Below are 72089 nucleotides of genomic sequence, written 5' to 3'. Positions count from 1 at the left end.
TCGGTCACTCCAACTTCACTAATGAAAGAAATTGAATTCAAGTCATACTCCTACAGTCGGGAAAAATATATGATAATATTCCATCTGATAATGCACGTTTGTTTTATAATACTTTTATCCTCGATATTAATGTGCATAAGAACCGATTATGTAGTAATCTCTCCTTCATATCCCTTGTACTTGTGATTGATTGTACCCTTTGAATAAATAATATACCATCCAGCCTATTCCAAAATCTCTAGGTTTAGCAATAACAGTAAGCTTTAGAGTTAATGCCTGTGGGATTGCTTTCAGAGTGTGGCTAGTTGATGGTTGTTTCAGAGGAGAGTTCTCCCTCCAATGAGTTATTATTCTCTCATACTTGAAATAAGTATCATGGTTGAATGACAACTCATGCCAAGTTCTCATTAGTTCCTTTTCTCTGATGATTGCAGGAACCTAGTGTTGTAGCCAAGCTCCAGGACGAGGTATCTTCAAACTTTTTGAGCAATACTGATATTAAAGGGCTAGTCTAAACTTTCACTTTATGCAACCTATCTATAATCTCATTTTCTTATTTTCTACCGTATCGAACTTCCTAGGTTGACTCTGTTCTAGGAGATCGACTTCCAGCAATAGATGACATGAAAAAACTCAAGTACACAACTCGTGTTATTAATGAAGTAAGAGTAGTTCTATTTCCATTTCGTGTTTCGTAAAATATTTTTCCATTAATGCACCTCAAATAGATATAATTCAGTCTATTTTTTTGTACAGTCCTTGAGGCTATACCCACAGCCACCAGTCTTAATTCGGCGTTCTCTTGAGAATGATGTGCTTGGAGAGTACCCGATAAAAAGGTCTAAAATCAATATCAATACCATCTTATCAGCCAGTTAGCATACACAGTTTAAAATCACTTTCTAGGCCTCTTTTTATTTGTATATTGTTGCCTTGTCTTGAGCTTCTTTGCATGAAAGTTCTATGGTATAGACTTTACTACATGTGCTTTTCCCTAATTCTTAACTTTTTCATATATTTTACATTTAGGGGTGAAGATATTTTTATCTCTGTTTGGAATCTGCATCGGAGTCCAAGTCTCTGGCAAGATGCAGAGAAGTTCAATCCCGAAAGATGGCCTTTAGATGGACCGAATCCTAATGAAACAAACCAAAATTTCTGGTAACAAACAGATATCTTTATCTCATCAATTATTTTATAAATGAGATGGCAATGTGTTGTTATTTCTGGTTTCTAGTAATTATAGTTTATAGAATAAGACCCTCCAAATATGTGGAAAAAGTTGGAAAAAAATCAAATATACTCATATCATTCACGCACTTGTTTCCGACAGTCGTACCATAGTCCGAGTCATATTTTCCAGGTTAGTTTAACCAAATAGTTAAACTAAGGTATAGGCTAATATGTTCTCTCAGTTCTTATTTTTCCTTCGTTTCAGTTACTCCATTTTATCCTTCAATTACAAATCAATGATACTGGCACTCTTGTCTTAGTTACTTGCCCTTTGGTGGAGGACCTCGGAAATGCGTAGGAGACATGTTTGCTACTTTTGAGGTATTTCTATGGAAATATATGTATAAAGATAATTTCAGTCAGCACTTGATATCAAAACTTGAAAGTTTTTAGTTTTATGTTGGGTTTCATACTTATTTGTTCTAGTTGAAACAAGACAAATTCCAGGCACTAGTCATATTGGTATCGTAAAACCTGAAGAAGAGTTAACTTTGATCGACAGGCTGTTGTAGCAGTTGCAATGCTTGTCCGGCGGTTTAACTTCCAACTGGCGCTTGGAGCTCCCCCGGAAAGCAAACCGCCCTGTGCATTTTGTTCATGTCAACAACTTTGCACAAATACAAAATGCACGAAACGGGCTTTAGGATATCACATTAGTAGAATAAGAACTGTTGATTATCTGCATCTTGAAACTACATATGATATGATAATACCCCATCCATAAGTTATGTATAAAGAGACTCAACTATTTTGAAATCTCAAATACCAGTACCTAGCCAAGTTATGATTTGTTTTTTATTCGAGAGTCGGATAGTTATTTGGACGAGCTTTGAGTATGTCTGTAGTAATTCAAAAAGAGAAGCATATGTGTTGGAAATCCTAGAATTAAGGGACTGAATCTTCTTCCTTATTTTTAGGAGTTAACTTAGTGTAAATATGTCTCTAATTGTAGTTCCTAATTTTTAGGGATTCTTTCCTATTTTTTGCACTAATTCTTACTTTAAAAGATGTAATATGATGTTAGAGAAATATCAGAATCATTTTTCTCAAATCTGTTCATGGTGTCAGAGCTGTAGGGATATTTCTGATCCATTCTACTTCTTTATTTTTCTCCCGTGTCTTGTTTTTCTATCATGGCAAACACTGGAAATATTTCTGATTCTGAGACTTCACAAGTAACTCAGAATGTCAACCAAGCACTATCTCATAGTGATGTTAATTCGTCCCTTACAATCACTAATCATCGATTAGATGGGAAGAATTTTTTACAGTGGTCCCAATCGGTACTCATGGTGATTCGAGGTCGTGGGAAACTAGGATATATTAGTGGAGAAATTCCACGTCCTCACCTTACTGATCCTACATAGGCTACGTGAGAACTCAATAATTCTATTGTCATGGCCTGGCTGATCAACTCCATGGAGAGTCACATAAGCCGAACCTACCTCTTGTTCAAGACTGCAAAAGAAATGTGGGATGTAGTCCAGGAGAACTATTCTGATCTAGGAAATGCTTCTCAAGTTTTTGAAATAAAGCTAAAATTAAAAGACATTCAGCAAGGAACTCTTGAAGTTACACAGTACTACAACAACTTAAAAGTCTTATGGCAGGAACTCGATATGTACTATGAAGTGGACTGGGGTGAAGGCTTGGAGCACACCAAGTTCATGTCACATCTCAATAAAGAGCGGCTCTATGAGTTCCTAGCAGGGCTGAACCGAGACTTGGACGAAGTTCGTGGCCGTATTCTGGGTAGGACCCCTCTTCCAACCATTGGAGAAGCATTTGCAGAGGTTCGGAGAGAAGAAAATCGTCGCCGAGTAATGATGGGAGATTCCAAGGAACAAAAACCTGTGACCAATTATGGTCATAGTCCTACTGAATCATTTGCCCTAGTCTCAAGGGGCCCTCAATCTAAAAAAATTCGAGCAGGGAATGATTCAAAACTAAGTCGCTCAGGAGATCGACTGTGGTGTAGCTATTGTAACCGTACCGGCCACACAAAGGAAAAATGTTTCAAGCTCCATGGTTATCCCGCTACAACAAAAATTCAGAAGGAAAATAAGGCTCTTTTATCCTTGGGCAGCTCATCCACTGCGACCCCTGTACCTACTGAAGCCGTTCAGGATGTTCGTCTAACAAAGTCCCAACTTGAAACTCTTCACAAGTTACTCGGTGCACCAATAAGCCATGGTTCCTTGGCTATTCAATGTATTGCTTTTAATATTACTTTTGAATCTAGTAACCATCCATCCTGGATTCTAGATTCGGGAGCATCCGATCACATGACAGGTAATTTATCATTATTCCATACGTATGCCCCTTGCCACAACCAATCTCGAATTCGGATAACTGATGGTTCATACTCATCTATTGTTGTAATTGGGGATGTTCGACTCACTAAGGACTTCTCACTCGAGAAAGTTCTTCGTGTCCCAAATTTATTTTGTAATTTACTGTCAGTAAGTAAACTTCCTGAAGACAAGGTTGTTTGTGTTGAATTTTCTACTGATGGTTGTATTATACAGGAACAGAAATCGGGAATGATGATTGGCACTGCTAAGGTTGATGATGGACTCTATATTTGGGATGACTACAAGGACAAGAATAAAAAAGGAGTATTTGCTCTCTCTGCTTCAAACGAGGACATTATCATGATGTGGTAGCGTAGGTTAGGATATCCAAATTTCCTGTATTTGAAGCATTTGCTCCCTATGTTATTTCGGAATAAAAAAATCAATTCCCTGAAATGTGAAATCTGTCAATTGTCAAAACATACCCGTGTTCCTTATCCTTTGAAGCCTTATATACAATCCAAACCTTTCTCTTTGATTCATAGTGACCTATGGGGGACAAGTCGTGTTAAAAACATCACGAGGGCTAGATGTTTCATAACATTTATTGATGACCATACTAGAGTATGTTGGGTTTACCTTCTAAAAGAAAAAACAGAAACACCAAAGGTATTCCAAAATTTCCACTCCATGATCTGAACCCAATTTGACTCAAACATACACACGCTCCACACTGATAATGGAAGGGAGTATTTCAATTATGTTTTAAGCCCTTATCTCTCTGAACAAGGCATTATTCATCAAAGCTCTTGTCCAGACACACCTCAACAAAACGGGATCTCAGAAAGAAAAAATAGGCATATACTAACTATTGCTCGAGCCTTAATGTTTACCATGAAAGTTCCAAAATACCTATGGGGGGAGGTTGTCCTTACTGCATGTTATTTAATAAACTGTATGCCCTCTAGAGTTCTTAATATCCAAACTCCTTTACATGTCCTACAAAAAAACTTTCCCCTGTTTCGTGTTCCTATCCTACCAGCCAAGATATTTGGTTGTAAAGCCTTTGTACATAATCACCAACCTAATCAATCCAAATTTGATCCCCGAGCACACCTATGCGTCTTTGTTGGCTACTCAGCCACACAAAAAGGATACAAATGTTACTCACCCACCTTGCGTCGCATATTTGTATCTCGTGATGTCACATTTTTTGAAACCGACCCGTATTTTTCTGCCACTCATCTTCAGGGGAAGACTCTTAGTGAAGATGAGACTCTTCATACTCTTCTTATTATACCCCCTGAGCCTATCCTTAACACCAATGCCACACAAAATTCTAAGGGTGACCCTGTCCTCATAACACCAGATTTGAGTGTTCCACTGGAGATAAATGAATTTTCCAACGATGAAATCCCCATTGGAAGTAAGCTTCAACAACCTAATCCTTCTGAGAAACCCCATCAACAGCCTCCAGAAATCATTGTTTATTCTCAGAAACATTTTCCTCCTAAAAACGATACAGCAGCAGTGCCAAATTCATCCAACTCCGAGGATTGTCCTGTTTCATATCAGTCTCCTGGTTCGTCGGATATGGATCTTCCTATCGTGTTCGTAAAGGCACAAGAGCTTGTACTCAGCATCCAATCTCTCGGTTTGTATCCTATGGAAATTTATCTAAAGCATACAAAACTTTTGTAACTAATATTGACAGTGTAAAGACTCCAAGAAATGTGAAAGATGCTTTGGAATCAACCGAATGGAGACATGCTGTTTTTGAAGAAATGAATGCTCTCAAAAATAATGGGACATGGGAAGTTACGGATCTGCTAGAAAGGAAGAAAACCGTGGGTTGTAAATGGATTTTCACCACAAAAATCAAGCCTGATGGGAGTATTGATCGGTACAAGGCCCGGCTTGTGGCAAGAGGCTTTACTCAAACCTATGGTCTCGACTATGATAAGACGTTTGCTCCCGATGCAAAGCTGAATACTGTTCGAGTGCTACTTTCCTTAGCTGTTAACCTTGATTGGCCCTTAACACAACTTGATGTAAAAAATGCATTCCTCAATGGAGACTTGAGCGAGGAAGTATACATGGACTTTCCACCAGGCTTTGAAGAAGAAAAAGGGCGAGTATGTAGATTAAAGAAGTCCCTATACGGACTAAAACAATCCCCAAGAGCTTGGTTCAGCCAGTTTGCCAAGGCTATGACTAGCAGGAATTACACCCAGGGGCAAGCAGATCATACACTATTTTACAAACACTCGGGAAATGGGAAATACTCTATTCTTATCGTCTATGTTGATGATATTATTTTAACAGGGGATGATTCGAGTGAGCTGTTGAAACTAAAAGACTTCCTCAGCACAAAATTTGAGCTTAAAGATTTGGGGAATCTCAAATACTTCCTTGGCATGGAAGTAGCACGGACTCGGACAAGCATTTCTATTTCCCAACGAAAGTATGTTCTTGATTTATTGGCTGAAACTGGCATGCTAGGTTGTAAACCTTCCGAGACCCCAATGGAGTTCAATTCTAAGCTAGGCAATGATGATGATGGGGAAGAAGTAGACAGGGGGAGATACCAGCGACTTGTGGGAAAAATAATTTATCTATCTCACACCCGACATGATATTGCATTCGGTGTGAGTGTCATCAGTCAGTATATGCATGCTCCAAAGGAAAAACATTTGGAGGCGGTTTACATGATGCTAAGGTATTTGAAAGGAACACCGGGTAAAGGTCTTCATTTCAAGAAAAACACCAGTCGTGACATAGAACTTTACACTGATGCTGATTGGGCAGGATCAGTGAGTGACAGACGATCTACAAGTGGTTATTGTAGCTATGTGTGGGGCAATCTTATGACATGGAGAAGTAAAAAACAGTCTGTTGTGGCTTGTAACAGTGCATATGTAGAATATCGAGCTTTATCTCATGGTATATGTGAAGGAATTTGGTTACAAAGATTAATGAAGGAACTTAAAGTATCCTATGTTAAACCTATGAAGGTATATTGTGATAATCAAGCTGCTGTCAGTATAGCACATAACCCAGTTCATTGCGATTGTACTAAACATGTGGAGATAGATCGTCATTTCATCAGAGAGAAGGTAAATTCAGGAGAAGTTTGTATCACCTATCTTCCTACTAAGCAACAAGTTGCAGACTTGCTAACTAAAAGTCTGAGTAAGAATGTGTTTGAAGATTTTATTGGCAAGCTGGGATTGATAAATATCTACACACCAACTTGAGGGGGAGTGTTGGAAATCTTAGAATTAAGGGACTGATTCTTCTTCCTTATTTTTAGGAGTTAACTTAGTGTAAATATGTCTATAATTGTAGTTCCTAATTTTTAGTGATTCTTTCCTATTTTTTGCACTAATTCTTACTTTAAAAGATGTAATATGCTGTTAGAGAAATATCAGAATCATTTTTCTCAAATCTGTTCAATATGTATACCTTATAAAAGATCAACCAAATGCGTTTGCAGGTTGAGATGACTACCGGAGCAACTATCCACACAACACGGGGGCTGAAGATGACAGTTACACGAAGAATAAAGCCTCCAATTATCCCAGAAATAAACATGGAGGGATTGAAGATGGAAGCAGAGACCCAACTTGGAGAGAAAGGTGAAGTTTCTCAAGCTCATTCATTAGTAGAATAGCTTTCTACATTTCATTACACAATGCATATGTATCAATGGGAAGTAAAATGGGTATATATTTTAGTATTCTTCCCTTCAATTAGCTGTTTAATGCAATCAAAATAATTGATTGCTTGTTGTTCATCTTGTCATATAGTCCTCGTGGATGATAATTTGGGTTTCCAAATAGCTCCTGAGGTTTCTGGGTTTGGACTGGAAATTGTTAAAAAAAAATGAATCTTTTAGCTTAAGGTAGGTATTTGTAAAGTTTACTGGCTCCAGAAACCAAGATGACCCTATGGTTTTATACGGCTAATTTGTTCGACACATGTATGCTAATATATTTTTTACTTCTTTTTAATATATTTTGGAGGATTATACCTCTATGCCAACATTTTAACATCTTTCAGATATTATCAGTTGAAAAAAAAAATATCTGTCAAGTATAGGGGTAAAAATATATCTGTCAAGAAATACTAAAATCTTTCGGATAACTCTTTCGGACACATGTATAGTTATGTAAGTTTAACATAATTGAAGACCACCTTAAATCCCAGGTTGGGATAGACCTCCACCAGCAGGCATATCTGTAGGTTTTGAGCAAGAATAGTCGATAAAAGTATCGAATTGATAGCCAAGGAAAACTGTGAAAACCTCACAAGATAGGCAATGATTTAATTACTATGTGCATTTGGTAGGAGGATTGAAGAAAAATTCCAAGACTGGAGTGTTGAAACCATAAAATAAAGTTACAAACACACTACTCATTCTATTGTAATTTCAAACAACGTATTGAAGGGTGAAAGGAAGAGAAAAAGAAAATGAAAGGGAGATGCTAAATCAGTGTCAAATTGGCATTGTGCATTTCTTTTGAGAATGACCTAATAAATAGCATCTACCACAATGAACAACTCTCTTCGGCCTCTTCAAGTTCTCTACACGAAAAACTTTCTTTTTCGGTCTTCCAGGTGGCCTACGAATTCAAGGAGGGCGTATGGGGATATCATGCTTGACAGCTCCACCGTCGGCTCCTTCACCGTGCTCCTTCTAAACACTCTTATCCGGAATAGTATGCATCATCTGCGAATAGGTCTCACGGTAGCTTCCCACTGTGAAACAAGGTTCAGCAAACAGGTGAGCGTTCTGCCCACAAGAAATAAGGGCATCTGCAGCATGAGCACATGGTAAACCATACAGCTGCCAACGGCGACAGCAGCACACTCGACTCCTAATATCCACGATGTTTGTCCTCTCCGTTGAGACAATCTCAAACTCAACTTCATTTGCTCTAAGTACTTGGTAGCAACGAGCATCAGCAATTGCCTCCGAAATCCGCTTCTCGGCAGATGGAACAAGAATTGAAGTCCATCTCATTCCCATTTCACGATGATTGGTAAACCAAGTAGCTAGCTGATTGCGAATATGTTCCATTATTTGCACAATGGGGAGCTCGTGACATTAGAGTGTCCAATTATACAACATCTCAGTAACACCTAGCGTAAAGTGGCCATATCATACTCCTTCAAAATATGCTACCGCCCAAAGCTGCGGAGGAAGTAGCTCTCAAGCTCTATGGTAGTGAGAGCATAAACAGCATTCCAGAAGATATTAACCAACTTTGCATTCTTCAATGTATCACTGAAATTTTCACTGACGTAATAGACAAAAACCATAAAATGCACTTGGAAAATGTGTTTCTACAGCGTCTACGATGCCTCGCTGTCTTTCAGACAGTCTAGGTATGTTTTCAGTGTTTACACCAAGAAGCTTCCTCAATTCTGACATAAACCACATCCAATTCTCATCGCTTTCCACATCAACAATAGCAATTGCCAAGGGAAACAATGCATCATCAGCATCAACAGCCGCAGCACAAAGTAATGCACCCAAGTATTTTCCTTTCAGTTCTGCCTTATCAAGTTCTAGAAGTGGTCTGCAAGCAGTTATAAACCCATAGATAGAAGCACGGTAAGAAATAAAAAGGCACTGGAAACAATTTTCTTGTCCGGTACCAAAAACCAATGCCACGCTTCCAGGGTTGTTTTTTCTTATTTGCTCACAGTATGCAGGAAGAAGGCGATAACCTTCTTCAAAAGTCCCATGAAGTATACACGACCTGGTGTTAAATAATCAGCAGTTACGAGAGAGAAGCAGTTTTTGAGTAAATATCGAAACGGATCCCCAAACTTTCTGCACATAGCATATTAGTATTGAATTTTAAAAGTCTAAAATGTAAAAGAATCCATCAACTGTACCACTTTGTATCCTCTCTTAAAACCTTTTCAAAAAGGATCTTGGCCACTTCCAACTTTTTCAATCAAAAAATCCCTAAAAATCAAGAGGATTGATTTGTATAAAATTATATTAGTTTATTTAAAAGTATTGTTATATCAAAATGTATAAAATTATAATAAACATTCTATTAGTGAATTTATTTTAAGATATAAAAATGGTTATAAATAAAAATAAAACCTAAAATCATTAACCACCACATCAATGAGAACAACAGGAGAAATATATTTGGGAGTTGGAACATTCATGTAAAAAGAACAAGAAGGAGCGAGAGAAGAAAGTCCATTGTGCTACAAACATGAATACACGAATTAGCATTCGAGTCTTTGTGCTTTAGCTAGACGAGCCACCGAAAGATCAAGACGTGGATGTAGCGAGTAGTAAACGAGGGAGAGGCACCACTAGTAGTTCAAGCCTCTGCCCACAGGACGTGGTTGCAAGAATAGCAGCAGGGAAACCAACCCAACCATCGAGAGGATGGACTTGGTCACAACACAATCTCGAACCATATGGACCACAGCCATGACCACACATACAACAACTACCAACGTACCCAATAGGTGACCGACTGGAAGCGCTAACCGCCAAGAGAACAAGCTGATTTTGGATAGAGTAGGCAGCCTTGCAAGGTAGAGCCGTAGTCGGGGTGAAGAAATGTGATCGTGTTGTGACTGCAATAACCAAAAATAACCCCAAACCAGTCGTGTAGACACCAGATGAATGCCCACCTCAGATCAATGTGTTCCCGACAGCTAGAGCTTTAGGACAGCATAGGATCGTCATTGCAAGAAAACGCGAGATACATTCCACGAGTTAGAGTCCGGACACATGAACTCACCGCATCGGATAGGATTGAGAGGGCTTTCGACATATGATATCGAGAAACAAATGGATGCAAGACCTCCCCACCGATCTATATGCATATTGTTAATACCCAGCTGTCAATGATAGCCCTCCTGAAGCGTAGTGAGGGCACTGTGGAGACTTGGCCAAGCATAAATCAGTCTCTCAGACGAGTGAAAGAGGCGCCACACTTGCGTATCGAGGAGGGCCATGTTAAAAGCGTGGAGATCCTAAAATCTAAGGTCGCCAACTCGCTTAGAGTCGACCGAACCCATACTCTATCAACGACTCAACCAAACCACAAATAATCTAATAGACCACGAATCAAAGATGTCAAGTATTTGTCACATATATATTAATTAAAAAATTAATTTCATTCATTAAATTAAAATTTCTTTTTATCGAGAGTGTATCAGTTATTATAAAAAACAAAATTTGTAAAAATAAAAAACTAAAACTTTTGATTAGATATATAGAATTAATATTTTGAAATTTTATGATTTCTTTTTTTTTTCTATATGAAATTAATGTCATCACCTTATTTTTTAAGATGTAACATTTGATGTTGACCAACAAATCAATAGCAAATGCTCAGAATTGGAAAGTTTAAGAGAATATATATATATATATATGAAATCATAATATCTATCATGAGGGAATATTCGCATAAAACATTATTTATTACAATATAAAATTAATATGTTAAGAAATTAACATGAGAATCTCAAAGAATCTATTTTTTCAATCATAACCGCCAACCAAAATAATTCAACCCCGTATTCTTTTTAGGGAAAAATCAAAATTTCTCAATATTATTTGATAATGAATAAATAAAATAATGATATTTTACACACTGTCTACTGTAATCTTCCAAAGGGTGGCTGCCACCCTCTCTCAGTAATTCCTCAAATTTTATTCTTTCTCTATAAATCTTATCAGTATTCGTGGGGGGGAAAACACTCCAAAGAAGGCAGCAACAAAAACAATATCTATTTCCTCCCCAAAACCCATCCAGTCAATTGTTGAACGGAGAGATCATCTTAATGGGCTTTTGTTTCCAAAACTTTGCTTCTTTGCATCTTCTTCATGCTCTTCCATGGCTCCACATCTCCGCTTTCTTCTGATTCTTCATAGATTACCCATCACCCGCATTCACCTCCTCCTTATTTTCCTCCATTCTCTCTTATAACTCTTCCTTCTCGCCGGTTTTTCCCGGTTCCAAGAAAAAAAGCCCGGATTTTTCTTTCATTTCGAAGTTGAATTCAGGAGGGAAAGAACAGATCTTTGATTAAAAAAAGGTACCCTTTTGACGTTTTTATCTTATAGAATTGAACTTGTACAAGTGTTTTAGGAAATTCAGTATCTTCTCATGAACAGTTTTCTTCTTGTTCCTGTGGTTTTTCTGTTTAGTTGGCTAGAGAAACTGGTAATTGAAAAGATAAGCACCCTTTATCTGAATCGGATGAACAATTAAGATCTTAATGATGATTTTTCTTTTTTTGTTTGTTTTTTCAGTTAGCAAACTGAAATTTTAAGGAATGGCATCTGTGCTATTGTACCATGTGGTAGGGGATCTGACGGTGGGGAAGCCGGAGTTGGTTGAATTCCCGGAAACAGAGACGGTGGAAGCAGCTATAAGAGCGATAGGAGAGTCGACAGAGTGTGGGATACCAGTTTGGAAGAGGATACCTGCTGTGGGAATGGTTGAAAAGAATGAAATGAGACAGCAGAGGTTTGTTGGCATTTTAACTTCACTTGATATTGTCTCCTTTTTAGCTAAATCTCAGTGTTTGGAAGATCAAGATAAGGCTATGAAAACACAAGTTTCTCATGTTGTTGTCCCTAATAATTCTCTCTTGAAGATTGTTGATCCTGCTACCAGGTTAGTTCACAACTGCTTATGTTTAATCACTTGCTTCTTTATTTATTTTTTTCAACTTAGAATCTTGGAAAAAGTTCACATTTTCAGACGATTGACCTATGGCTTTTACCTCAGAAGAATCTTCATGACTTGAACTTTATGCTAAAGTGATTTACACTTTTATCCTTGCCCTCATACATGGAGGAGAGATTCAGTGTGGTGCCTTGTTCTTGATAATAAAAGTGTAAAACATGTCTAGTTTTTTACTTTTTCAATCTAGATTCCATTTTTTTACTGTCTGCTACTAGTTGTCTTTTCCAGAATAAAGCTTATGCTTTTATTCTTTTTCTTTTTCAAAATGTGCTGTCTCTTGAAAAGCAACTTTACTATTTGTGCTCGGTACATTCCTTGTAGACACCCTAAGATAACCAAAATTTAGACTCATGTCAACACTGAAACCAATGCTCTAGGATGATTGTGTTTTCTTATGTATCTTCATGTTTGTATAAACATTCTCTTGTTATAAGCAACTGTTATTCGATTTGTCATTATTATTATGCCATTGCTGAATGGATGATAGCAGCAGCATGCATTACCATTGTCTTTTTTCTTTTCTTTATTCATCTTCTGCTTCTTTTTAATTAGTTGTTATTGTATTTTATTTTTATGGCCATCTTGAATGTTTCCCTTCAAGCATTCGGCGACAGATGCTTTATTTTCATTGCTAATCAAGGAATTAGGCAGTTGGAAAATCAATTATTATGTTCCGCTTCATGCTTTTTGGGTTGCAATTTAATGGAACGTAAAAGAAAATATAGAACCTGTCAAGTGTTTTACTGTGAACTTCTGTTCACTGATAGTGGACCTCCTTTCTTCTGCTCAAAGTTTCTTAAGCTACCACGCAGAATTGATGGTTCTTATCTAGGATTGTTTGGGTAGCTAATTGACATGGTTTTAATTCGGCCTGTTTAGGTAGACTTAAGAAGTTGTACTGTATACATGTGTGTCTGTTTTGATTAGGAGGAAGCATCTTGCACTTGGAGTCGATCGTGTATCCTTTGTGTCAGTTTTTAGCTTTTGATTTCTAAAAAACAATGCATGCTAGCTTTTGCCAAGAAGCTGTTTCATATCTAATTTTTTTGGCTCTGCCTTTGATGTTCTATATCAGCATTGTTAATTCTTCGTTGTTGGGCTAGATTGATAGATGCACTTGAGATGATGAAGCAGGGTGCGAGGCGATTTCTTGTTCCAAAGAGCAAAGTATGGAAGGGCATGAGCAGGCGATTCTCGATTCTTTATAATGGGAGGTGGCTCAAGAACAATGAAAATGCTAGCAGCAGCAACCTCATTCCTAATGTCAACCGTCCTTCCTCTTCATCAACCTCCACCTACATGCATGACAAGTTTTGCTGTCTGTCGAGAGAAGACATCATCCGCTTCCTCATCGGTTGCCTTGGTGCTCTAGCTCCTCTTCCCCTCTCCTCCATTTCCTTGCTCGGAGCAATTAACCTAGACTATAGCTCCATTGAAGCCTCGCTCCCAGCTTTAGAAGCAACTCAAAAACATCCCGGTGATCCCAGTGCAGTTGCCGTTGTGGAGATCACACCAGATGGCCACCGTCAGATTCTAGGAGAAATCTCGGCCTCAAAACTATGGAAATGTGACTACTTGGCTGCTGCTTGGGCTTTAGCTAACCTCTCAGCTGGACAGTTTGTCATGGGAGTTGAGGATAATTCGGGTTCAAGATTGTTTCCCGATTTTTCTGTTAAGTCGCCAGATCAAGATAAGAAAACAGAAAATGGTGGCGGGTCAGCAAGGCTAAGGAGATTCAGTAGTAGAAGCATCGGGTTTAACCCGGTGAGCCCGAGTTTCGGTGTTGGCAGGAGCATGTATAGGGGCAGAAGTGCACCCTTGACGTGTAAGACTTCGAGTTCTTTAGCCGCAGTCATGGCTCAAATGCTGTCTCATAGGGCTACCCATGTGTGGGTGACTGAAGATGATAACGACGACGTTTTAGTCGGGGTGGTCGGTTATTCCGACATTTTGGTCGCGGTGACCAAACAACCTGCTGCACTGGTTCCCTCTACTCGATCCATCACAGAGCTTGCCTCGGGAATTCATAGCTGAGTTCCCCCCTTTCCGCGCCTTCACCTTTGTATATGTTTCCTTGGTATTGTATTACATCATACATTATTATTGAACCGTTATTACCTAATATTATTGATCGGACAATAAAAGGATGAAACTCAAGAACATGATTGTCTAATCAAAACAACCATAAAGAATCATTCTATTATATACTTCAAATAGTTTATAAATATTTTTTATATACTTCAAATAGGCTTTTTTAATCTTATAAGAATCTTTAACATTTAATTTGGATTTCTTAATTGTCTTAATATTTTATGTAATATTGTAAAAAGCTGATATAATATAAAAAAAAGATGCATGATTTGCTAAATTTTTAAACAAGAAAGAAGCAAATGTAGGATTTGGAATCAATCAATAAAATTAGAAATGAAGTTTATGTGTGCTCTCAGCAATAAATCTCATTGAGCATGAGCTCAACCTAATTATGTATAATTGTATATGAAAAATAGGAATACTTTTATCACAAGGTGATGCTACATTTGCCAACTCTTCTTAAAAGTAGCACAAGGTTGTTGCATCATGTCCAAATCCTATTATCAAGACGAAACTTTTATATTATGGGATGAATTTATAAGTTTTAAAGAAGGTAAATTTATAAAATTTTAGAAAAAATAAAATATATTTTTAATAAAAAATACTAAGAATATTAAAATATATAATAATTTAGAATTGTTAGGGGACGACCGTCCCCTCCCATCCATCACTAATCATACATTTCCTACTCACAAGAATACTATTCCATATTTTTCGTGATGGTTTGTTATGTTATATTATATCGTCTTATTTATTTTTTATGTATATCTATGATTATTTGATAGTATAAAGACTGAATCGATCTATCTAATATTATATGGATTAATTTTGAACAATCTTTGAAATAGGAGGACTGAATTGATTCATTTAATAAAATAGGAGGACTGAATTTAGTCCCTATGAAATGTTTAGAAACAAACAAATGAAGAGAGCAACAGATATTCTATTTCTCCACCTTCAAACTTGCATCAGAATCAACATTTGTTTTATTCTTAAACGTGAGAAAATAAAAAGATAAAATGAAGGTTTCAGAGATGGCATTCAGAGCAATTACAGGTTTTGGGAACGAAAGAACAGAAACCAAAGGGTCTGTGAGGAATGTCAAAATCGATTGCATAGCAGCAAGGAGACGGCGAGCAAGCACCTTGAGCTCCACCACAGCATGTACAAACACCGCATATCTCGAAACTCCCCAGCTTTCTCCTGCTCATCTCCATCACCGTCCTCTCATTCACCAATGGGACCATTTCTGAATACCCTTTTACCTTCAATTAAAGAAACCCAACTCTAAATCCCCAAAATAAAAAAGCAAAGGGATCTACGCATTCGAAGCAAGGGCTTGTGATAACTTACTTGGGCCGTGCTTGTAGCTTCATTGTAGTTGAAGACGTGAGCTGAAAAGAAGAGAAACAGGAGAAAAAAGAGTGACCCATGTTTGTAGCTGTGGGTTTGAAGAACATTTTCTTTTTTGCGGTAGTTCTGTTGTTGGTTCTGTTATATATAGCGTCTTCAATGGGATTTAGGTGGAGGCATAATAAAATTACTTTTGATTTTGACCATGGAATTTCATAGAAAGAAAGGTTGAGGTTTGCGTTTTAATTTTTTCTAAATGTATAATTTTTGTCAGGTTAACAATAAATTATATAATCATTTGGATTGGGCGTCAGTTTGTATAGATTGTGTTACATCTGACTTGTAATGATTCAACAACAACAACAACAAAACCCAATTCCATATGCAATAGGGTAAGGGAGAGGTAGGGTAGTAGGCTGTCCCAACGCTAGGTTGAGAGTAACTTTCATAGAAGACCTCCGGCAGTCAGAAAATTAAAAATATAGATAAAATGCAATGCATGTATAAATAAATACATAAATACATAGTTGAACAGTTTTCATATGCAGTCATTAATATCATTAATATCACCTGCACGTCTGTAATGGGAAGTAATCCCTGCCAATAAATCCCTGCGAAAAAATCTCTGCATATAGACAGAAATGTAAGACCCGGATAAATTTAAAAGTGAAGAGAATGGTACACATAAGTCAACAGTAGCAAGCCCCAGTTCTAAGCCTTCATAAATACCAATAACAGAAACGTATAAAAAGTAGAAGTCATGAAATTACTACAAAGACATTAAAAGAAGACATAGATGATACACCCTAAAGATGTGACCCACACTACTCGACTACCCTAGTCTTAAGTCTCCATACTTTCCTATTAGAGGTCATGTCCTCGGAAAGGGCTAAATCCATCAAATCAGATCTCAAGCAGTCTTCCCACTTCCGCTTTGGTCGTCCTCTCCTTCTGACACCGTCGACTGTAATCGACTCTACCCTCCTGACCGCATCCGACGGTAGTCGCCTAAGGACATGCCCAAACCACCGTAGTCTTCCCTCCCTCAATTTTTCGGAAACAGACACCACCCCCAAGGACATCCTAATAGCAGAGTTTGTTGTCATATCCCACAGAGTCCTACCGCATGTCCATCGAAGCATTCTCATTTCTACGGCCTCTATCCTCCTTACGTGATCCTTCTTAGTTGCCCAACATTCTGATCCATACAATAGCGCTGGTCTTATTGCCATTCTATAAAATTTTCCCTTTAGTTTTAGAGGCACCTTCTTGTCACACAAAACTCCAGTAGCGGCCCTCCACTTTAGCCATCCCGTCTTTATACGGTGTGTAACGTCATCATCTACACCCCCATCTTTATGTATCATAGACCCTATGTACTTGAAACAATCCTTTGAGGGAAGAACATATCCTTCTATGCATACTTCTACATCTTCATCGTTTTGGTCCCCACTGAAGTTTGTACACAAATACACTATCTTTTCAATATTGATCCTTAGACCTTTTTCTTCCAAAGCAGTCTTCCAGATAGTCAGTCTACTATTCAACTCAGATTTTGTTTCAGCAACTAGGACAATGTCGTCAGCGAAAAGCATACACCATGGTACACCAACTGGTGTCACACAATAGATGTCGTCCATAATCAAGGAGAAGATGTATGGGCTAAGAGCTGACCCCTAGTGGAGTCCGATTTCCACCGGGAATGCCTCGGTGTCGCCAACTGTAGTCTTGACGTATGTAGTAGATCTACAATACATATCATGAATCGCCCGGATATAAGCAGTTGGGGTCCGTCTCGTTTCCAAAGTCTTCCAAATCGTATTACGGGGAACCCTATCATAAGCCTTCTCAAGGTCAATGAACGCCATGTGAAGATCTCTAGACTTTTCCCTATATTTCTCCATAAGTCGTCGAAGTAGATGAATCACCTCCGTGGCAGACCTACCTAGCATGAAGGCAAATTGGTTTTCTGAAACCCTAGTAACTTGTCTCAACCTAACCTCTATCACTCTTTCCCATAGCTTCATGGTATGGCTGAGTAGTTTAATACCTCCGTAATTACCACAACGTTGGGGATCTCCTTTATTCTTATAGATTGGTATCACCGTAGACTCTCTCCACTCCTCTGGCATCTTGGCAGTCTCTAAAATAATATTAAAGATGTTGGTCAACCACTTAACTCCCTCTTCTCCTAGGGCAACCACACAGTGATAGGAATTTGATCAGGACCGACATCTTTGTCCCTTCCTATCTTTCTAAGAGCCATTTTGACTTCCTTAAATCCAATCCTACTTGTAGGGCAGTCATTGGCCGTAGTATGATGGTCGACTGACCCAATAACGATACTATCTCTACAGGGAGAGGCACCGTCATTAAATAAGTCAAAGAAGTAACTACCCCAAACCCTCTTAATATCATGATCTTTCACTAAAAGAACACCATTGTTGTCCTTAATAAACCTAATGTACCTAGATCTTTTTTCCTATTCTCCCTAGATTTTGCAAGCCTGAAGATCCCGTTTTGACCTTCCTTGGTGTCTAATCTCTTGTACATTTCCTCGTATGCCTTATCCTTTGCCTTATAATGATTCGAAGATGTTAAATTCGTGGGTAAACCACATTTTATGCGAAATCAACAGCCCCCAATACCCCATTGACAACATCATTATTTTCAAGCACAAAACTACGGTACCAGAGTTACAAGGAAAGACAAAGCATGCAACTACGACCTAAAATCATGGATCAACTTAACTTATTCAGCATCATGTTAATCAACACATGTATGCACGAAAATGCAAGGTCCAAATCCAGAGTTCTTTCTCTATATAATTTTCTCTCCAACCCCCCCAACCAACACCCTTTTTCCCTACTTTTCTCGATCCCTATACAACAACAGTATCACCGTTCAGAGCAAAACAACCCACCTTCCAGAGAGATCCAACAGATATAATCACATTAAATCATTTGATCATGAATTCTAACATACATAGAAACAAGGGATCATGAGGACACATCAAAAATTAGTATTATGCCAAAGTGGCTGGCCAAAAAAAAAAAAAGGCAAAACCTTCTCATGTCTTAAACTAGTGAAATTCTCAACATATTACGTATTTTTTTCCAAGTGGGAGAAGGAAAAGAAATAGAAACACGGCTTCCCATGATTGAAACTGTACCTGATACGATTTTGGCAAGGATATGTACAAGAAAACTCGAATCTTTTATTGGAAATATTCTAAAGGCTCGCTATCATCTTCAAAAGCCTCCTGCAAGGACAAAGAGTATGTGAGATTCTGTGGAGTGACTTACAAGTTCATCATCAACAAGCAATTATGAAGTGAGATCTCCAGGAGCTTTGAAGACATCAGGACATGATGTGTCAATGATAACTCCAACAAAAAATTATATTTTAGGTCTTTTTACTTAAGTTATTGATTGTCTAAAAGTCTTTGACATAACATTTTAGCTATATATAGTTGCATTTAAGACATATTTGCATGTGGTGAATAAGTTTTTCCGAGACAGTTTATTTGACTAAACTATGTTGTTGAGGAGAAAGGTTGTTTGTTGGTTGTGAATATGTAAGAAATGACTAAGGAATAATTTATTTATCGAGACAAATTAATTTGCTAGGGTCAGTGGTGTCAACACACATTTTCGTCCTACTAGGATTCAAACTCCTAAAAATATGATAGAATTTTGCTAGGATTCAAACTCCTAAAAATAGGATAGAGTTCTACTATTATTTAAACTCCTAAAGATAGGATCCACAAGCATTATAAATAGTCATTGTAACTCACTATTGTAACACATTCAGACAAGAGATATACGAAATACCAAGCAAAAAATTACAAGCAACTAGTAGCCATTTTTCGAAGCATTTATATTTTGAAATGTAAAGTTCATACTTTCGCATGTTATTTTTCCTTACCCTTGCTGTGTTTTGATTCGAAAAAAAACCGGGAGAAGTATTTTTGGCCAATGAATGGGGGCGTTTTCGAGATCTATTTTTGTAGATCTAGCCCCCGAGGCTTGTGTTTTTTTGAAAAACTATTCGGATTTTTATAAACGGGTCGTGTGGATCCGTGTGTTTTGCCACTACAGTGGGTTAATGCCCATTTCGGTCCCCCTGATTTTAAATACATGCAAATTCGTTTTTTTCTTCAATTGGCTTTTAATTTCGTCCCCTAATTCATTTTTTGTATTTATTTATTTATTATAGTTCTCTTTTTTTTCATTTTTTTTGCTATTATATATATATATATATATATTATTTTTTTATCTATGTTTACTTATTTACTATTTTTTTACTATATTTTCCTAACGTTATATATATATATATTCTTACTTCATTTTATTTATATTTCTATGATTACTATTTTTTTAGTTAATATTATATGTATATTTATTTTTCATTTATTTATTATTATTATTACTATTTAGTATTTTATTATATTATACATACATTTTTATATTTTTATATATATTTTTATTATTTTATTTATACTATTTATTTATTTTCATTATATTTTTAGTTTCTTTGCTCTTATTATTATTTTCTTTTTAAAAAAAAATAATTTACCTTTTTTATTCTTTTTGTATATATATTTTATCTTCATTTATTTTATTTTATTCAATTTCATTTTATTTATTTTTTGTTTCATCCAATTATTTTATGTTTATTATTATTGGTTTCATTTATTTCCTTGGTTTACTCTTTAGTTTTGTTACTTTCTTTTATTATTATTATTTTCTTTTAACATCTTATTTTTAAGGGTATTTCCGTAAACTCATTAAGGGTAAGTAATTCGGATCAAATTTTACCTTTTAATTTAACTTGCAATTTTCTTAATCAAAGACAACTGGAAATTACGTAGTACCGAAAGGGCGGTTCAAGGGTGCTAATCCTTCCTTGACCGTAACCGACTCCCGAACCCGACACATCTTTGGAAAGACGCAGATCATGTAAGAAATAGGGTATCCGGTCAACCCATTTGTTTTAAATAAATGATCGGTGGCTACTCCAATCCATATTTTTCAAGTCGAAGCCCAATTCCGGGGCCCAACCGAAAGACAGTTGCGACAGCCTGGCGACTCCGCTGAGGAGACGGGTAAGTGAGTCAGTCTAAGGCAATTTCCAATTGTCTTTTTAATAAAAAGGGTAAGTTTAAATTTTAAGGTAACATTTCTATCCTTATTACTTACTTTTGATTATATTTTCGAGTAAATAGTTGTACTGGCCGTTTTTTAACGATTTCAACCCTTAAAGATTTTTCATCTAAGGCTCTAAACCCAAGCTCCAAACCCTGCTTTAAGTGGGGGTGAAAGCGACTCCTTCGTGTGAATTTATTCACCATGCGGGCCTAGCAAGTAGCCTTCGGGATTCATATACCTTATGTCTTCGTGTGAATTTATTCATCGTGTGGCCATAAGGGAATGTGTCCCCTCGAGTTTAACTTAGTCCACACAAGCCTGTGATGGGTTTAGGACTAAGGGTCTGGCAAGCCCAAGGGGGCACCGGCAAGGAGAACTCGAGTACCGTTTTTAGAACCTAAACTGGGAGACCATGGAGAATTAGAGCCTACCCCGAAACCACATTTCCGAAACCTAGGATATTTTTACCTTAACCATGTCTTTTTTTCCTTTCGTCATTTATTTATTTATTTATTTTACTAACATTTCTGCCTTTGTGTTTGTTTTTTTTAGCATTTGCATCATAACAATAGGCTATTGATCCTTAAAAAGCATTTGTTACACACAAAATAATCTGAATTAATGGACAAAGGTGTTGTAATACAATAGATTAAGAACGTCGAGGCACGACTATGGTCCGAGATGACTCAGAAAGAGAAGGGAGACAGTCTTCAGGGGAACTATATGTCAGAGCTGGTTAGCTATGCCTCTGTCAGCCTGAAACAGAATGATGTCCAAGAGTTGCGAAACATTTGGGACAGTTGGAAGAATGACAGAAACCAGAAGTTCAGCCGACGATATGGTGATATTGCCCTCTTACTTCATGTCAAGACTGATGAGCCCCTGCTCCGAGCACTGATTCAATTCTGGAACCCGGGATATAGTTGCTTCACCTTTAACTGGGAGGACATGGTGCCCACTATCGAAGAGTATACCACACTACTGCACTGCGAAAGCATCAGACTAGAGAAGGCATATATCAAACATATCAAGGGTCAGCCTTTTAAGAACGGACTGGCCAAGATTGCAGGGGTTGATGAAAAGTGGGTGACTGATCGACTCTGACACAAAGGTAGCGGGGAAGGAATCGAGTGGATCCATATAAAGCAACTAATGAAGAACCACCCTGATGAATGGAAGACTATAGATCTTTTTGCACTAGGTCTGTACGGTTTGATTATCTTTCCGAAGACCTTGGGGTGCATCGACGCAACCGTAGTAGAACTATTTGAACAACTTCCAAGGCGAGTCAACCCAGCGCCGACCATTTTAGCCGAGACCTTTCGGTCTCTTAATCATTGCAGAAGAACTGGTGGAGGAAGGTTCATTGGATGTGTTCAGCTCCTTCAAGTCTAGATTCACAGCCACTTCTGGAAGACTAACGGGGTTACCTACCACCGATTCAGCACTACCTATTCACCATTGGGAGAGTTCATCACTATGAAATGACATGAAGGCGCTTCGAAGGAAGAATAGATGAAGGTCTTCACTCATCTTCAGGACTGGGATATTACTTGGAGATCCCCCTGGTTGTTCCTCAGTGACATTCTTTTCTGATTTGGGGATTCTGACACTATGACCTTACTTAGACTTTGGGGTACAGTTGGGTATGCTCCGTTGTTGGCACTTAGACAGTATGGGGCACATCAGTTTATCCCAGTAATATACGGATTATCTACATCAGAGTTTGTGTATCACGGTGACAGTTATAAGAAGAGGATTAAAGAGGCAGTCGAGTCATGGAAGAAAGTATCCCGGATGGATGTCGTGGCTGCCAGAGATATGCTTACTCCGGATTATATGGAGTGGCGAAGATTGAGAAAGAATGATAGCATCCCGATGCCAGACTGTGAAGATACCCGGACCATGGAGGAACATCTCAGGCATGTCCCTTCTGAACTTGAGATAGTCAAGGCAGAGTTTGAAGCTGTGAATAATGAGCTGAAATTGAGAGTTAAGGAACTTGAAGCTGAACGTTATCAATGGAAACTAGATACCGATTCTCATAAAGATAGAGCAGACAAACTGGAAAGGGAGCAGAAAAGAGTCTATTTTGAGCTTGAAGACTTGAGAAATGGGTACCAATATAAAGTCAAGGATAACTCCTGAGAATCCAACGCCTGAGAATCCAAATGGCTGATTTGGAGAAACAACATGAGAAAGATGGTAAAACAATAGCTTCAAAAAGCAAGCGAATGAGCTTCAGATAGTGCCCTTCGACAGGGGTTTGCAGTGGCGTTTCCATTGGGAGCAAGCACAACAAAGGGTGAAGACCAGAGACGCAGTCATCCGAGATTTCCTAGATCAAGTACAGAAGCAGCTCGCAATCTACACGGCCTGGCAAGGGAAGCTGGAGTGGTCCAACAAGGCATACAACCAGTGACAGATGAAAACAGAAGACTTGTCAACCTGCTCGAAGTTGTTCGGAGTCTAGAGATTTAGTCCGAATGTACCTTTGATTGTTTTTATGTCTCTTACAAGATAAAACATTTTGTCGAAATAAGGATTATTTATAATAATGGGCACTTTTATGGATCAATGCCTCGAACATTTCATGCATTTTTTTCATTTTGCGTTGTGCATCTACATTTCATTTTTAAGCATTTTCATAAACATGAAATTTCTTCATGGAGGATTCGATGAAGTGGTTTTAACCACATGACACCACATGGAAGCAAGATTGTAACATCAAAAGAAAAAAACTGAAAACAATACAGTGGGAGCCTGATCAGCTAATTGTAGGACAAAGCCTGCCAGGATGATCTAAGAAAAGAATCCCCATATCCTAAGGGCTACGATGTTGAAGCTGTTAGCTGTTACCACATAAGAAGCCCCAAATATTCCTCTGAAAACTGTAAGGTGCTTGCCGAAGAAGGAGGCATGGCATATACCATTTGCACTTAGAGGATTGTTTTGTTTGAGCACGTCTTTGATCTTTCATGTTTGCTTAATCTTTTAAATGATTGAATTTATGCTGCTTTCTAAGGTGGAGCAATTGAACAAATTTTAATCTTTAGTTCTTCGAATATTAAATGAAATAATGATTCTTTTAATTCTTCAAGAATTATAGATTTTTGACATATGGAAAGATTAGACCTTTCTTACCCTGTCTCAAACCCCATAATAAAATACCTTGATTCTTTGCCCAAAACAACTCGTGGTCATTACCAAAAGACGAAATTATGACATTACCTCCTTTTGAAATTCTTTAACATTGCCTTGATATTTTTGATACACTCATACCTTTCTTTGAGTCAATAAGATCACACCACTGTCTTTTTTAAACTCAAAAATAGCATTTCTTACCATTAAAACCCAAGGCATTGAGTTGTTCATTTTAACATGAGCATTCTTTTAAAGAACCAACTTGGGGTATCTCGCGGGGAGCCTGAACATTGAGACATCTGGGAAAAAAGAAGAAGAATTCATTCGAAATAATTATATCATACATTAATTACACTGTTTTCATGTGAATAGAATTAATCTTGAAAATTTATCCCCCTGGGGATACCTCTTCTGTGAAGATTTACATGTATGAAATGATGAACGGCTTTCTTTCTTTATCCCTTCACAACAGAAGAAAAAATTTATCCATTGTGTCCATTTTTGAGCCTGTAGTATTTTTCTTCTGATTCAACCCTAACCAAGGATCACCCTCCACACTGGGGGGCAAGGTGGAAGAAATATGCTCACATGAGCGAAGACATTGATTCAGATGAGATACCAAAAGGTGAACCAAATGTCAAGTGCGAAGATTCAATCAGAACAAAAAGGGCAAAAACAAAAAAGAAAAGAAGCAAAAAAGAAGAAAAAAAAAGAACAAAAATCAAAAAGAAAAAGGGACAAAAAAGCACATGCAAAGATTCCCTAAAGACAAATGGTACATCAAGCTTCAAACTATGAGATTGATCAAGCACAATCATTCCCGAATCACTGAATCACTTCACTCGAAGATCATAGAGCATCAAGAGAGAGAAACATTTTGAGCAAGATTGAAGGCATCAGAATGAATTGATCCTTGGTTCAACACCCTGAAACACTTGTTTGGGTCTATTTATCCTTTTCTATCATAACCATGAACCCTGGCCTACATTACGTGCCTTAAAAGTCCATTCTAATCATACATGGATTTCTAAACAAAAGAGAATATCTTCAGATTTTATCCCGCCCATCAGGATTAATATTTGTTTGCAAAAAACAATGTAATTAATGCATGGTACAGAAAAATAACAAAGGGGGTTCAAGACGTAAATCCTGAATAACATCTTGAAACCAAAGTAGGATTCGAGTTAAAAACCTGAAAAGGCGGCTCGAATATAAAAATTGTGCAACTGAGGCGATCACATAAATTCCTTGATAAGGCATCGCACAATCCAAATGTGACTATGAAAGCTGGGAGTCGGAGAACACTTCCAGTAGAGGAGCATGCAAGCTACCCCATCAAACCTTTGAGCATCAAATGCCAAACCTTTGAGCATCAAATTCCAAACCTTTGACCAAACACAATAACCTGAGACCTTTTTATCCTTTCCTTACTTAACCATTTCCCAAAGATAGCTTTGATCTTGGCACGTGTCAAATAGCTATAATTTATTGAAGGATTAACATTGTAATTAAACATTTGATATCCAATAAACTCTAGTTTTATGATTCGTCTCAATTGTAAAACCGTGAAAGAGACAATATTTTCAAAACTTTTGATTAAACATTTTTCGAAACTCATTATTGATATTTTCAGAACTTTGAAAATAAAAGAGAAAGAAAAACATTTTTTTTCAAACAAGACAGTCTCTCTAGAGTGGATCTTGGTAAATGACATATGACTCTTAGACACAAAACTCATGCTCAGAATCAATGCTGAAGCAAGAAATGAGGAACATTTGGGGCATCTTTGGAGATTCAACATCAAATATTGGGGCATCATTTGGGGATTTAACATCCTAATACAAATTATCAGACCTTTTTCAGGAGATAAAATATAACCAATTCATGTTACATGCATCTTATGCATACATTTTAGAGCATCATATTTATCATTTTCCACATACATAATTTTTTACAGCTTTTAGAGTAAAGTTTCAACTTCAAGACAAAGGATACTCGATTCAAAAGCACCTTTAAAGATTCATGTTGGTTGCTTAACTCAGCAGCAAGAATCTACACTTCGACCAACTCGACAGATTGAAAGTTTCTCTCGAAACAACACAATTTGCTCGAGAGTGGATTTCAACTTCACGACGAAGGATATCTAGCTCGAAGTCAAACTTCACAATAAAGGGGTCTCCACGGTTTCAACTTCACGACGAAGGGAATTGTGTCCACCCGCAACATACAATACTTGGATTTCAACTTCACGATAAATGATATTCAAGTCAAGGCTCAACTTCACAACGAAGTGGCTATCCGCGATTTCAACTCCACGACGGAGGATATTGTGCCACTCGAGACAACACAAGTTCAACTTCACAACGAAGGGACGACTGGTTGTCAACAAACAACGAAGGATATTGGACTCCAGACAACACAAATTCAACTTCATGATGAAAGGACCGCTGGTTGTCAACAAACAACTTCTCAATTTCAGAGCCAATTTCAACTTCACAACGAAGGATATTGTACTCCAGACAACGCAAGTTCAACTTCACGACGAAGGGACCGCTGGTTGTCAATAAACAATTTCATATTTCAGAGCCAATTTTAACTTCACAACGAAGGATATTGGACTCAAGACAACGCAAGTTCAACTTCATGACGAAGGGACCGTTGGTTGTCAATAAACAACTTCCAAATTTCAGAGCCAATTTCAACTTCACAGCGAAGGATATTGGACTCCAGACAACGCAAGTTCAACTTCACGACGAAGGGACCGCTGGTTGTCAACAAACAACTTCTCAATTTCAGAGCCAATTTCAACTTCACAATGAACGATATTGGACTCCAGACAACGCAAGTTCAACTTCACGACAAAGGGACCGCTGGTTGTCAACAAATAACTTCCCAATTTCAGAGACAATTTCAACTTCACAACGAAGGATATTGGACTCGAGACAACGCAAGTTCAACTTCACGACGAAGGGATCGCTGGTTGTCAACAAACAATTTCCCAATTTCGGAGCTAATTTCAACTTCACAGCGAAAGATATTGGACTCCAGACAACGCAAGTTCAACTTCACGACGAAGGGACTGCTGGTTGTCAACAAACAATTTCCCAATTTCGGAGCCAATTTCAACTTCACAACGAAGGATATTGGACTCCAGACAACGCAAGTTCAACTTCACGACGAAGGGACCGCTTGTTGTCAACAAACAACTTCTCAATTTCAGAGCCAATTTCAACTTCACAACGAAGGATATTGGACTCCAGACAACTCAAGTTCAACTTCACGACGAAGGGACCACTGGTTGTCAACAAACAACTTCCCAATTTCAGAGCCAATTTCAACTTCACAGCGAATGATATTGGACTCGAGACAACGCAAGTTCAACTTCACGACGAAGGGACCGCTGGTTGTCAACAAACAATTTCCCAATTTCGGAGCCAATTTTAACTTCACAACAAAGGATATTGGACTCGAGACAACACAAGTTCAACTTCACAACGAAGGGACGGCTGGTTGTCAACAAACAATTTCCCGATTCCAGAGCCAATTTCAACTTCACGATGGAGGATATTGGACTCGGAACAATGCTACTTACTTGGATTTCAACTTCACGACGAAGGATATCCAATTCTATGCTCAACTTCACGACGAAGGGGCCACCTGCGGTTTCAACTTCATGACGAAGGGAATCGTGCACACAAGCATCATCCATCTTTAGATTGGATTTCAACTTCACGACAAGGGATATCCAACTCAAAGAAGGATTATCTAACAAAGACCTTCGAGTTTGACTACGCTCATCTCCAAGGCATATCATTTACAGCATACCTCAAAGCTAGAAGGGTTATCTGCCATCAAAATTGTCGAGTTCGATTCCATTCAGCTCGATGACACATCAATCGCACTACTTTCCGGTTGCAGTCGAGGTTTTCAAGTCGAGAAGAGGACCTGGGTTAGCCGTGCCTGAGTGACCGAGAAGAAGACCGAAGGGCAACGGGAAGCCACGTGCTGATTCAAATTCCGAACTACGGCTTCAATTTCATATCATTTCAAGATGGACTCGACTTCATGATGGAGGAGTCATCTGTAACTCAATTCGACAGGGAGTTATTGAAACATCAGAGTCAATTTTCAACTACACTGAACGAAAAGTGTGTCTTTTAATCTTTGTCCTATCCCCGTTACACGACTATGGGCAAAGAGGGGCAGTTGTCAACACACCTTTTCGTCCTACTAGGATTCAAACTCCTAAAAATATGATAGAATTTTGCTAGGATTCAAACTCCTAAAAATAGGATAGAGTTCTACAATTATTTAAACTCCTAAAGATAGGATCCACAAGCATTATAAATAGTTATTGTAACTCACTATTGTAACACATTCGGACAAGAGATATACGAAATACCAAGCAAAAAATTACAAGCAACTCGTAACCATTTTTCGAAGCATTTATATTTTGAAAGGTAAAGTTCATACTTTCGCATGTTATTTTTCCTTACCATTGTTGTGTTTTGATTCGAAAGAAAACCGAGAGAAGTGTTTTTGGCCAATGAACGGGGGCATTTTCGAGATCTATTTTTGTAGATCTAGCCCCCAAGGCTTGTGTTTTTTTGAAAAACTATTCAGATTTTTATAAACGGGTCGTGTGGATTCGTGTGTTTTGCCTCTACAGTGGGTTAATACCCATTTCGGTCCCCCTGATTTTAAATACATGCAAATTCGTTTTTTTCTTCAATTGGCTTTTAATTTCGACCCCTAATTCATTTTTTTTTTAATTTAACCCTTATTATTTATATGTATATATATATATTATTATTTTATTTATTTATTATAGTTCTTTTTTTTCATTTTTTTGCGTTATATATTTTATTTTCCTATATATATATATATATATATATATATATATTATTATTATTATTATTTTATCTATTTACTATTTTTACTATTTTCCTAATGTTATATATATATATATATATATATATATATATATATTCTTACTTCATTTTATTTTATATTTCTATGATTACTATTTTTTTAGTTAATATTATATGTATATTTATTTTTCATTTATTTTTATTATTATTATTACTATTTAGTATTTTATTATATTATACATTTATATATATATATATATATATATTATTTTATTTATACTATTTATTTATTTTCATTATATTTTTAGTTTCTTTGCTCTTATTATTATTTTTCTTTTTTAAAAAAATATTTTACCTTTTTTTATTCTTTTTGTATATATATTTTATCTTCATTTATTTTATTTTATTCAATTTCATTTTATTTATTTTTTGTTTCATCCAATTATTTTATGTTTATTATTATTTATTTCATTTATTTCCTTAGTTTACTCTTTAGTTTTGTTACTTTCTTTTATTATTATTATTTTCTTTTAACATCTTATTTTTTAAAGGTATTTTCGTAAACTCATTAAGGGTAAGTAATTCGGATCAAATTTTACCTTTTAATTTAACTTGTAATTTTCTTAATCAAAGACAACTGGAAATTACGTAGTACCGAAAGGGCGGTTCAAGGGTGTTAATCCTTCCTTGACCGTAACCGACTCCCGAACCCGACACATCTTTGGAAAGATGCAGATCAGGTAAGAAATAGGGTATCCGATCAACCCATTTGTTTTAAATAAATGATCGGTGGCGACTCCAATCCACATTTTTCAAGTCGAAGCCCAATTACGGGGCCCAACCAAAAGACAGTTGCGACTAGTGGAACAAAAGATTATGACAGTGAGGAATAAATTTTATTGCCAATGTTAGTTTTTATCTCACAAGTCTGACGCAGCACAAGATGAAAATGCTTACGTCACTTGGCCAGTTGTCCAATACACCTCACGTGAAACCATGCCCCTACTAAGGAATTTGAGATCACTCCCAGCTGCCATATTATTCACACAATTGGCATGAAACTAATGGTATTTAGGAAATTTCCAATGACACTAAACCTTAGAAATTCCCACTATAAATATCTCATTATAACACCCTAAAGGAAAAGGAGAGAACATACCCTAAAAGTGAACCTTGGAGAAAGGCGACTGTAGCACATCCTTTTCCACTCGATCGTCCTTGGTGCCCTCCATAATCAGGCTTCGAGCAGCGATCAGGCCCTCGAGAGAGGCTGGTCGCTGGAGCAGTCATGGTGGTGGTCTGACGGCATGGCATAGCTCTGTTCTGAGAGTTTTTCTTCCACTTGTTCTTCATTTCCATATCATTTAAGGGCTTGTATTTAAATATTATTTTTGGGATGATGTTACCACACCATAAATTATTTTATTTAGTGTTGGAAATGTTTGAATGATACTTTATTCGATTGTTAATGAATGATTAAGTATGTTTTTGTTAAATGTTATTTTGTTCACTGTTTTAATCTTTTGCCTTGACACTGTAAGAGCTTTTGAAAGATTGTCTGGTGTCACGGTAAAACATTTGTAGTCTTTGTAAGAGCTTTTGAAAGATTGTTATTTTTCTAGGAGTTGATACCTAATATTCGAAAGAGTTAAGTTAGTTCTACGTGAACAAGGGAACCAATCCGGGATGGTGAGGTTCTAATCTGCCTTAGAGATAAGGAGAGAGTTTCATTCGACTAAGAAGGGTAAATGCTTGTGTAGATAGGCTACATCTACAGTTTACGCTGAGGGATATTGCCACAGTAACAGTTTGACAAACCAAAATCTCAGTTCATGCTGGGTAGTATTGTCGTAGCAAAAGTTCTAGGAATACTCTAGTAAATCATGCCGGGCAGCATAGGCATTGCATACTAAATCATCCTAGACATAGAATAATTTCTTACTGCAGCGAATCCAACCCAAGTGCTCCGTTAGTGATCTGATTGTGTGAGGTTTTTTAGAATATATTGAACTAAACATTTTTCTTTGCCTTGACAACTTTTATTTGTTTACCTTCGCATATTTTTCTCGCAATGACAACTTTTCTACTCACTTCACTTTACAATTTTTCTTGCCTCGGCCATACTTTTTTCCCATCTGTTTGCTACTACTTGTTTTTCCTTTGTGAATAACATTAGACAAGAATCTTAGAACTAGTTAGTGACACCTAGTTCTAGCTAAAACAATCATAAAAATTTCCCACAAATCCTTGTGGAGACGATAACTCACTTATTACTATATTACTTGCTTTGATTGTGTATACTTGCAAAAAATTACGTGTCACACCACACACTTATACACGATCAGTCAACAATGTAGGAAAGAGCTTTTCCACTTCTTTTTTAACTCATTCATGCTTCTGCATCACAATTTATAACATACAATAAGGAAGAAAAAGTCTCAATGCAAGAAAAAACTTGAGTCACTGACAAGATCCATCAATATAATGGCAGATATTAATTATTACCTCAAGAAACATGGCTGTTATTAGAAAGGCCTGCATATTTGAGGTCCAAGAAGAAGAAGAAAAAAGGAATCTTAAACTATAAAGATTCAGCAGAAAACTAGGCAGAGGCTTAAAAACTGCACAAATGGGGGAAAAGAAAAAGCCTCGTACAACACAATGTGAAATAAAATAACAAAAAAATCAGAAAGGAAAACGAGCTTCGGGACAGATGAATTGTTCACATAAGGTTTTACCAAATGTGACAATTTTCAGATTTATACAATGCAGCATTATGAAATTCAGAAGATGCAATTGTTGGCTGAATTGCATATTTTTCAGAGAACAAAATCAACTTGGCAGGAACTTTGTACATCTCCAACAATGGGAAATGAATTTACAGATTACTCTTCCTCATCCACCAAAACTATTGTTAAATGTAATCAACCCACATCTTGTTGCAGCTTTTATCCCTCTGTGTCAATATTATCATCACTGGGAGACATCTGTCTATTTTCGGACAGTGAGAGTCTTCTGGTCTTTGTAGAAACTGCTTCAGCAAGCCCCTCTGATGACAGGTTTAACCCAGTATATCCTGACGATGACCCCTGGAAATTGCGAACGGGGGCATCAGATGTAGATGATGCTGAGTAATTGTATGTGAAAATTCCCATAGGATGGTTAAACTTGCAACTTGGACCAAACTTGCAAATTCCATATCGAGAATAAAATATGCACAGAGGTTCGCCCTGTAAGAATGCAGAAGTAGCAGAGTATCAATATTGTAAAAAATATCAAGCAATCAAAGAATAAAACTAGCAACAGTGCATATTCGAAGATAGTCCACTTCTTGCAAACCAACGACAAGCACCATAAAATAAATGGCAAAGAAAATGACAAGAAGAATAGCCACCCTCAAACCAGAAGGAATATTTGCGAAATGGATAACGGATAAACAAAACATTCTATGCTTTTTAGTAAAAGCGAAAGTAAGAAAAATCAAAATAGTAACATTCTACAACTGAAGATAAATCTGAACAGCATTAAAGCTTCAAAACAAGAGGCCATGATAAGGCTCTCTAGTCTCTACCATAATAAAACAAAGGCACAGGAATTTAAGAATGAAATTAGGAAGTTAATTTGGATGATAACCTTGTAACCTATGTTACATGGACTTCGGTATGGGTTCAGGTTTAAATTTGATCCAAGGTTGACTCCCTCCAAAATCTCAGATTAGTAGTGTAGGCTATGAGGAGTCTAAAAGCTGGACATGGATACGTAGATACCATATAATATACAAAAGAAACATACAAAATTGAAATTTCAAAACTACTGAAAGTTCCAATTTAAGAAACTAGATTTTGGTTTCATGACTTTATCTTGTTAAACAGTTCAGAAAAATATATCTTGATTTTGTATTTTATAAAAAAGAATAAAGAACTATAGCAGTAATATATATTTAAGTAGTTTAATCTATACTATTTTAATATTCTAAATGAGTTTTATAAAATAAATATGGATTTTGTGTTCTAAATGTTTTTCTGTTCGGTCATAGCAATGAAGTTCATGACAAGCTTTGAGAGTATCCTCTGATAAAGCTAGTTCTCTCCATTTTTTCGAGCAAGAAAGAAAATCCATTTTATGCCAGTTCCTTCTAATATAATTTAAAGTCTGCATTGCAGTCGCACAATGACGCGTTGCCAGCAGGTGTACCAGAGCAACATCCATTTTTTAATATAAAAGAATCAATCAGGAAACCAAGTTTTTAGAAGAAAAGGTATGTAAGATTATAGATGAGGGAATGACATTTTTAGGTAGCATGAATACTAGGTTTCTAATAAACAGCCATAATTATATGAACAGAAAGTTTTAGAAATAAACTGAAAGAATACCACTGAAAACATAACTCACCGGGCGTAATGGAAGGCCTATACGACTCAACACACAATCAGGGGCAGGAAGAACTCTCTCTCTTGGGTGATGAAACCTACAAACTGCACCAAACTTACAATCTCCAGTCTTCATGTAAAATTGGCACTCGGGCTGGCCAGGTCTTTCCGGAAATACATTCTCCCTTTGCAATGCATAAACACCTACAGGAACAGAACCAGACTGTAACAGAGAAAAGGATGCTTGGGATCCTGCAGTTGCTGATTCTTTCTGGCGTGAGGTTCCGTAGATTTGGTGATTTACATTTGTCTGCTGCAGGTTCTCTGAAGAAGAGGCTGATGTCAGTTGACCCTGGAGAAATGAACGAATTAGACTGGTAGCACTTGAGTCCGTAGGTGCTCTAAAATTTTCGAAGAAACAGTATAGCCCTTCTTCTCTAAAGATCTGTAACAAAAATAATTAGCATATTGACGATTACAATTCTCATGAGTTGTCTCTCTTGTCACCTCTAATGTTGTCCAAACCCATGATAACACGGAATGAGCATGCTGAATGAGCAAAGCGCTAGTAATAAGCTAAGGAAAAGCTTACGCTATAAGCATTCCAGCCTGGAACTGATACCATCCCTTGGGGTAAAATCAAGGGTGCATAACTTGATGGACCTTGCCAACGGGGACTGGGAATGAAAGATGCTCTTGACCAATTTGTGATTCCTCCTGGATAAGACTGCTGACCAGGAGTAGTTGGAGAAGGGACAGTTTGATAAACAGGAGAGCCACGCAATGAAACCATCATATTAGTTGGTTGAGGATGATGAAATTTACAAGTGCTCCCGAACTTGCATTGTCCAGTTCTTAGATAATAAGCACACTCAGTCTCGTTCTGCATTAAGGAAAAGAAAAAGGAAAGCAAGTTACATATGAAACACCAATAACCATATATATATATATGTTGGAAACCTATCATTGAAGAAATATACTTCTCTAACAAGGTCCAACCTTACACAAAATTTATAGGCTAAAACTTGTTCAAACTTCAAGAGTATTTTTTTCTACATGGATCCATATTTAAAGTTGAAACCAAATTCATAACTCAAAATGAAAAGAGGAAAGGTTCTCTTGGAGTCGTAGCAAGTGATAAAAAATTTAATTTATCAAACTTGTCAATATGCATACATTTTTTATATTGGATCTAATCTGGATGGCATTAATTCCCGGTTTTGCTCAATTAATCCAATTAAAAAATTGTAATATTTGTGTTAAAATGACTAAGCGACAAACAAAAACTGAAACCAGGGCATGAATATTGACATGATTTTGTATCATTATAAAATTGTATTTTAAGGAATAAAAGGAAAAATTATATCAAACCGGACGAAGAGGGTAGCCCAAAATATTTAAGGAAACTCTCCCAGCTATCCCAGCTTTGTCTTTAGGATGGTGAAACTTGCATGTAGCTCCAAATTTGCAAGATCCTGTTTGCAGGTAGTACTGCAGAGCAGTTAAGAGCAAAATGTCAGTTGTTGGATCTAAATATAAATGAAAATGAGAAATATAGAGTCCCATAATTGGACATGATGCAATAAAACCAAAGAGTAGCTTCTGTCGAGATTCCAGTTTAGCTCACAGTGCAGTAAAAGCAAGAGTCGGTGCTATATAGCCTTTCCAGAATAGAAGAGTGGAAACGAAGAAAACAAATACTAGGAGAAGTCAGTCACCTAGTCAGGCAGACAATTCAAACTAAAGTTTTGCAGCTAAGTCAAACCACTAGAAGAGAAGTAAATCTTTTCTCAATCCAATTTATTAGCATATTTCTGTTTTCTTAGTTTCTTTATTTGGTTATTTTCTTATACTAGGATCAAGTCGGTATTCAATCTGTCTTTATGAATTGCTTTTGAGAACAAGAACCTTTTGAGGCAAAAGCATAGGCAGGAGAGGAAGAAACCACATAAAACCTTTATCATCAATAATCTATGTTGGTTATACTATTATCTTCAATAAATTTTCCGTTAACTCTAAATGGGTCTCACTCTATTCCACATCCAGCAGGATTTCTCCCTAAATTTGAAGTAATCCTTGTTTCATTATGAACTAATATAATTTCCTTTTTTAGATACATAAAAATTAGTATACTTAATGATAACCGTACACAGCATATTGTAAAGCACACGTGTAAAGCAGTAACCTTGTTACATGTGAAACCAAGGAACAAGTACATGCCTGACATTCAGGTTGTCCTACTCTTTCTGGAAACTCTCCTTTCATCCTTGCTGCAGCAATAGCCTGGAATTCGATATAAACTAAATAAACACTTCAATTGACAATTGATATTTAAAAACTCAAATGAGTTGTACAAAGTTAAATGAAATTACTGTAGCAGGTTAAGTATAATCCCTCCTCTCTCTTTTCTAGTAGCAACTTTAGTGTGTATGCATATACAAAACCATGCTAATCTCTTGAGTATCTAATACGATATAAATTTCCTAAAATGATTTTTGTTTTAGAATGATTTAGTTGTAAAGATACATGCGTAAAAGGTCCATGTGTCTACAACTTCTTACCAATATTATGCCAATAACAACAATAAAAGGCCTCTGAAGTTCAGCTTTTTGGCATTGTACCAAAAGATCTCACTCAAAAGGCATTAACTCTGAACAGGACTTGTTCAGCTAGATAAAGAGCCCTAAGAGGCGGAATCTAGTAGGTCTAGGGTTCAAATATCAACATCTGCAACTCAACTTTGCACCCCAAAAAAAGTTGACTCTGAACCCATAAGAATTGTATATACAAGCCATGGCTTTATACCAGTTCTCGGTTAGGAGGATGATTAAAATGACATGTTTCCCCAAATCTACAAAGGCCTGTCCTGATATAATAAGAACAATCAGGTTCTCCGGGACGCTCGGGATAGGGACTAGATTCCATCGTTTCACTGGATCTCAAGTTCATTTGCCACAGCATCTGAAATAACATTAAATAGTAGGTTCAGAAAATACATGGAAAAACAGCGGTAAAGAACAACTAAAGGAATCATGAAGACCAACTATGATAAATGCAGAAAGTCTGAAACAAATAAACGTAGCAATATATCCTTTAAAGTATATCATTCTTATGATATATTCCTTATATACCTTCAAATACATCCTTTAAAATACAAATTAAATTTTACGCTGGCATGTTGTCTATTAAAAGAAATGTAGTAGTTAAAGAAATTTACTTAAAAAATTCCCAAAATGAATTTTTTTTAATATTTTATAACATTTTTTTATTTTCACACGCAAAAAGAATACTTATCATTCGATGAAAAGATCAAACAATATATATTTTCCAAGATTTAAATGTATATATATACATTTTCTTCTCTTATATGCCTATATAGGGTATAAACAAGACGTCTGTAACTCTTTGGTTCGACTCGAAAAGAATTTGGATTCAACTTGATCATTATAGAATTCAGCTATTAAGTGTGCCAAGTCCGAAAATCCTAATGCCTAGCTTGAATAACTTACAAATCAAGTTTTTTTTTTTCAATTTAATACAGATTATTATTACTATTTTTAATTAGTACTGAAAAGAATCTTGTTTCAAACATGACTCCAAATTCTACAACAATGACCTTGAACATTTCGAATGACTTCAAGTCGAGCTCGAGCATTTTACTGCTGGAGCTCACCTTAGCACGGTTACATTCCTGTATCTATCAAAAACCAATCAAGCTCATTGGAGAATCATGTCTCTTTCTTCCTACAAGGTGACTAAAGTTTCGTATTAAATGACATATAAATGTGAACAAGGAGAAACTATATTTAATCGTCAACTTCAGCTTTTCTCTTAAAATGAATAATAATAAAGAAAGATCTCCTATTTACTCTGGAAACTTGAAAGGAATTTCAAGGAAATCACAGGAAGGAAAATAGAAAACATGAAGTACTTTATTTTCAGGCAACTGTGTAAGCTTACATCCTCTTATTCAAAGACAACTAGAAAGAATAGCTTTTCTTTTTTAATAAGTTTTGATCAAATTCACCTGATTGAGTAGGAAAATTAGATAAGCAGTAAAAGCATTAACCAAATACACCTTAATCCTGTCAAAATAAAAGAATAGAACTTAATATTTTTCTACAAGTAATAAAGCAATAACTTTAAAAATAAAATAGGACAAATATCATCAGAGGAAATTTTAAATCTCATTTTAAGTTCTGGAACCTTAAATTTGACTAGAAAAATTGAGAAAGTGAACCTCTGATTCTTCCCGGTCACCAAACCAAAACTTGCAACAATTTATTCAAAATCACCACAGAATTACATAGTTTTCTCAAAAATTCAAATGCAACTAGATTAATCATTAGAATTCAAAATTTACATAATTTCTTAATTAAAACTTAACCAAAAAGGACTGATATTAAACAATGATCAAACAAGAATTCACCAACAAAATTAGCAAAAGGACAATTCAGGACAAAAAAGAACCAAGAAAAACACATGAATTGTTTTCCACTTGCGATTCGCATGATTAAAAACGTAAAATAATAATCAAAACAGAATAAATAAATGAAGAGAGAGGGAGAGTCAGAGAGAGGCCTTGATTCAACGATGGCGAAAGCGAGGATCCTTCAGCCATAGTCACTGCCGGCACTGCTGTTCGAGACATTGGAATTCCTGCATCGAATGAGAATTCCATTCAGCGGTCATCTTCCTTCCATCGCCATCACTCAGCTGTCGCGTTAGCACCACCTCAACGTAGGAATTCGCATTCCCCGTTACAAAACCGCGCTGTCACCTAAGCAAAAACGCTTCCTCTCCTCCTCGCTAACAGAAACCAGAGAAACAAAATCAAAGAAATACTAAAAGATAACTTTTCTTCACGGAAAGTCAGTCTCTGTTTTCTAAAAAAAATATATTTCTTTTCTATTTTTTGTGTTCATAATTTTGATAGAATCCAAGGGGCGTTGTTTTCTCATCTCCACACAAAAAATAAATAAATAATTAAAAAGCGGAAAAATAAATCATCCATCCATCCAAAACCCACCCACTTCCACTTTATTCATTTCTTTTGATTACGGAGCTTTGTTCTCACACGCGCAAGTACGTCATCGTATCCATATTCTCTGTTGTACTTCGCCACGTCATGGCTTTGCTACTTTGTAATTTGGCTCGGGTCCATTTCTATGGCCGGTTTAAATTTTGGTTGGACTGCTGTTATCAAATGAAAGCGAGTGAATGACTTTTAGCGCGCGACTTTGAGTGGAAAGAACCGGTGCTGCTTTTTTATTATTATTATTATTATTATTATTTTTTTAGTTTCAGACTTAATAATTCGTAATGTTATTATTATCATTTCTTATTGCATAAAACAATTTGCATATATTATTATATATTAGAATAAAAATATTATGAAAAGATAAAAATAAAGTGTAAATTGGATAATTTATATATATATATATATGTAATTTTATATTTACAGATGAAATAAAATAAAGATTATATTTTATATTATATCCAATTTATAATATTCACAGGTTTTCCCCAAAAAAATTATAATCTTCACAAATTAAATGGAAAAAGTGTTAGGATAGTGGTCTGGAAAAAATTATAAAATAAAGATTAAATGGAAAGTCTTATAATCTTCACAGATTATGTTTCTATTGGCAAGTAGGCTATACAAAGTTTGCCAATTTAGACCAATCCACAATGGTCTTCTAATACTAGATTCACTGATTTAACTGATTTAGACCAATCCAGAACATAATCAATAACTCAGCATTTTGCAGTTAATAAAGATGAGAGAGAAAGCCGTACAAGTAAAGGACAAGGGACGGTGCATGCCTTTTCTGAGCCAATTGAGTCATCATACAACATGGGAGTAACCTTGTAGCAGAGCATGAACCTTACTTTCCAAGAAGATAACTGAACTCAAAATACATCCGACCTAATATGAATTCAAACTCGAGATTAATTTGGTAAATAATTGATATTATCCAACATGTTATCAACATGACCTGTAAATGACTCGATTTGTTATTTAATTGATCTAATATTTACATGACTTGGTATTAACCTAACTTGTAAGTTACGATTGATGAAGTTGTGAGATTTTGAAATTATAATATTATAGTATAACAAAATACATCTTCGCAATTAAAAATTTATAATAAACTATAATCATTAAATTAATTTGTTTACTTTTTGTATTTATAAATTATAATCTATAAACATACTCAAAAGTTTTATTAAATTAATAACTTATTATTGATAAATTTAATAAAACTAATTCTACATAATATAAAACAAATTATTAATTATAATTATTAGATTAATAAATTTAATTATGATCATTATATTAACAAATTTGATTTCTATATTAATTATGATCATGATTAAATGAACATCAGGTAATAGTCCAAATCCAATTAATAGATAATCTTGATTAAATGAATATCAGATATACAGTACATTTGTATACATTAATTTTTTGTTTTCTTACATCTTTTTTAATTTTTGTTGATTTAAAACGAATTATTAATTTTATACTGTGATGAAATAAATTAACTTAAAATCATAACAAATTAAGTAAAAATATATTTTTATCATAATTTTGAATTAAATTGCCAATAATGAATTAATTTACGTAGGACCTTTCAATTTGGGTCTGATTACAAACCATTTTTTATGATGAGATAGAACCTAAGCAGGCTGTATTGAACTAGATCATGATACTTTATTTGGTTTGAGCGGTAGTGGTAATTGTTCAAAAATTAGAACATTAAGCATCCTTTTAAGAAGATAAATAATATACCTCAAAATTAGTCTTATTAAATGATCGTTGGAGTACTAGTACGACAACCCTTTATTAATATAGATTTTTATCTAAGTGAATTATAAAAAAATTAATACAAAAAAAGATGAATGAAATAGGAATGTTTTAACACCGATTGACGATAGAATAATAAGCAAACTAAAATCAATACCAATAGCGGCTGTTCTTGATTCTGATAAATGATGCAAAGCTGATACATGCCTCCTCGTCATATAAGGCGCTCTTCTACTCCTGCTTGGCCTAGGATTTTTACTGCTCCGCTTGTTCCAAGTTTGATCGTATGACTTCTCCAGCTAGATTTTTTTTCATGGTGTGATAGTGTAAGCAGATTACACCGAACTAGCCTGCCAAGGGAGCCATGATTGCATTATGTTGGAACGTAAGGGATAGATAAACCCCTTATATTCCAGTACTGTTCTCAACTAATCCGTTACAACATATGACTTGGATGAACGGATGCTATCTGGGAACAACTGGATAGTGGCTTCATTAATAGCACCAGTCTTCAACTTAATGCAGATACTTTTTCTCATCATTTACCATTAACAATCTCAGATCTGGTCTGATGATTGTTTTTCCATGGAAACACACCTTACCGGACCAGTATGTTGTGAACTTCTGCGATAAAACTTGTTTCTACATGAATCATCCTCTTCTTCTACTGGAAGGTTGGTTAGCTCTCGAGACTTGAAGACCTCAAACAGCCTTTCGCTCGTCCTGAACACTAACCCAAGATCGATGTTCAGTGCATTTGACCGTGTTTGGGCGTTTTATCGGGCTTCTTTTCCTTCTACGATTTTGAGTACGATTTCGAGTTTCAAAGAATTAAATTAAGAGAACCAGCGATCTATGCCTTACGAACGTCAACCACCTCTTCAAGGTCTTTAGTAGTTAGGGGGTGCGGAACCACTGTTCTCTCCTCTTAGCGAGTCTAGTACCCACTCCTAGTATTGGCTGGGGATGTACACAGCAGTCGAGTTTTGAGTGCTCACCTTATCTTTGCTACGCTATTTCCAGAATAAATTGATTCGTTTTCCTCTCCCGCTTTTTCTGTCAGCCAGTTCCAGTAGCGAGCAGTTCGCGATTGGCTTTCTGGTTCGCTAGTTTCGGAATTGATCAATTTGCCTCGTCCCCTGCAAAGGAATAGAGTAAAGGGACTTCCTCTCCAGATCCCCGACCAGCCTTGACTGAAAAGCTTTCAGACCCCTGTGTTAGCTAGTTATACTAGCAATATCGCCGCAATGGCCGCCCTGAGAGTTGGCGCCTGGCATTACGTTATAATACCTCTTTCAGACCCTCTCGCATTCGCTCAAGCCAAACTCATACCCTCTCCGTAAACCAAATATGAGCTTGAGCCTTTAGCATTCCGATCTTCAAGCTTAATGCACCAATGAAAAGATTAGCAGCAAATAATATCCTGTTTTGATCCATTGCAAACGTAGGAAGGTAATAATCCAAATTTTGTTATCACTGTATGGATGGTTACATTTGTGTGGTTAGCATGAGTTTTGCTTATGGTTGGCTGATAAATATTCCTATAATTAAATTTACCATACAGCGAAGACAATGTACATAAGCCCCAAAAAAACGTATTTGATGGGGGATTTACAATTCATATGTCTTAAATATAAGGAACACGGAAATTATCTTCCTGATCAGCAACAGATCTCACAACATCAAATTTGCAGGATAAGATCAAACACATTCTACCATTAGACACAGTTATAGCATTTCCGGCATATAAGAAATGTAGAACAGTGTAAGCTTAACGAATTGAAACTTTCATCTACCCTGCAGTAACTTCAACATCGACTCTCGAGACTTTCCCATAGATAAATATCTTCACACCCAGATTACTAATTCTATCCCAACTTGAGCAGTAACATAACATTCAATAGCAAGACAAGTTTGATCACAATCAAATATAACACAAAACTATAATGAACTCATACGTAAGCAGTGAAGAACTCTACCCAGAAGCAGAGCATCATTAACTCTTGGAATCATATTATTATTACCTGCCACAAAGATCATTCATTCATTCTCGAGAGTTTCGAGTACAACCCTACAGGAGGAACATAAAATTCCCGATCCGTGTACATAAACATCACACTCAATTTCTAATTCCATCCTAACTTAAGCAATAACATAACATTCATAACTCCAATTCCATTCGTATTAAAATGAACACTGAAAAACAGTAACTAGATGCATTTGTTCAGTACCTGCATCCCACAATAAGTTAACCAAACAATTCGAATCTTGAATAAAGGAAGAACATGTATAAATCTAATTAGTAAATTATCAAATTCAAGCTCATATTCTCCATAAATCATCTCATGGAGGGGGGGGGCGGGAATAAACCTAGTTATTAGGTTTCTAAGAAACAAGTTCATGCATGAAAAAAAACCCATATCCACAAACAGTTCATTGGAATTAAATAAAGCTATAACATAATCATCATCACCATCAAATCCAGGATGGGTTAATATACATCATCATCATCATCATCATCATCATAACCTTTTTACCCAAACTAGTAAAGAAACCAGACCCAAATTAAAAAACAACTCAAAAGCACCAAATCTTAAAGAAACAGTTGATTTTATTAGTAAATTTCACTTTTTCAAGCTACCCCTAACACCAGGACGAGGCTTGGAAGTATCAGCAACATGAGTAGCATGAAGGTTCACAAGCTTTGACTCCTCAAAGGGAATCTTAGGATGCTTGGAATCATGATGAATCTGCATCGTCTTCAGATCTGGGGCTGTTACTTTGCAATGGGGACACTCGAATTTGGCATGTCCACCCTTCTCCACCCCAGAACGGTCAGCTAATCCGGCCTTGCCGCCACCTCGGTTGGTTGTGGCGGCATCAGCCTTGGCTGCGATTTCCTTGGCTGTGTGCTTCTTGGGCTTGGCCTTGCCTGTCATGATCGATTCAAAAACAAAGACAGAAAACCTTATGCGTTGATGATCAAAGAACTTGCTGCTTTTTTTAGCTTTTTTGTTTGGTAGGTATTGGCTTAATGGCTAAGGGGGCGAGGATAATATGGTGAGGGGGAAAGTAGGGGAATTATTATTATTATTATTATTATTATTATTATTATTAAGCTTAGGCTTAGCAGCTGGAATAGAGTTTGCCCCGTATTTTATTAAAATTTAATTTTAAATTAAAACTATTATAAAATTTAGTCTCATCAGAATCCAATGAGCCACCCTTATCTCTTTATAAATTAAATATTGTTATTTTATAGGGTTTCTTCTTTATTTTTAGGGTAAACTACTCTAATGGTCACTAATTTTTGGGTAAGTTTTCGTTTTCACTACTGATGTTTTCAAAGTTACAAATCGATCACTAATGTTATCATTTGTTACAAATTGGTCACTCGCCGTTAAGACGTGATGTGAAACACACGTGGCATATTAACAGCAGTTAACAGGCTTACTTGGATAGTATAATTATACAAATAGTCCATGTTATTTATATATTCTTTCAATTTGATCCTAGTTTTAATAAATTAAAATATATTTATTTTTTAATTCTTATAAATAATGATATATTTTTTCCAAACTTTTATTTTTATTTTTTAAAATAAATAATAATATTAAAATATTAATGTTTTTATTTTTTTAAGAAAACTTTGTATTCCATCACAACCGATACTTCCCTCGCCAGTGTGCTACGGATGATTGCTTCACCTTCCCCGGTGCATGACACCATGCAAAGCTCTGATGCGTAGGTCCCCGAACCGATAAGTGGCGAGTCACCAATCCTTCCAATCATCTTGTTCATGAGCCCACCGGTAGAGGTGGCGGTGGCACATCGGCCCTCCTTGTCAACCACCACGCACCCTACTGTCTCCGGAGCGTAGACGCTGATTGGGAGTCCATTCATTTGCAAAGGATTGTCCATGGCGGCGCCGGCACCACAGGAGCCAACAGCAGGGATCCGATAATCAAACTGAAGAGTAAACAAAATTAGAAAATGTTAGCCATTGTCCCACTGCATTAATGTGGTGGTTTCGTAAAAGGAAAGTAGTGCAAACATTAAACGTGCGTAAACCAGGATTGAGTAGGCCTCCTTTGCCAACTTAAGCATCCCAACATTATCCTGGGTAATGAAATATTCATTATCCACCATCTCTACGCCCTGCAACAAATACAACACAAACTTGTCTCTGTCACGTGGGGTAAAAGAATCCAAGATTCCAAAGCATTTTAAAAACGTGGGATTCGGTCAGAACTAAGGACCTGTTTCTTGGCGAACTCTTCGGCACCCAAAAAGCCCAGATACGAATGTGGTGATTTTTCCACAAGTCGAGCAAGGGACACTGGGTTCTTAACGGTGGTTAAACCGAAAACGGCGCCGCATCGCCTCTTCGGCCCGTCCATAATGCTGGCTTCCATTTCCACCGTTCCATTCTCGGTGAGGGCAGATCCACGCCCGGAGTTAAACAAGGGATCGGTTTCCAATTCTCACCTATATTCATCCATTGAATACTAGTAATTATTTAAAAAAAAGTTTGGGGAAGAAAAAATGTTAATTTTATTAAAAAAAACGTTGTTTTTTTGTTTTTATAACTAATTTTAAATTTTTGATTTCCTTTTTTAAAAATATATCATTATTTATAAGAATTAAAAATAAATATATTTTAATTTATTAAAACTAGGATCAAATTAAAAGAATATATAAATAACATAAACAATTTGTGTAATTATACAATCCAACTGCTAACAGGCCAAGTGTGTTTTCCGTCATGCCTGTTAACGACGAGTGACCAATTTGTAACAAACGATAACGTTAGTGATCGATTTATAACTTTTGAAACATCAGTAGTGAAAACGAAAACTTACCCAAACATTAGTGACCATTGCAGTAGTTTACCCTTATTTTTATTTTTATAATATTTTTATCTATTCTATTTAAAAAGATTAAAAATATTTTTAAAAAAAATTCTTTAATTAGTCATAATCTTACAAACATCTAAATTTTAATATATTCAAACTTACAACTTATAAAAGATTCTAATTTTGTAAAAAAAAATATTCTAATTAAATTAAGATTCAGCTAGTACATAGCTAACTAAATAATGTAACTCAATTTTAAGATCTCTTAAATAATATGTTGAAAATTTTCAATTAATCAAAAAATTATTATTTTAATAATTTAATATATAAAACTGTTTAATAGTATAAATTAAATCTTTAAATTAATTTTTAATTAAACTATATAAAATTATTAACTAGATAAAAACTACTTATCACATAATACAAACACTTTTTGTTTTCTTTTTCTTTTTTAATTATATTATCTTTTAAAATTTATATTTTATCAAATAATTTAATTATATTCAATATTCAATTTTAATTATACTTTAAAATCAATATTTAATTTTTCATTATGTCAAAAACACGAATAGAATTTTGATTAGTAGATGATAGGCGGAGCTAATTATTTTTTTTAAGGAAAAAAATGAGATTCCCATTAAGACTTATAAAGAAACAATAAAAAAACAATAAATAATAAAACAATAAAAACATATATAAAAAAAACAAAAGACCATTTCAACAATCATGCACAAAGCACTGGATACAACCAATTTTAAGCTGTAGTATTTAATTTCTATGTATAAAATTGAAAGTCGTATATAATCACATACCAAGAGTTTTAAGGTTTGTATAAGAAACAGATAGATATGAAGAAGCAAAACTATATATGATAATTTAGCAACATAGAAAGAGCAAGAACCTTTGATTCTGAACAAACTCAAGTAGAACCCAACAACTTACCAGGCTTGGGTAAGATGCGAATTGCGATCTAGGATGGAAAATTTCCGGCGGCCTGCAGATAGATTGATGGTGATGATGTTGTAGTTTCATGGTCAAACATGGGAAGGCAAGGATCATAATGGTTATCATCCTTCAGCTCTTGTTTGATCGTATGGAACCCAGTAGCATTGTCTTTGAACTGTTGCCCTGGAAGGAAAGAGTGAATTGGACCTGTTGGTTTTCCAACACTATTAATATCAAAACCAGCCAAACATAAATTTGCAGATGTCGGGAGATTCAGCGGCATCGAAATTGGAAAATTGGGAACCAATGGGACCATTGAGCCAGATGAATGAGTTGCAATGCAGTTTGGGTTCAGTCCAAAGGAGCCATAAGAGATAGCTTTCCGTAAGGAAGGAAATTTCATTTAGTAAACAGTAGCCAGAGATGTCCCAAGTTTCATCTCATTGCTGAAATCCCCAAGGAAACTAGGTCTCATATATAAATGCAGCCTTTTGTTCAAAAGGAGGAGCGATATCTTGGATCGGTGTTTCAAGCTTTAGAACCTTGGCATTTCTGGATAATCCCAGAGCAGCTTGAGTGTTGGGAACGGTTGGGGTTAAATTATAACCACTTGAGTTAACATGACTGCTGTTTCTGGCTGCTGGAACTTCATGATTATGTTTCCCATCGTATGTCGTGAGTACGCATTTTAGATTATGCGAAGCTCTTTCCACATGCTTCCTCACAGGGCATCCAGGGCTTGTGCATTTGTAGTAGCTCCTATAAGACAACAAAAAGTTCTACAATAGGATGTTCCATTTTCAATTTACCCCTGCGCTTTTTGGATGGTTCATTTAGTTTCACATACAAAAGAAATGAGATGAAGCAAGAAAGAGAGACAAGTAACAAGTTTTGATACCTAGGATTAGGGTTTCCTTTGACAACCTTCTGTCCACACTTCCTCCAGCGATATCCATCATCGAGTATATCCACATCACTTTCTATTTGCACAACAACTCTTGGTTCACGGAGAGCCCCAGATGCGACATTCATCTCAGTCGAGCATTTTTCTGTCTTCCTGCAATGGGAAGTGGATAACAATGCAAAGTATATGTTAGTAAAAGCTACTAGAATTGTCCCAAGGATACATTCATTAACGTGTATATTGATACCTTCTTTTTGACTCGGACTCATCTTCATTAGCAGCAGCATCACAGAGTGGTATACTCCTCTGGGTAGCCCTACCATCATTATCATCATCGTGACTAGCAAGTGTTGATGAAAACTACGGAGTATCAGTAGATTCAAATGCACCAATAGATTTCCCTTGGGCAGTTGATAGTGGGTCAGAAAGATCAGTTACAACAGATGTTGAGGAGGTTCTTTCCAGACCATCGGCTCTCAAATCAGATGCAGGCTTAATATCATTTGAACCAGCTTGGGCATTTTTCCAAATTAAACCACTTTCAACTTTGACACAAGTTCCACTGCCTTCTGTACTCTCCGACAGTTCATTAGATGATAAAGAAGAGCCAAGTGATTGGCAACAAGGCTGACGGTTTGGGTGATTATGTCCACCCTTGTAGAGATGATTTCAGTAATTTGGCCATCAAGTGAACGCTCTACCTTCTTCTTCACCTGACAATTTGGATGGGTACATTTGTAGTAGCTTCTCTGATATTCACTGCCCTTTACCTGTTTCTGTCCATACTTCCTCCAGTTATATCCATCTTCTGATGTTCTTGCTGTTCCTGTTGCGCTGATGTGATCATCGGATCACCTTCTGAAGGATTTGTGAAGACATCTTGTCCCTTGAAAGGAACTTTCTACATAGCCATTTGATCAACAGCCAATCCAGAAGGAAGGAATCCCAAATAAACATTATCATTCACAATGTTATTTAAAACTTTGAATTCAGTGACTGAATCTGGTGCAAAACTTGTTGAAGTAGCTTCTTTGGAAAATTCTGCAGGAAATACAAGATCCAAAGGTGTATCCAAATGGACAAGATGTCGATAACTAGCCTCTGCCTTCTGGACCACATCAAAGGAGGAAGAAACCTACACAAAATATATTGATCACTAACAGAAACAGTGCTATATATGAAATGCCTAAATATGCATTTATGGGTGAAAAGGACTGTCTACCAGGATGAAGACACTCCCCTTTAGGATTGCCAAATGATATGATCAAGCATATCAATCTTAACAAAGATCACCCCTGTGGTGGATGTTAGACACCAACTACTATACAGTGAACTGCAGGTTTAAAATTTTATCTAAACCAAATAGCTTTCCTCCTAATGATAAAAAATGGAAGTCGGGTTAATCAGAACAGAAAAATCTGATCCACAAGGGAACTGAATACTGATGTGATTAAGTAGGCCAATCAACTTGCAACCACAACGAACAAAAACAACATTCTGAACTATCTACCTCCCTACCTAGAGCAAGGCTAATAGAATTACAAATAATTTGGATTCCACTTCAACCATGCTTCTAAAAGAAGGATATAGTTTTACCAGAAAAAATATTACAAGGTATTCATATTTTATCAACCTTAAGTGTATTGCATATGAGAAAGCTTAAGACTTGACTAGCTCCTAAACCCAAAATAAACAAAAACGGACAATCATAGGGATATTTCTTAAAACATAAAAGAGAAGGAATTAATCTCATGGAGTGCTGAAGAAATCTATCCAAAAGCAAATGTCAGCCGTTTTATAGCAGAGTGATCATGATCTTGATTCCTAAAATCGGTCTGCTTAACTAGTCTTTCATAAAGAAACAAGAAAATATCTCAAAGCAAACAGGAGACAAAAACAGTGCAGAAGGAAGAATATAGGTACATAATGTTGAAGTAACAAAAGAAGGATGAAAAACAAGATATAGAAGTCATGATTATAAAGTTTTGCCTGTTCAGTTTGCAAATATGGAACCATCAGCAGGGATTGAACTTTATGACTATGTATTACTAGAACAGAGGAAAATCACCTGATCTTCTACACTAGAAAAGCTTGGCTGGGAATCCAGATTCTGGGGTCTAAATGTGAAGGAAGGAGCTGCATTGCTGCCTCTGTCTCTGTTGCTTACACTCGGTACTTGACCACCCTGATTGAGAAGGGGTATCGGAAAAGTTCCAGTGGTGGGAGATGGCTATGTGGGAAACAAAAGTGTTCAACGACCATGTAAGTGGAAAAATCTAGAGCTAAACAGGAAATAAAAACTTTGAAACATTAGTTTGACAGATAAAACACAAGGCAGACAAATATGGTCCAGATTATTAAAGCTTTCTAACATGCTTTGGTTAATTTAACTGAGCTTAATTATTGCCCTAAAAACAAAAACTTCTTTAAATATACTTTAAGTTGTTCAAAGTCAAATAAGACAAATCAAGTAAGACAATTATCAACAACAACAACAAAGCTTAAAAATCCTTTATGAACATTCCAGTGATGGGCTATCACCAGACAACCAAAGTATTTCATTTTGGATGCTTGATTTTGAGGCTGTCAATTACGAGAGAGAGAAAAAATGAAATAATTAGAGCTGAAGCAAACCTCAAAAATTTCAATCCCTTGAAAGCATAGCAAACGCCTGATCTGTAAGCACCAATACACCATGGTTTTTTTTCACATTATTTGTACATTTGATGTTTTTTTTATATTAAAAATTTACATTTTCATGTTTATTTATTTCTTTGTTTTCTTTATTCAGTTTATGTTTCTTACAGATGTGCTTAGAACTAAACTAGAGAAATGATCTCCTCTTGTCCAAGTGGAGTTTTAAATTCCAAAAAGGATTAGATTTAAGAAATAAAACATTTAGCAATCTTTTAATTCGATTGTATAGATAAAAGAGAGGGGGGGGGGAAATAACACTTCTAATATGATTACGCTCTACGTTACAGTAAAAGCATGTATTCAGTTCCCAAACTAAGTAGTAAAAATCAATTTTTACTTCTAGGAACATAGCACAAGTTTAGTTCATAGCCGAATCAATTTTGTCGACAATTTTAAGTGGAAAAAAAATACCAAAAAAAAAAACCCAACATGCAAACACATCTTAAAAGATGACATTTGCCACTAAAAACGAAGCATAATTTTATGACGATCATAATAAAATGCTTCATTTTTTTCATGGCATTCAAAGCTTAAATCACGGGAAAATATTGATTAATAAAAAAGAATACATAATCGGTGAAAAGAAAAAATCTAGTACCTGATCATTGGCCGGCATAATAGGAGAATCCAACAACGCCGTGGAGCTAATCCCTGGAGGAATAGTAATGCAAGGTTATGTAATAACCTGATCTTATATTGACTTTCATCGACATGGCCTTCACCAATGAAAAAAGTTATTGGCAAATATATCCAACTCTGATTAACCTTTCATCAAAGCCAACAACTTTATCTTTTGCATAAACTGATCTTATACAACACTCATTAGGATGGCAAAAAGGGTATAATTTTGTGGATTCGCACCGTACCCGCTTTAGTTGAGTCGGAGATGGATATAACTTTAATTGGTAGTGGGTAGGTGTGGAATGAAAAAGTGGTACCCGTCGCGGGTAGTGGGCGGGTGATGAGTTTGAGATCTTACCTGCCCAGCATTCGCCTGCCTACTAAATACCCATTAAATTTAGGATTATTATGAATTTAGGTATAATTTTATAGACTAATTTATAAATATTAATATTGTATAAAATATAACTGATAATTTATGTACTTTAATATCTATGTTAACACTTAACTCAGATATTACTTGGTTTATTTTATTATGCTTCTTAATGGACGTGTTTGTTTTATGTTTGTTGTTTATATATAACTTAAGGTTGTTGTCAAGCGGATATAGCCGGGTACGTCACCAGTTGGATAGTGGGTGTAGGGATGAATTTGAGAACGTACTCTCGTGAGTGGATGTGGATTTAAAAAATTTTACCCTTCATGGGTGGTGGGCGGGTGATAGATTTGAAAATATTAGGTGGGTATAAGGATGAGCAGAAGATATCCACACCCGACCCACCGTTTGTCATCCGTTATAGAGATGATTTCAATAATTTGGCCATCAAGTGAACTGTCGGAGAGTACATAAGGCAGTGGAACTTGTGTCAAAGTTGAAAGTGGTTTAATTTTATTATAACATTCAAGTTTTATAAATTAAAATTTTCTAACTCTGATTAAAAAATCTTTCATCGATATAATAAAATATATTTCAAGGAATAATTTAAATATTTAATTTAAAAATAATTCTTTAAATATTTAATTTAGACAAATATATCTAATTCAAATAAAACATATATTTAAACCTTCATAGAACAAACAAAAGTTGAGGAGCACACCATGTTAGTCTAATATGTAGGATTTTGACGATAATTCTTGGGGTTAAATTTACAACATTATATATATATATAAAAAGTAATATTGTCATCTATTTTAGTTTCTATATTTATATTTGCATATGTAAATCACATAACAAATATAAAAAATAATTAAAAGAAATTGGATTTAAAACAAATGTCAAGCCATTTGTATATAAAACTTCATCTTTTTAAAACAAAATTAGTTTTTAAATTGAATATATTTTTAAGTTGGAATAGAAGTATAATGAGGTGACATAATTTCATGCCGAGGGCAGCAAGATTATCCTATTGTTCTTATTTGTTTCATAAGATGATGTCGTGTAAAACTAGCTCTCTTATTAGTCAAAGACATACTATTGTTATTCTATTCCTCGTAGGATGAACTAAAAAATTACATGGCCTTCACCAATGACAAAAGTTATTGGCTTTGATGTTTCATGTTCCTAGTAACTTCCTTGGTTTGGCATTCAGACAGTCGACGTGAAGCGGGTTTGATCATACCATTTTTAGTTTTGAAGAAACCAGAAGTTGGACAATGTACAAGTAAGCAATTACGCCATTGTTGTGTAGGAAAACAAGCATAATTCGTTCCCTCAATGCCATCAAGCTCTTTCACGTACATTTCTTTGCCACCCCCCAAAAAAACAAGTTAATTTGAAATGGAAGATGGAGTTGTTCTACTTGATTTTTGGGCAAGCACTTTTTCAATGAGAGTGAAAATAGCCTTGGGTGAGAAAGGAATGAAATATGAGTGTGCAAGCAAGAGCCCTCTCCTTGAAATGAACCCAGTTTACCAGAAAGATCCCTGTCCTCATCCGCAATGCCAAACCCATTTCTGAATCCCTCATCACCCTCCAATACATTGATCAAGTTTGGAATCACAAATCACCTTTGCTTCCCTCCAATCCTTATCAACGATCACAATCCTTGTTTTGGGCCGACTATATCGATAAAAAGGTGACCATATTAATTTTAAAATTAATGCATTTTAAAATATTGAATGAGCACGAACTAAAAAAATTACTACGTGATAAAGAAACTATTATTATATTTTGAGTTTCTGGGTTCGAATACTAAAATTATTAAAATTATAAATATTTAATATTAAATGATTGATAATTATATTTAAACAAATATTACCTTGTACGTTTTATATATTAATAAAAAAAATATATAACAAAAGTGACGTGGGAACAAAACTGTCCTTTCATATTATTTAACAATATGGGATTGCCCTTAAATACCAACGAAAAGACCTCGTAATTATTACTATAACTGACAATAATATCATTAGGAATCAAATTGATAATGAAGATAGAACTGCAAAGAAATCAAATTGAAAATAGGGTAAATTACACCGCTTCTCACTGAATTTTATTTTTTCTCCAAATTTACTCATCATACTTTTAATTTTTTAATTTACTTATTGAACTTTATAGATTAAATCATTTTACTCACTCTATCATTAACTTTTAACGATGTTAGCAAAATGACGTCGTTTTGAAAACTCAAATATACACCAAAACGAGATCATTTCGAATCCTCTTCTTTCCCCCACTTTCTCTCTACTTTGTAAATAAGGAGACCGATTACCGCCGTCGGCCACCACGTCATTTTTCATTTCGTCCACATTCTACTATAGTCGATAGTGTTCGTTCGGTCTAAAAATTCATGATTTGGTTTGTCTCGATCCCCTGAGTCTGAATCTGGTGGTTGTTTCAACAGAAAATATCATAAAATTCGTGAATCTCAATTGGAATGTTTCGTCTTCCTCACTTTCAATCTCCAATTCATAGACTTCGGAACAAGTTCCGACAAAATAGAGGTCGTATTTGGACTCAATGTGTCGAGGCGAAGCGATCCATAAAATTTGGGACCGAATGACTACCATCTACGGCAGTCAACGGTGGCATCGACCACATTCTTTTTTTTATTTTATAGTTGGGCGAGCAAAATAGGAGAGAGCGTAAAGTTCAGTGAGGAATAGTGTTATTTACCTTTTATATTTTCAATTATTTTATATTAAATAATAAAAAAATGACATGTCATTACAATGTTGGAGAGATAATAGAGGAGTGAGTAAAATGATTCAATCTTTAAAATTTAGTGAACAAATTAGAAAAATTAAAAGTACGATGAGTAAAATAGTAGATAAAGTAAAGTTCAGTTAGAAACGAAATGATTTACCCTTGAAAATATCAATGAGAATTGTCACTCACAACGAAGCTCTAGCCCTTTATATCCATGGTTTGTTTTTGTATTTAGTTTAAGCTTAATATCAAAATAAGTGTTTAAATTATACTTCTTTTTTCAAATAAGTGTCTAAACTATTTTTTGACTTAACTCAGTGTCTAACGTTACAAACATTACCCATTTAGGTGTTCGGGCCGTCAATGGTGTTAATTTCTTCGCTAAGTAACATGTGTCGCAATCTGACAATTTTAAAAATTTTATCTAAAATTAAAAAATTAAAATTATATATATATTTTTAAAAACAAAATGTAAATTTTGAAATAAACCAAAAACTTTGAAAATCTTCATTTCAACCCCTAAACACACGTCGGTCGCCATCTTTTAGCGTCGACGAAGCTCCACCTAACCTCCCCTCCCCCGACGACCAAAACCCCTATGACATCGTGATCGATGTACAGTTGATCGATGACGAATCAATGTTTTATACCCCGCAAACCCTAGGATGAAAATCGTGATCTCACAGGATTTCGACAATCAATCGACGGAAACTACAATGACATATGAGTAGGAGGATGACATAAACTACGTCGGTGGCAATGGTCGTGGCCGGAAAAGGCAACGACAATGGATTAAGGTTAGGATTTGGGATTTTTGGGTTGTTTTATAATATCTGAAAAGTTAATGTTTTTTTTATAAACATCATAATATTTTTAATATTTTTTAGAAAAGAGATAAATTTTAAAATTATCAAATTGTGACATGTGTCACTTAACGGGAAATTAACACCGCTGATAGCCCGAGCAACTAAATGGATAACGTTTGTTATGTTAGGCACATGGATGAGTTAAAAAATAGTTTAGGCACCTATTTAAGAAAAACAATATAGTTTGGATACTTATTTTAGTATTAAGTATTTTATTTAATATTTAATTTGGACAAATTTATCTGCGTTGATAATCGCAAGACAAATTTAGTTGCACACTTTAATTTTAGCAAATTGAATCTGATTCAGAACCCCACCCCTATATTTGGGGAACATCCTTGTTTTTCTCTGACTTTTCCTTAGATTGTTTCCTCATAGATTGTTGGAAAGAATAATGGGGAATTTCCTTTTCTTTTTAATACAATTCTCACTCTCTTATCCCATATCCACTCCTCTTTTTTTCCTCCTCAAATCATTGCATGGTTCCTGGTGAGTTAATTTCAACCTCTATTTATTTTTATCTGCTTCCTCTAAATGTCTGCAATATTCGCTTTCTTATTGTTTGTTTACCTTTGTTTAATGTATGGCCATTGTTGATTGAATGAACCAGTTTCTGGTTAAATAATGTTTTATATTATTATGGATTTTTTTTGTTCGTCTGTTTATGGTATTTAGTTGGATTATATAGAAACAATAAACAGATGTCTTATGGCGTTGAACGAACCCCTCTACATACCCGGAAAGTGTCAGAGGTAGGAAAGGCTAATAGGTCCAGGAATTCTTTGCAGCTCGGTGGTTATAGAAGATCATCGCAGGTTACAGTTACTTTCTTTAATTTCTTTACTAAATACTTCAATTCATACTCTTCTACTTTGTTATTAAATGGCTTAAGTATTTTTTTTCTATTAAATTCAGGATTCCAGAATTTCTTCTTTCAATTTGAGAAACATTGATCGGAGGTAATCCAATGTGCTTGCATGTTCTGCATCTTCAAATTTTAAGTGATTCACAAGAATTCGCTTTAGGTTGGTTTTAAAACTTGAATTTGATTTCGCATCAATGAATTTGAAATTTAACTAGTGTTTGGATGATGTTTAACCGCTTCTCCTAAATTCATATTCCCAAACGTAGAAAATGTTGTGTGCTCTAGACAATAATTATCATCTCTTTTGGGGAAATGATTGTCAAAATGATTTATATTGCATCTTTCTTTTATATTTTAAAACTATGAAAAAAATTTACAATTCCGTCCCCTTATCAAAATAAATAAATAAAACTACGGAAATTTTTTAATAGATTTTTCTCATCACATAAGCTATAAGCCAAACCAGACATATTCATATAGGTCAGGTTTTTTTCATTTCATACTTGCATGTAAAATGTAAATATGAATCTCCATGTTTTCTTCTTTTTTAAAAAAAAGAAAAAAGAGGAAAAACAGAATATTCGTATCATTTAGTTAATTTTATTGGTTGGGACAATAACTTAATGGGGAAGAATCTCTAATGTATATATTTTTGCCTAAAAAATCTAGCATTTGTGTCCTTGAATCTAGGAATATCATCACAGCGTATATATATAATATACACAAACAAAATCCAACTTTAGATGCCCTATTAATGAGAATTTTAAGGTAATTTGCATTAAAAATCACATAAAATGTCATTAATTTATGCAAACTTTATTAATTAATTTTAATGCAAAAATCATTTTAGCATGCATATCTGACTAATTTTCTAAACAAAAATCCATTTTGGGGTTTCGGTATTAACTCATGTCTGCATTTTGAGTCAAATTTTCCTCGCAAACTGGACAAAATGTTAATAAAGGCTTCTTTGGTTGCTGTTGACGTTGATAATCTTGTGTTCTTCCATAACTCAGATGTAATATTAACTTGTAATCTCATAAATGCATATAAACCTTGTGTGACTGGGTTTATCGCTTGTTAACCTTTTAGGTGTACCATATTGACTTTCCCAACACTCGAGTGTGATGGGCAGTGGAGAATTGTTGCACTACCCTTGCAATATTTTGATCACACTAACCGTTTCGGAACTGGAACTCAGGTCAATATGAATAGCCTGCATCTGGTCCCTTCTCCCTCCGTTAACTCATTTAAGGTTGATGGACGGGAGACAAAGAAAGGGCCCCAACATGATCAGATTACTTATTCTGCGAAGCCTTTTAGAACCAGAAGCTTGTCGGGCTCCAATGTGCAACAACAATTCCGCAACCGGACCATTGCACATAAGATGACTGAATCGAGTGAAATGTCCTACTGTTCTTCTCGTCATAGTTCCATCACTTGCTATGATTCTTCTTCTGTCATGTCAAAAGGATCCAATGCTACTATGTTCATCGATTGTTCCGAGGAAGACAAGTCTAGAAAGAGGAATGCACGGAAGAAGACAAGGAGGAAGGGGAAGCATAAAAAGAAACATTTGTGCGACTTTGGTTCTTCAGAATCGGAGGTTTGCGTGGAGTATGCCTGTGGAAGTTCAGCATCAGAAATATGTGGTAACTAACTATGACATTAATTCACTACAAGTTTCACCATTAAATGTTTTGCTTAATATAACTGATCATCTTGCAGAGAGCAGCAGTGGTGTTGTTACAAGTTCCCAATCACAAAATACATGCACATGTGACATTGGTGAAGTGGATACATCAGAATCTATTTTACCTTCTCAAGCTCAGAAGTATGGGGAGCATACAGATAGCTCTGAAATCCGTAGCGAGGACCTGCAACTTTCTAGGTGTCAAGGGGATATAGAGAGGATGCATCCTTCACATACAAGCTCTCTTGTAGGTATACATCAGAAGGATTTCTCAGACAAGCATGATTCTCTATTGTTGGATTCAGTTTCTGTTGGTACAAACAGTGAAGAAGGGATGAATTCGAGTGGTGGTCATATTGTTAATCCATTTCACGACAACAACCATGAAATCAGTCGGTCAGAGCTACCAGGTTCGGGTAACAAGAAGGGGTCCTTGTGTCTTGAAAACTCATTATGTAGCATTTCGAAAACCTGTGATTATACTGAGGGAACTAAGCATGGGCCGGCTCGTAGTAGCTTTGATGGCCGAAAGGTTGCATCAAGCAAGCGGGATAAGCAGTTTAAATCTGTTCCTGGGAAACTTGGAAGTGTGGGGAACTTGCATGGTCGAACGGGAATAGAGAATGTCCATTCTGTTTGGCAAAGGGTCCAAAAGAATGATGTGGAGAAATGCAACGCTGAGATGAAGAAAACGAGTTCCATCTGCTCACAGTTTGATGCTATTTTAAAGGATGCTCCATTGCAGAAAAGAAATTGTAACGCTGCCAGTCTGGCAACTTTACCTATTACTGAAGACAAAAGGAAGCTGAAAAATAAGGTTCCTAGGAAGTTGAAAAGAAAAGCTAATTCTAAACAAGAAAGCGGCAGTTATTCAAGGAAAGAGACTCTTCCCAACAAAGTAAATTTAAATGCAGCAAAGACTAACATGCCAAAAAGTGGAATATTGGATGACTTAACTTCTCTGGATGACAATGGTGCAAGTAAAAATCATTCAAGGTCTTCTTCTCAACTTGGTTATGCAAGTATTGAGACCCTGAAATCTGAATCTGTTAGTGACTTTGAAGTTGTTCCAACCTGCACGGAACCATGTGAAAGTGTCTGCGATACTGCATCTGGTTTGAATAATCAAGAGAGCTTAGGGAATTCACGTGTCCCTTTGCACCGGTCAGATTTGCTTGAGATGGAAACTCCAGTTTACCTCCCTCATCTGATAGTGAATGATGTTGCTCGAACAGAAAAAAATTCTGTTGCTGAAAATGGTAAACAAAGTCATAATTTGGGGTCTGTTCTGCGGAAATGGATACCTATTGGGATAAAGGAATGTGGATTTACATCTTCTAAATATGTCAATTTGTCATTGGAACATTCTAATGGACCAGATGCAGAAGATGGGACTCGTAAAAATACCTTTGAAGAGAAATTTGATCCCTTTTCTAAGAATCTTGAAAACGGGAACCATATTCCAAAAGTGAGGAATGTGAATTATAGTATAAATGAAAAAGAAAACAATCCAAATGGGGCTAATTTGACAGCAGGTGTAACTGATTTAAACAAGATAGCAAAGGCATTAAATGATGGTTATAGGGCACAAATGGCATCTGAATCTGTTCAGGCGGCCACTGGTGACCCCATTGCGGATTTCGAAAGGCTTCTTCACTTTTGTTCTCCAGTCATTTGTCATTCAGACAGTTCAGTAGGCTGTGAAAATTGCTTGCTGGATCAGGTTCCCAGTGCTCTATTGTGCAGACATGAGACGCCAAACATGCCATTGGGATGTCTGTGGCAGTGGTATGAGAAACATGGCAGCTACGGATTAGAAATAAGGGCAGAAGATTATGGAAATAAAAAGAGATTGGGCATTGATCAGGTTGAATTTTGTGCCTACTTTGTGCCGTTCTTGTCAGCAGTTCAACTATTTAAGAACAGTAAAACTCATTCCACCACTGGAGTTTCAGAGGCTTGTGATACTGATTCTACTTCAACAAACTCTACTAATGTCGGTCAACTTCCAATATTATCAGCTGTTGTCCCACAGCCACAGTATACAGAACCGAGTAGTCAGTCTCAAGTAAATGATGTTAGATCTGCAGTTTATCCAAAAGATGTCAAATCTGTTGACATGGAACTAGTTTTTGAATACTTTGAATCTGAGAAGCCTCATCAAAGACGAACATTGTACGAAAAGTAAGTACTAATTTTATGTCTTTGATGCTCATCAAATTTGATGAGTAAACAACAATTTCATTTCGAAATCCTTTACCCTGGATCTGTTTGATTCAGGATACAAGAACTGGTTAGAGATGATGCATCTCCCGAGTGCAAAATGTATGGTGATCCATTTCATCTCAACTCCATAAATATGCATGATCTGCATCCTCGATCTTGGTTAGTGATAGAATATGCTTCGTGTAACAAAAAAGTTAAAAAAATGTTCCTGTTTTATATGAGAATATGAGATCTCTGTATTACTCGTTTAATATATGGTTGCTTCTATATTTCAGGTATTCTGTTGCGTGGTATCCTATATATAAAATTCCAGATGGAAATTTCCGTGCAGCATTTTTGACTTACCATTCACTTGGCCACTTTGTTCGTAGAAGTTCCAAGTTGGATGCATGTGTAGTCTCTCCTGTTGTGGGTCTAAAGAGTTACAATGCTCAGGTACCAAAACTTAAAACTATGCAGCTGATGTCTCTCGGACCAAAATCATGTACTAGTTTTGCCTTAATTGCTTATTTATATATAACCGTGTGCTAATGTCTTGTCCAGATATCAAATCGTTTAAGCTATAATGAAAATGTTGATTAGATGTAATGCGCAAGCATCTCTTCCATTAGTTATCAAATCTTGTTTGGCAGCCAATGATTTCTGTAGTGCATGCATTTTAAAAGATGGTTTGGATTGTTTGATGGTAAATGCACATATAATGAACAGGATGAATGCTGGTTCAGGCCAAGGCACTCCTCGACAAGTATTACCCATGAAAACCAGGGAGAAAGCCCTTCTAGAATACTGAAGGAGCGTTTAAGGATTCTGAAGGAGACTGCGTCGCTTATGGCAAGGGCTGTTGTCAACAAGGGATATCGGACATCAGTAAACAGACACCCCGATTACGAGTTCTTTGTCTCTAGGCAACGATAGTCACTCATGTGCAACTACTCACCAAGGAACCTGTTTCTGCTTGTCAAATAGTTTAGCTTATATTCAGGTAGAAGCTAACCTTGATAGGGACTTCATTTCATAGTGTTGGTTGGTCTGTATTTCTGTACAGTTGTTTGTACGACTTAGTTCTTTTATATTTGTTTTCAAGGAATATCTACGTTTTTTTTTTGGAGTAAATTTAGTATCATGTTTTTAATTTTACAAATTTTGGTCTTAAAATGTTTGGAAGGACATCATTTGGCTTTCCCCATCAAGTATGGTTTTTGCCTCATAAGTCACAAATCACAATGTTTTTCCCCCCAGTAAGTAAACTAACGGTCCTGAATTTTCTCTCTCAAAATTTATATTTTACTCTTTGAACTTGAGAATGAATTATAATAGCTACACCTAATTTATGAACTTATTTATTAATGAATTACAATACCGTTTTGAATAACAAATTGTTAAATTATTTTCGAATATGATAATTATTTATGATCGTATATTGCGTATTTAAATCTAATTTAGGGTCTAAAGCATGGAAGATTAACGGGATAACAAATGAACATCATCTTGATCAGTCGTGACGACGTCAAATCCAACTATAAGAGAAAATAAATGACAAATGATTAAAAAAGGTGTCAAAATGCAAATAAAATGTGTGTTATAAAAGTAGAGAAATTTGTGTCATAAAGATAGAGTTATTAAAAACAAAGAAAAAATAAAGATACATGATAAAAAGAAGATGTTAACAACGTTAACTAATATTAAAATTAATATCACTGTCTGCTAATAAAAAATTAATGTCGTCGCATGCTAATAAAAGAAAAAAAAAATCAAGGTAGAGAAAATAAGAAAGCCCTGGTATAGGAATAAAATTTCCAATGTTGATAGTTGACCATGACTTCATAATTTTGTTTTTTATAATTAATTAAAACTATGTCAGGGTGATATGCATTACAATATTATGCGGTCCAAAAAAATAACATTAATAAATATATCGACAACATTTGCAAGAAAAAGGAAAAAATAGACATTGGTAAATAAATTATTTAAATTACATTTAACCGTAAAAAATCAGAACATTTTTATAATCAATTTAAATTTTAAATTAAAAAATTCTTTAAATTTGTTAATAAAAAATATTATAATGGAATATTTATTACAAATAACATAGTTAATATAATTTCCCAATTAATTTAACTTTTTTGGGGTTTTATTCAATATAAAAACAATAATAAAGCATAAATCATCTCTTAGCAAACCTTTGCTTTTGGGTAAAGTGCACCGTCATTAATTTATATGAAAATGATTTTTGATCCTTAAACTTTCAAATATTACATAATAATCATTTAATTTATCGAATTATTATAAAATAATCATTAAACTTATCAAATTATTACAAAATAATTATTAAATTTATTACTATTTATAACATCGCATGGATCATTTAGTAACAGTTGGATAAGTTTAGTAGCTATTTTTGCAACATCCAATCTTACAATGACCACAGAAAGATCATTATAATATAGTTGAGTGATCTCTAAGTGTATTCTATCCTTGATTTCCCCCTGTAAATACCTCTAATTATATGGGCTGTATGGTGATCGAAGGGGCGGTAGTTGTTCAGCTGTAGCAACATGGGATCATCATCATCATACACAAAAGATGGTTTAAGCACCTTAGACCATTCAACAATTTATGTCCAGGAGCTTGTAAAAGGAGGGCCATCAATCCCAATTCCTCAGCAATTCATACGTTTAAATCAAGAACCACCTCCTTCCTTCTCTGTCACCATTCAACCCCTGCCATTGACATGTCTCGTTTGCTTTCCCAAGATGACCACTGCCATAACCTTGAGCTCCACAAACTGCACTCTACTTGCCAAGATTGGGGTATCTTCCAGGTTCTCCATTTTAAATAATGGTTCGAATTCGATCGTTATTTTTACGATTTCGGAATCTTGATTGTTATGTATGTTTGAGAAGAATTAATGGATTTTTGCAGCTGGTGAACCATGGGGTCAGCTCAACGCTGCTGGAGAAACTGAATCATGAGGTTGAGGAATTCTACAGGCTTCCTTTGGAAGAGAAGCTGAGATACAGAATAAGCGAAGGTGAGTTGGAAGAGTATGCAACCAAGAGCAGAGGAGATGGCAAGTTTGATTGGGTCGACACTTTAATATAGTCACTAACCCTGTCCTTAAACGCAAGCCTCATCTCTTCCCACAGACACTTTAATATCGATTTGCGCAGGAGTACGATGGAGTGTTACTTGTCGGAACTCCAGAAGCTTGCCGGGAAGCTGATATGTTTGATGGGGAAATCATTGAAGATAGATGAAAAGGAGATGACGGAGAATTTCGATGACGGGTTGCAAGCGGTGAGGATGGCGAATTATCCTCCGTGTCCACAACCGGAGCTGGTGATGGCCCTCACTCCTCACTCCTCACTCCTCACTCATTCCTCTGTTTGGTTTACTGGGAATGTCATTTCCGGTAATCTTACATTATCAATAGTAGATATTTTTAGGTATATTACAATGTTATTGCCTCCATTTACTTAGGTATTGTTGGATTACCGGCGTTTTGGACTAAAATGTCCTTAATTTTTTTTTCTTTCAAAAATATTATTATTCTATCATTGAATAATAAAAATTCTACGAAAGATAAATTATAAATTTATCTTTAAACTATTTTAGATTTATGAAAAAAGTCTATAATTAAACTTTTATATGAAATTCAGGGGTTAAAATAAAATTTTACCCTTTCATTAAATCTTTTTATATTTTCAATTTTGTAAAAAAAATTATATGAATTTTATGAATTTAAATTTTTTAAAGAAAATATATAAATATTTTCCAACTTGTTAAAAAAACAAATATATAATAAGAACAATTTGGTCAAATATACATTTTAATAATCTTTTATTCCTTTAACCAAACACGCAACAACAACAACAACAACAAAACCCAATTCCCATATGTATGGGGTAAGGGGGAGGTAGGGTAGTAGGCTACCCCCAACGCCAGGTTGAGAGTAGCTTCCGTGGAAGACCTCTGGCAGTCAGAAAATTAAAAATTTAGATAAAATGCAATGCATGTATAAATAAATACATAAATACATAAATACATAGCTAAACAGTATTCATATGCAGTCATTAAAATCATATGTGCGTCTGTAACGGGAATTAATCCCTGCATAATAATCCCTGCGAAAGAATCTCTGCATATAGACAGAAACATAAGATCCGACTAAATTAAAAAAGAGGAAACATGAAGAGAATGATACACAGAAGTCAACGTTAGCAAGCCCAGTTCTAATCCTTCATAAATACCAATAACAGAAACGTATAAAAAGTATAAGTCATGGAAAATACTACAAAGACATTAAAAGAAGACAGAGATGATACACCCTATAGATGTGACCCACACTACTCGACTACCCTAGTCTTTAGCCTCCATATTTTTCTATCAGAGGTCATGTCTTCGGTAATGGCTAAATCCCTCAAATCAGATCTTAAGCAGTCTTCCCACTTTCGCCTTGGTCGTCCTTTCCTTCTGGCACCGTCGACTGTAATCGACTCTACCCTCCTTACCGCATCCGACGGTAGTCGCCTAAGGACATGCCCAAACCACCGTAGTCTTCCCTCCCTCAATTTTTCGGAAACAGACACCACCCCCAAGGACATCCTAATAGCAGAGTTTGTCGTCATATCCCTCAGAGTCCTACCACATGTCCATCGAAGCATTCTCATTTCTGCGGCCTCAAGCCTCCTTACGTGATCCTTCTTGGTTGCCCAACATTCTGATCCATACAACAGCGCTGGTCTTATTGCCATTCTATAAAATTTTCCCTTAAGTTTTAGAGGGACCTTCTTGTCACACAGAACTCCAGTAGCGGCCCTCCACTTTAGCCATCCCGCCTTTATACGGTGTAACGTCATCATCTACACCCCCATCTTTATGTATCATAGACCCTAGGTACTTGAAACAATCCTTTGAGGGGAGAACGTGTCCTTCTATGCATACTTCTACATCTTCATCGTTTTGGTTCCCATTGAAGTTTGAACATAAATACTCTGTCTTTTCAATATTGATCCTTAAACCTTTTTCTTCCAAAGCAGTCTTCCAGGTAGCCAGTTTGCTATTCAAATCAGATTTTGTTTCAGCAACTAAGACAATGTCGTCAGCGAAAAGCATACACCATGGTACACCGTCTGGTGTCGCACAATAGATGTCGTCCATAATCAAGGCGAAGATGTAAGGGCTAAGAGCCGACCCCTGGTGGAGTCCGATTTCCACCGGGAATGCCTCGGTGTCGCCAACTGTAGTCCTGACGTAAGTAGTAGATCTACAGTACATATCACGAATCGCCCGGATATAAGCAGTTGGGATCCGTCTCGTTTCCAAAGTCTTCCAGATCGTATCGCGGGGAACACTATCATAAGCCTTCTCAAGGTCAATGAACACGGTAATCTTATATTCATGCTAAACCAACCAAACACAAAATACAACATTTCCAGTAATCATATTCCCTGTTAATCTTTTATTCTCACTGATAATCTTACATTTCGTGAACCAAATGCACCATTAGAACTTAACTTTTTGATCTAATAGTAATTTAAAATTTTATAAATTTAAACATTTAGATAATGTAAATTTTAGGTTTTTTTTACTTTTAAATTTAAATATGTAATAATTGCTTATATTATTAAAATAAATAAATTTATTTCTTTAAAAAATTGATATTAATCTCATCCTTGAACAAACTAATCCCATATAAGACATGGAAAAAAGTTAATGATACTTATGAACTTGAAGGTGGGTAAGTTGTAGCATCATTTATGGTGAATGAAACTGTCGTACACAGCTCACTTATTTTTTTTTTTTTTGCAGGTAATGAATAGGCTGTTTTCTCTATTCTTTTTTCTGATTGTTGTTATTTAACCGAAAATAAAATATTTAATTATTTTTATTTTTTTAATTAATTATTTGTATTTGATTTATTGATCGATTAGATCTTGCTTAAGATTCGAACTCCTGACCTTACTTAAGAGACCTAGTGTCTCATCCCACTAGACCAATTGATTATTGGTACTTTTAATTTCTCTTTGATTACTATGATAACATTGATTATAATAGTTGATCTATTTGATAAAACCCGAAATCTGTAAATAAGTAAAAATGGTAAAAAAAATAAAAATAAAGGGAAGGTAAATGGTGAAAAATTATAAAACAAAACAAAATAAAGTAATTAAAGAGAAATAATAGTTTGGGGTCAATTTTGGAATAAAAATATTTCAAATTATATCCTCTTAATTTTTCATTTAATACTGTGTACGATCTATAATTGCTAGGGAGTATTTTGTTTTCTTCCCGTAGGTGGCCTCTCTTTCCCAAGTCCCAGCAGCAGCAGGTACAATCCCCAAGCCCTCCTCTTCTCTGGCTTGTTTTTTACTTAAAATTATTTTCTGTTTTTATGTTATTTTTCTTCAGAGATGAAAGCAAAGCCTTGTTGTTGGAATTTAGTTCTTGTAATTTTGCTATATTATCCGTTGCCTTCTTTGCGTCTTTTGCTTGGTTTTGTTAGAGAACTTGTGATGTTAAAGCGTAAATTCTTTTTTCTGAACTGTTGTAGTAGCTGTAGATTATCATGAAGATTGGGTCATAGTTTTTATATTTTGCTATGTTATCTGTTTCCGTCTTTGTGTCTTTTGCTTGGTTTTGATAGAGAAATTAACCTTGTGGTTTCCCTTATCTTATTTCAACAACCTTTGCAGATGATTTAGCATAAATGATGAAACGGGTTTGTTTGAAATCGGACGGTAGGAATCGGCGGGAAGCCGCCGCTAGCGGTGGGCGGTGTTGGTAAGAAGCAGGGATGTGAGTGTGGAACAAGGGTTGGATTATGTTGCAACTTGGAACTCTTCCATGCTTCTGTCTGATGATCTAAACCAGGCCATCTCTGCTTACACACACAAAAGGAAACCTGCCTATGCTAAGCTTTGAATTCTACATTTTATTGTTAATAATAAGAATGTCTATCATGAATAATGAATAGAAGGAGGCGAACCCTAAGGCCAGTTGAAAATAATGTAATAATTCGGGTCTTTAAATTGAAGTTTAATCAACTTATATATGTGAAATCTCTTTAAGAGATGATATCGTTTTTAATTTAATAGTATTTCAGTTGTTTTTAATTTTATATATATATATATATATATTAACTTTTCTCTTAAATTTATGTTTTTTATTTAAGTTTTCGAGAGATTAATAAAATAACTATTGTACTTTTATAAAATTATTATTAGTTATATAATTTTTTTTCTAATTCATTAACAATATATTTATTATTTGAACTCCATAAATAAAATCATGGAATCTTCAATTATTATTATTTTTTTGTTTCTTGAAACACAAAAATTATATTTAATAAAAAAATGTTTGGGATCTCCACTCTTTGTGGCATGTTTTTAGGATGAAGTTTTTTTTTCGACGATAGCGGATGAATGATCGACGTTGACTATTTCAAGGTATGAGCATTATTTTGCGGGATTTTTTTTGACAAAAAGTATAGTGAGTTTTTTTTTATAGATCGAGGCGATTATAATGTATCATTTATTTAAAAAAATTATTACTTTTATTTAATAATTAATATTCAGATTTTTTATAGATGTTTTACTCGAACTAAGATAATTAGAGATAATAATTATCTTTTTAATCAATTGGATGATTTGATTTCTACACTGTTTAATATCCAATATTAGTGGGATATTGTTGGAAAAAAATGGTGAATTACACTTATAGATTTAATATTTATATTAAATTTAGAGTTTTTTTTGAAATATTACAAAATTAAAATATATTATTTAATTTAAATATTATTATGATAAGTACTCTTTGAATGTATCAATTTAAAAAGACATGTGTTATCTTTTTAACTTTGAATATTAAAGATAATTATGTACTTTTGTATATTTTCAATTAAAAATAATATTTATTTAATTTTAATAATAAAAGGGGTATATATCTATTTAATATTTTAAATTTTAAATATATTATTATCTGTTTAAATTTAGATATTAAAAGATATCTTGGTGGAGTAAAACTCTTAGGTTCAATATTTTAAATTTAAAAGATATTATTATTTGTTTAAATTTAGATATTAAAAGAGATTTAGTTGGAGTAAAGCTCTCTCGAAATTCCCCTATAAATACTGAGCAAATCTCTCAGGTTTTTCACATCTTAGAATTCAAGAATTTTTTTTCTCTTGAAAAATATTTTCTATCATTCTCAGAAAATATTCTTTTTTTCCTTTAGTTTTTTTCGATGATAGTCGAAGGCAAGAAAAGTTTGTGATATCTACTGTTGTGCTATTGTAGTTGATCATCAAGTTGTTGTATCCTGGGAGACATATGGCCAAAAGATCTCGAGTACGAAACAGATGACCAAAAGATCTCGAGCACCAATGAATGGCCGAAAATTTATCTTAAGGAAATTGTGTAGCAATAGACCTCAACTGATTCCGATCACAAGATCAAATACAAAAAAAGATTATTTTATTTCCTTTATTATTCTCTTTTATTTTTAAAGTATTCGACTTCTTCTTTTTATTTTTTCTCAGGTTCCAATTTAGTCTTGGATTATTAACTGCAGATAACAATCTTAAGACAAATTCTCATATACATTTCTTGATTCGAGATAATTCGAAATTGTGGGAAAATGGGATAGTAAACAATTTGTTTTGGGATTTGTCCTACTATCTTAACAGGTTTACTAGAATCTCAAGTGGACAAATCTGTGTAACAAAAAATTTCGTGAAAGTAACTACGATTAATGATTTTTTTTCTTCAGAATATTGATTTTGTTCGATAAAAAATCTAAAATAAACGATAATTAATTTTCTGTTTATTAGAATTATTTCTAATTTCAGTTCCGTTTATTTTATAGAAAATGGAGATAGTAGACTGTATTGGTTTACCTAACATGGATGCTAAGATAGTCGCACCAGCTCATAATCTAAATTTGAATGTGAGTCAATCGGTAGTGGTAATTGTCATCACCGTTTTTCGAATGAAACGTCGAAAAAATAGATGTACAACACGACTTTCGAGGAATGTCGTATTTAAAAAAAATTGAATTAATTCACAAAAGATTTAAGTCGTCATCGATCTTTTGGTTAGGTAGGTCGAATACCCAGAAAACATCTTTTAAATAAATTTTAGAAAATCATTTAAAGAAGAAAATTGATTTGCGTTAAACTAGAAATTCATTTTTAAGGATTCGGGAGTCGGTTATGCGTGGGAAAGGATAAGCACCCCACAATACCCAAGAGTAAATTTCAGGAAGATATTCAAAGGGTACCGATACCTTAAGGATGGTATCGATACCCCCTTGAAATGAAAAATTATCGAATGTAATTTGGGTATCGATACCTAGGCAGTGTACCGATACCTCAGTTAAGGGATGTATTGATACCCTATAGGGGGTATCGATACCTACTTTAAATAGAAAATGAATTTCGGCTTTCTTTTAGTTTAATAAATGAAGGATTAAAGTATGCTATTTATGTATAAATGTATGATTATGTAGACATCGAGCCTAACCAAGTTTCAGAACGACTAAAAGGTTAGAATTAATCAAGAAGAAAAAGTAAGCCATAGGAGTAATTGATAGCAAGTGAGGCACAGGTGAGTGCATACTAGTTGAAAATGATGTGTATGGAAATAAGACTCGCGATGAGTCTAATTCCAATATTTGATTGCATAAATATATGAATGTTAGTATATATGTTTGATATGACTTTTATGTATGCATGAATACATGTATAGATTCATAGATGTTATATGTTATTTGGTGTGATAAGGATATATAAATAGTTATATGATAACAATGTATAAATTATATGAATTAAGTCTAAGTGATTAAATGAAAAATGAGAATAAAATATAAGTTAAGAGATATTGACATAAATTAGTACACAAATGTGTCAAATAAGCTATATAGAAAAGTTGATATGTTTAAGTGGATTATGAGACTTTACCAGCATATTATATGATATACTGGATAAGAAACTAGGAGTTTATATACTATATGATCTGAACATAAGAGGTTATGTGGAATGAGCTATGTGACTATATGAACATATGAAAATATGACTAAGAGTCATGTGATATGAGATATATGATGATGAAAAATGAGATTCCATAAAAGTATTACATGATATGTGATAAAAAAAGCCATGAGCTTATATGAATATGTGATATGAATGTGTATATGTGAAATGACATAAGTGATAATGCCCATGTTATGTGTTATGAGTGTTAAAGGTATATTTGGCATGCCAAGAGTCGAGGGTTACCTATGTCTTTTGAGACATATAGATAGGATTACCTATGTCTGTAACATCCCAATAACTGGGTCAGTGACTAAAATGTAAAATTTGGAAACTTGGTTCTCAATTTTGAAATAAATAAAACGTTTAGAGATCTAATTATAATTTCTTTGGGTAGGACTGATTGGAAAATAAGGAAAGAATGAAGGGAAAAATGGTCATTTGACAAGAAAGATTTGTATTTTTCTTTTGGGGACTATAAAACACGTGTCAATTGAAATGAAAAAGGAAAAAAGAAGAGTTTGGAGATGGGGTGGAGCAATATTCTTCTCTTTCCGTGTCTTCATGTTTGAGGTGAGTTGGATTCAATTTGCTTGGTTCTTTAATATTATGGTTTCTTTTTATTCTTGAGTGATAAGAAAGAGTAAGGGAAGATTTAAGGTGGCTTAAAACTCAAGGATGAACAAGTTATAAGAGATTTAGTAAAATGAGTTTTTGAGTAAATTATTGAAATATAAGGAGTAAATGAATTTAGAAGTTGAATTTGACTTGTCAATGGTCTAATTAAGAAGTTAGAAGTGATAGAATTGAATTTAGAACATGTTGAAAATTGAGTTTAATTCTTGAATTCCATGTGGTGGATAGGATTTTGAAGTTTAAGATGTGATAAATGAGTATTAATGGGTTTAAGCATGTGTATGTGAGCTAAGAATATGATAGGGGATGAAACATGAAGTGTTTAAGTGGATTTGGACTGATTTTTGGGCTTAAAAGTGATTTCTTGGCAAGGGGGTATTGGTACCCATTCATCAGGTACCGATACCTCAAGAGTAAAAATTCAGGAAAACATTTAAAGTGTACCGATACCTTAAGGGTGGTATTGATACCCCTTGAAACGAAAAAAATTATAGAATGTAATTTGGGTATCGATACCTAGGCAGTGTACCGATACCTCAGCGAAGGGATGTACCGATACCCTATAGAGGTATCAATACCCTTGCAAGAGAAAATTGAGATTTACTCTTTCTTATAGCTTAAGAAATCAAGGATCGAATCATAGTATTTGGAATGCTGATATGTATACATGATTGTGTAGATATCGATCGAGAGCAACGTCCGTACAAGTTTACAATTAATAGTCATCAAGAAGAGATAAGGGAGTAGTATTGACTAGTGAGGCCAGGTGAGTGCACATTATTTAGTATATGATGTTTAATGGGAAATAAGACTTGCGACAAGTCTAATTGCAATAGTTAAATGCATGAATTCATAGATTGAAGTATGTGTTTGCGATAATTTATATGTGTGCATGAATATATGTGTTGACAGGTTATTATGTATATTACATGATTTGTATAAGTACATGTTAGTGTGATAAGTTATGTGAAATAGTACAAATGATCTATATGATTATATAATGTTGAATTATGTTTCGACATAACAAATTTAAAGGCAAAATGTTTTTGGACTTAAATTGAATTTATTCAAAGTTTTAAAAAAGTTTCAAAAATAATTCAAAGTCCATTTAATTTGAAATTGAGCACAAAAATGTTTTTATGAATAGTAATTTACTGTATAAATAGTCATGATGCTGTTTAAACAGTACCGATGTTGTTTAAACAGTATCGATACTGTTTGAATAATAATGAACAGTACCCGATGCTCAAAATTCCAGAATACTACAGGGGTACCGATACCGTTACTGTTCATACAACCCAACGGTCATAAAATTCAAATATTATGAATGGTATCGATACTCATTGATGGGGTACCGATACTACATGTCCTGGGCAGCCTATTTGAGTAGAAAAATCATCCCCAAACGGCTCCAAAACATCCCCAACGGCTATATACGACTTCAAACTCATTCCAAGCTATAAATACAAGCTGAGGACACTTGAAGAAATAAGAGAACAACTATCCAAGCAATCAAACACAAGAGAAGAGCTTTTTATTCTTATTTTCTTTTCTCTTGTAAATATTTGTTCTTGTGAGCTTAATTCTTGTAAACACCTATCTTTGAGAGGTTTTCTTGTTTACGTTTCTTATCCTTTTGTAAAGGGGAAAGGTTCTAGTTTAGCTCGTGTAAAAGAAAGGGAAAGATTCTAGTTTATCCTGTGAAAAACTAGGGAGTTGTAAAGGTTATCTCTTTATCCTTAAAAAGAAAGAACTAATTAGTGAATTTGTTGGAAAATCCTTGGTGAGGAGCTAAGGTAGTGGATGTAGACTTGGTTGAGAAGTCGAACCACTATAAATCATTTTACAAATTTCTATCTTTCAATCTCCTTACTCCCTAAACACAAAAACTGTTCCGACCCCTCTTTGCAAACCTATTTGGTTGTCGATTCAAGCTTCCAAAAATCCCAATAATTGGTATCAGATCCTAACTCGTTAGAAGGCTTAACATCCTTGAGACGATCCTCAAAGAAGCTCTACCAATTCCCGATGCAACTGATAAAGAAATAGCTTCAACCTCCGGTGCTTATTACCTTAATGATATACCTATTATGGAATCGCAACCGTTCAACAAGCCACCCTTCTTTAATGGAGCAAATTATGCTCATTGAAAGAATAAGATGATGCACTTTATTCAAGCCTATGATATAGGAGCTTGGAACTCAATCATGAATGGTTACTCCTCTCCACCCGGCAAGTACAATGATTGGAAAAAAGAAGAGCATAAAAAATTTCAGCTTAATTCTAAGGCTATACATATTCTCTTTTTGTGCTTTAGGCCCAAATGAATATGAAAGAATCTCATCTTGTTCCAGTGCCAAAGAGATTTGGGACAAGCTCCAAATCACTCATGAAGTAACCGACGAAGTTAGGGAATCAAAGAAAAGTCTTCTCAACCATAGCTACGAGAACTTCAAGATGAAACCAGACGAAGACATCAAATCTATGACGGATAGATTTTCTGTGATTGTCAAAGGTCTCAAGGGATATGGAGAAGTAATCCAT

At 35.2% G+C, this 72089-nt stretch overlaps 6 protein-coding genes, 1 long non-coding RNA gene and 2 pseudogenes across 8 annotated transcripts in view; 4 read left to right on the top strand and 5 right to left on the bottom strand.

Moving 5' to 3' along the window:
* Positions 1–7321, top strand: part of LOC120129230 (protein LUTEIN DEFICIENT 5, chloroplastic-like) — a 10876-nt gene extending 3555 nt beyond the window's left edge. Inside the window, exons 11-17 of the mRNA XM_039146793.1 lie at positions 435–467; positions 582–662; positions 757–839; positions 1030–1161; positions 1494–1554; positions 1736–1801; positions 7024–7321. Of these exons, the coding sequence (XP_039002724.1) occupies positions 435–467; positions 582–662; positions 757–839; positions 1030–1161; positions 1494–1554; positions 1736–1801; positions 7024–7200 (633 nt within the window). The 3' untranslated portion in view covers positions 7201–7321. The remainder of the gene's footprint in view (positions 1–434; positions 468–581; positions 663–756; positions 840–1029; positions 1162–1493; positions 1555–1735; positions 1802–7023) is intronic.
* A 571-nt stretch (positions 7322–7892) lies between these two features.
* LOC120129229 lies at positions 7893–10394 on the bottom strand (annotated as a pseudogene).
* An 873-nt stretch (positions 10395–11267) lies between these two features.
* Positions 11268–14439, top strand: LOC120129174 (CBS domain-containing protein CBSX6-like). 2 transcript variants are annotated; one of them, XM_039146748.1, is made up of 3 exons: positions 11268–11612; positions 11830–12196; positions 13372–14439. In XM_039146748.1, exons 2-3 carry the CDS (start codon positions 11853–11855, stop codon positions 14300–14302), a joined length of 1275 nt encoding a protein of 424 aa, XP_039002679.1. In that variant the 5' UTR covers positions 11268–11612; positions 11830–11852; the 3' UTR covers positions 14303–14439. The 2 variants fall into 2 exon arrangements, with proteins under 2 accessions (XP_039002679.1, XP_039002678.1); XM_039146747.1 differs by having other exon boundaries at positions 11269–11612; positions 11821–12196.
* A 17125-nt stretch (positions 14440–31564) lies between these two features.
* LOC120129175 (zinc finger CCCH domain-containing protein ZFN-like) lies at positions 31565–38165 on the bottom strand. Its single transcript, XM_039146749.1, has 8 exons — positions 37829–38165; positions 36641–36642; positions 36053–36208; positions 35468–35530; positions 34619–34738; positions 33840–34130; positions 33270–33599; positions 31565–32107 (listed from the first exon to the last, which is right to left on the bottom strand). Exons 1-8 carry the CDS (start codon positions 37926–37928, stop codon positions 31826–31828), a joined length of 1344 nt encoding a protein of 447 aa, XP_039002680.1. The 5' UTR covers positions 37929–38165; the 3' UTR covers positions 31565–31825.
* Positions 38166–42593: 4428 nt separating this feature from the next.
* LOC120129099 (protein METHYLENE BLUE SENSITIVITY 1-like) lies at positions 42594–43130 on the bottom strand. The gene has a single exon (XM_039146695.1). It carries the CDS (start codon positions 42995–42997, stop codon positions 42683–42685), a length of 315 nt encoding a protein of 104 aa, XP_039002626.1. The 5' UTR covers positions 42998–43130; the 3' UTR covers positions 42594–42682.
* Positions 43131–43688: 558 nt separating this feature from the next.
* LOC120129228 (probable isoaspartyl peptidase/L-asparaginase 2) lies at positions 43689–44825 on the bottom strand. The gene is made up of 4 exons (XM_039146792.1): positions 44807–44825; positions 44318–44541; positions 44130–44216; positions 43689–44027 (listed from the first exon to the last, which is right to left on the bottom strand). The coding sequence occupies exons 1-4, from the start codon at positions 44823–44825 to the stop codon at positions 43689–43691; spliced, it is 669 nt and encodes a 222-aa protein (XP_039002723.1).
* An 843-nt stretch (positions 44826–45668) lies between these two features.
* Positions 45669–50121, bottom strand: LOC120129109 (annotated as a pseudogene).
* Positions 50122–54333: 4212 nt separating this feature from the next.
* LOC120129074 lies at positions 54334–60011 on the top strand. Its single transcript, XM_039146673.1, has 8 exons — positions 54334–54584; positions 54784–54910; positions 55011–55054; positions 56053–56612; positions 56689–58837; positions 58934–59038; positions 59155–59314; positions 59588–60011. The coding sequence occupies exons 2-8, from the start codon at positions 54797–54799 to the stop codon at positions 59792–59794; spliced, it is 3339 nt and encodes a 1112-aa protein (XP_039002604.1). The 5' UTR covers positions 54334–54584; positions 54784–54796; the 3' UTR covers positions 59795–60011.
* Positions 60012–65119: 5108 nt separating this feature from the next.
* On the top strand, positions 65120–65973 carry LOC120129163. The gene is made up of 2 exons (XR_005516712.1): positions 65120–65210; positions 65575–65973. It is a non-coding gene; the product is annotated as an uncharacterized LOC120129163 (long non-coding RNA).
* The last annotated feature ends 6116 nt before the right edge of the window (positions 65974–72089 follow it).

The sequence above is a fragment of the Hibiscus syriacus genome, unplaced genomic scaffold (assembly GCF_006381635.1).
Source record: "Hibiscus syriacus cultivar Baekdansim isolate YM2019G1 unplaced genomic scaffold, ASM638163v2 tig00110483_pilon, whole genome shotgun sequence".
NCBI lineage: Eukaryota > Viridiplantae > Streptophyta > Magnoliopsida > Malvales > Malvaceae > Hibiscus > Hibiscus syriacus.
This window is presented reverse-complemented; position numbering and strand designations above follow the sequence as displayed.

What these genes read in the sequence shown, in the direction of transcription:
- LOC120129174 (XM_039146748.1), top strand. Translation starts at nt 11,853, where the DNA reads ATGGCATCTGTGCTATTGTACCATGTGGTAGGGGATCTGACGGTGGGG. An exon ending in ATTGTTGATCCTGCTACCAG is followed by an intron (nt 12,197 to 13,371) that starts GTTAGTTCACAA and finishes TTGTTGGGCTAG; the next exon opens with ATTGATAGATGCACTTGAGA.
- LOC120129175 (XM_039146749.1), bottom strand. Translation starts at nt 37,928, where the DNA reads ATGGAATTCTCATTCGATGCAGGAATTCCAATGTCTCGAACAGCAGTG. An exon ending in TGGGCTACCCTCTTCGTCCG is followed by an intron (nt 34,131 to 34,618) that starts GTTTGATATAAT and finishes TCCTTAATGCAG; the next exon opens with AACGAGACTGAGTGTGCTTA. An exon ending in CAGGCTGGAATGCTTATAGC is followed by an intron (nt 33,600 to 33,839) that starts GTAAGCTTTTCC and finishes TCATTTCTCCAG; the next exon opens with GGTCAACTGACATCAGCCTC.
- LOC120129099 (XM_039146695.1), bottom strand. Translation starts at nt 42,997, where the DNA reads ATGACAGGCAAGGCCAAGCCCAAGAAGCACACAGCCAAGGAAATCGCA.
- LOC120129228 (XM_039146792.1), bottom strand. An exon ending in AAGAGTTCGCCAAGAAACAG is followed by an intron (nt 44,217 to 44,317) that starts GTCCTTAGTTCT and finishes TATTTGTTGCAG; the next exon opens with GGCGTAGAGATGGTGGATAA. An exon ending in AGGAGGCCTACTCAATCCTG is followed by an intron (nt 44,028 to 44,129) that starts GTTTACGCACGT and finishes TTTACTCTTCAG; the next exon opens with TTTGATTATCGGATCCCTGC.
- LOC120129074 (XM_039146673.1), top strand. Translation starts at nt 54,797, where the DNA reads ATGTCTTATGGCGTTGAACGAACCCCTCTACATACCCGGAAAGTGTCA. An exon ending in GTTATAGAAGATCATCGCAG is followed by an intron (nt 54,911 to 55,010) that starts GTTACAGTTACT and finishes TATTAAATTCAG; the next exon opens with GATTCCAGAATTTCTTCTTT. An exon ending in AGACGAACATTGTACGAAAA is followed by an intron (nt 58,838 to 58,933) that starts GTAAGTACTAAT and finishes TGTTTGATTCAG; the next exon opens with GATACAAGAACTGGTTAGAG.